The sequence below is a fragment of the Amphiura filiformis genome, chromosome 15 (genome assembly GCF_039555335.1).
Source record: "Amphiura filiformis chromosome 15, Afil_fr2py, whole genome shotgun sequence".
NCBI classification, from domain to species: Eukaryota; Metazoa; Echinodermata; class Ophiuroidea; order Amphilepidida; family Amphiuridae; genus Amphiura; species Amphiura filiformis.
In genome coordinates this window covers 40,324,594-40,396,682 of record NC_092642.1, presented here as the reverse complement: position 1 = coordinate 40,396,682, position 72,089 = coordinate 40,324,594, and the positions used below count along the sequence as shown (strand labels likewise).

The 72,089-nt window shown below is 37.3% G+C and overlaps 3 protein-coding genes across 4 annotated transcripts; all 3 read right to left on the bottom strand.

Moving 5' to 3' along the window:
- Positions 1 to 22,086: 22,086 nt before the first annotated feature.
- LOC140170952 (uncharacterized) lies at positions 22,087 to 28,412 on the bottom strand. Its single transcript, XM_072194146.1, has 5 exons — positions 28,390 to 28,412; positions 28,101 to 28,210; positions 24,837 to 25,196; positions 23,982 to 24,078; positions 22,087 to 23,297 (listed from the first exon to the last, which is right to left on the bottom strand). Exons 1-4 carry the CDS (start codon positions 28,410 to 28,412, stop codon positions 23,999 to 24,001), a joined length of 573 nt encoding a protein of 190 aa, XP_072050247.1. The 3' UTR covers positions 22,087 to 23,297; positions 23,982 to 23,998.
- A 184-nt stretch (positions 28,413 to 28,596) lies between these two features.
- Positions 28,597 to 33,877, bottom strand: LOC140171640 (heterogeneous nuclear ribonucleoprotein D-like-A). The gene is made up of 5 exons (XM_072194930.1): positions 33,759 to 33,877; positions 31,805 to 31,845; positions 31,097 to 31,225; positions 30,338 to 30,505; positions 28,597 to 28,747 (listed from the first exon to the last, which is right to left on the bottom strand). Exons 3-5 carry the CDS (start codon positions 31,196 to 31,198, stop codon positions 28,613 to 28,615), a joined length of 405 nt encoding a protein of 134 aa, XP_072051031.1. The 5' UTR covers positions 31,199 to 31,225; positions 31,805 to 31,845; positions 33,759 to 33,877; the 3' UTR covers positions 28,597 to 28,612.
- Positions 33,878 to 42,302: 8,425 nt separating this feature from the next.
- Positions 42,303 to 65,217, bottom strand: LOC140171639 (heterogeneous nuclear ribonucleoprotein A1, A2/B1 homolog). 2 transcript variants are annotated; one of them, XM_072194928.1, is made up of 9 exons: positions 65,125 to 65,217; positions 58,563 to 58,603; positions 57,583 to 57,710; positions 56,931 to 57,098; positions 56,304 to 56,429; positions 55,296 to 55,365; positions 51,092 to 51,580; positions 50,668 to 50,762; positions 45,625 to 45,729 (listed from the first exon to the last, which is right to left on the bottom strand). In XM_072194928.1, exons 1-8 carry the CDS (start codon positions 65,157 to 65,159, stop codon positions 50,695 to 50,697), a joined length of 1,125 nt encoding a protein of 374 aa, XP_072051029.1. In that variant the 5' UTR covers positions 65,160 to 65,217; the 3' UTR covers positions 45,625 to 45,729; positions 50,668 to 50,694. The 2 variants fall into 2 exon arrangements, with proteins under 2 accessions (XP_072051030.1, XP_072051029.1); XM_072194929.1 differs by lacking the exon at positions 50,668 to 50,762 and having other exon boundaries at positions 42,303 to 45,729.
- Positions 65,218 to 72,089: the final 6,872 nt, after the last annotated feature.

The following is a 72,089-nucleotide window of genomic DNA, read 5'->3' as shown; positions in this document are numbered from 1 at the left end:
TTAGCGTCTCAAACTAATATAGTTTGCTAAAGAAAGATATTTCCCACCTCTGTAACGCACATCGTGTGGGTCTATCAAACTACTAACACAGAGCTCTCGGTCTGTGGGTCTGTGGGTCTGTGGATATCTCAGGCTAAGTGGGTTATAAGGTCAGGAGCTCAACTGCAGTAGTAGTGGAAACATACCTCTGGCAGTCACTACAGAAAGAGTTCAAGTAACACATGCATAGTAGTGGAAACATACCTCTGGCAGTCACTACAGAAAGAGTTCAAGTAACACATGCATGCACCGTAATGTCTACCCAGAATTCATTGCTGCACATTACATGCATGCACCGTAATGTCTACCCAGAATTCATTGCTGCACATTATTTTTGAATTTCAAACTTTGTCCGAATGGTCTGCAAATGGTACAGATTTGTCATTTCTGTCTGTTGGTAAGGGTATGGAAGTGGTTGTGTAAGCCTACCCATAATGCAATGTGAAGTGGTTGTTTACCCATAATGCAATTGCTGCACATTATTTTTGAATTTCAAACTTTGTCCGAATGGTCTTCAAATGGTACAGATTTGTCATTTCTGTCTGTTGGTAAGGGTATGGAAGTGGTTGTGTAAGCCTACCCATAATGCAATGTGAAGTGGTTGTTTACCCATAATGCAATTTGTAAAGTTGCTCCAATCGGGTTGTAACTCGGGGATAGACACTCCGGGAGTATAAAACCGCAAAGGTCATCTAAGGTCAAAGGTCAGGTCAAATTTAAAGTTCCTCTGATCGGGCTTTAACTCGGGTAAAATAATCCCTACCAAACTGCAAAGGTCATCCAAGGTCAAAGGTCAGGTCAAATTTGAAGCTACTCCAATTGGGCTGTAACTCAGGGAAAATGATCATCCTCAACACTCGGGGAGTCTAAAACCGCAAAGGTCATCCGATGTCAAAGATCAGGTCAAATTTGAAGTTGTTCCAATTGGGCTGTAACTTGCGGAAAATAATCCCTGACTCCCGGAGAGTATAAACCTGCAAAGGTCATCCCAGGTCAAAGGTCAAGTCAAAGTCTAATTTTAAGTTGCTCTGATCAACAAAGCCGATCACCAGGGAACAGTTTGGAACATTTAGCAGGAGTCGTGTCAAAGGTCAAGGGTCCACCTCCCCCAACTTAATTTACGGTCTATCAGTAGACTATCACCAGGATGTGGCTCTAGTATATTATAGTTTTGTCAGAATTTGCGTTTTTATTTTACGCTTTTTCCCTTCATGCTCGAAAATGTCAAACTTAGTACTTTTATCTCGTGAGCAACCAGCAGAAATAGTCGATATTTTCATTGTTGTCATCCAGGGCAATTTTCCATTGAAAAGCATATTGCCCGACCAGCGATTTAGTAGCCCAAATCCCCAATTGGCTTTTCTGGTAAATGAGGTGAATTTTAAAAATTTGCTCCCGTGATAGCCTGCAATTTCAATTTATATGGAATGCATGATTATGAAAACCATTTTGTCTGTCTGTTTGTTTGTTTACCTAGGTTAGTCCGTATTTTCTCTTAAAAGAGACGCATGCTTGAGGTCCACGGGAAAATCCACGGTCCAAACCTAGAAAAATTAGCGTGTTATTATACGGCATTGGTTTATTAGCGCCTCAAACTAATATAGTTTGCTAAAGAAAGATATTTCCCACCTCTGTAACGCACATCGTGTGGGTCTATATATTATAATCTTCTGTCCCTCCTATCTCCAGGTGAATTTTGTATGACCTACCCCACCCCCCCCCCCCCATCGCTGGTTGCCATTTTCATGACACCCTTCAGACTTGTGTTCGGGTTTGTTTTTAATTTGACATGTAGGCGTATACCTAAATGTATAGCTATGCTATATATTATTATGTAATATCATGTGCATGCAGGCCTATGGGGTGGGGTGGGTGTGTGAGGTGGGTAGTGGGGGTTTATGTAGGGAAACTTTGGGGTGGTACTCAACACACTTTAACCATGACTTCCAATGCAAGGCTTATTGTTGCCACAAATTTTTTTTTTCCCTTATGGTTATTTATAGGTTTTTATAAACTTCCATGTTTAACCTGGTATTGTTTTGGCTGCTTCATTAGGGCCTATGACTTTCGGTGGGTTTCCAAAAGCAGTTTCAAACAAACACAAACAAAAGGCACCATACCCAGTCACACAATTTAAACACTACGTCAAGTATTAACATCCAAGTTATTCTGTTTTTAGGTATGCAATTTTAAATAATTGCTTGAACAGGTTTTTGTTAAAAACAAAAACCTGACAGAGGGAGAAGAGAGGAAGAGAGATGGAGAATCCATACGATATGCAATACCATACGATTATATTCAATAAGCCTGGCAAAAATTGTCTATTTGGGCCGGTATTCCTATTAAACCCAGGGATATCGATCCACAATGCTAGTATTAGCTTTTGATTTCACGCGTTGATTTTGAAATTTTTCAGGCGGAATAAAAATGATGAAATCAAAACGGAAATTCTGACAAAACTATGATATATCGCTCACGGTGATGTGCGTTAGAAAGTTGGGAAAAATCCTTCATTAGCTTAACTATATTACTTTGAAAAGCTAAAAGGTTGATCAAAAAAAAAAAAGGCTCATGGGCAGAGTTTAAGCCTATCAAAATCGAAAATCTTACACCAAATGACTGAATAACAAGCCTAAGATTAACACTAGGATTTGAAAAAAAATACAGTATCAAGCACTACAATTTGACCTGACATTTACTGAAAAAATGAAAATGATTGCTTTTTATTTGGCCGAGAAAATAAATTTTACATTGAAAAGTTGTAACTCAAAATTTAGCTCATTTCAACACCAAATTCGATCGTTTGTATTGCCTCATTAAATGACTGAGTGAGTCTTGCAGAACAAAAGAATCGGTTGTCCAGGCTGCTAAATGCATTGAGATTGTGTACTAGTACATATCATTTTTCCAATGTTTGTTTGATTATTACTAATACAGGCTCGTGTAGAAGTGAAAAGAGCACAAAACAAAGGCGATAAAGACCAAAGTGGTGGGTATGGTTATCAACAAGGACAACAGCGAGCAGGTCAAACTGGCTATTGGGGAGACTGGAGTAAGTAAAGCAGTTAAATCATTATACTTGTCTTTCTTTATTTTACACCCTTGCATCCTATTATAATCTGAAAAACAAGTCAATAAATAATTCCGAATCCCTTATGCCTAAAACTACACCGATGTTGTAGGCGTTTTTATATCCCAAATGGAATAAAAGTTCACTGATGGAATACATGAGAAATTTCCACCTTAACATTTCAATGACTTCTTTTGAAGAACCCCACTCCTCACCAATGAAGTGCCAATGATATGAGAGCCAAAATGTGCATTTGAAGGCGCTATTGAAGACTCAACCCACTTTCGACTTTAAAAATCCAAACAAAACGTCTGTCAGCCCTAATATTTAATACAGTCTATAGGAAAAAGATGTGCTTTGCATTTGATGTCAAAATCTCCATTTTGATGGAGAAAGGTACATGTATGTGGAGGCTGTTGGTCAGACCATCCTCTTTAAAGAAGAACCCAGATTCAGATGAAGCAGGACATGCGTTTGTTTTTATGGTTAGGGATGGCTACAAAACCTAGCTGTCAGACAGTTGAACAATAAAAAACAGGCCTTGTTGCCAGTTTGCCAGGCTACCAGCTGCTGGGCTTCGAAGCCAATGTTAGGCTTCAATGAAAGATAGGAAGCAGAACATGTTAAGATTGAACCACGCCCCTTTAATGATTTTACATCTTGCTTCCCTTCCCAACCCAGGTCAAAGTGGCTACGGACAGACTGGCTACGACCAGAACGCATATCAGCAGTATGCTGGTCAGTATGCAGCTCAATATCCCCAATATAGTCAATATCAGAACCAGTATCCAGGCTACTACGGCAATCCCGGCTACTCCTAACGACCAATCCGGCTACTATAATTACAACCAGACTCCTGGCTATAACTATGGCGCTCAGAACACTGGTGGTTATGATTACAGCCAAGCAGCTGGTCAGTACAATCAACAACAATACACAGCAGGCAATGGTAAGTTATCATGAGCATTATATTCCTCATGATGAAAAAGTTCAGACTCTGTACGCCGGACGATCTTACCTTTCCGATGTTGATTAAGATACTTCTTGCATCAATCGAGATGCGGAAAAAAACAATAGTCATTTTGTCCCACATAATGAGTAATAACAAAACTCCTCGATCTCAGTGGACTCATCCATTTGGTGACGCCTCGATAATCATCTCTTATCCAACTTGGTCTCACGACGGACACAGACATGTTGTTGTAGACCAAGTTGGATGATTATCGGGTGTGACGTCAGTTTCCCAAATGGATGAGTCCACTCGGGGGGGATTTTTGTTATTATTCATTTATGTGGGACAAAATGACTATTGTTTTTTCCGCATCTCGGGATCGATGCAAGAAGTATCTTAATCAACATCGGAAAGGTAAGATTGCTCCGGTTAGGAGTCTACAAAACATTTCTAACCAGGTCGGCTACATGGTTGTTTTAGTGGCATAGAAATTTGCTGCTTGTGTTGTCTCTGGTTTGTAATGTTGCTGGGTTGAAGTTTACAATAGATTTCTTATCAAAATTGATATTAAGAACCACAAACTTGATTCAATGTAGAAGTTGTCACCTGTGATTACATAGCAAACATGCAACCAAGTACAGTACACCATTTCACTATTTCAATTGTAATCGATACACCCCCTATGGAAGACATGACTTTGAATCTTCTATACAGGGCGTGTGAATTTCTAATGGGGATACCTGAATGGGTGACCCCATTTGAAATCTACACTCCCTGTGTGGGAGATTAATAAGGTCCACAGTCAGACCTGAAACGTTTCCACTTTTTAGCTGATTTCCCCTTTTTTTATTCCTGAAATTTACGCATTATTCCTTATTTTCAGCCCAATTTGAGCTTTTTGCTAAATATTTTAGAATGATTTGAATCCAGCGATGCTGAGGTCTTCATCAGTGCTCGGGCCCCAGTACTATAACATATAAATACTTGGAGGCTCGTTTCTGATTAGAAAACATTATGTACGCCGTACACTGATTACTTGGAATGCCTTTACCATCTGGCAGCTTGCAGTAAACATCATCAACCGCAGAAGTGGCTCATCTGCTCGGATTAGAAAAACATGTTTGTGCTAATGTTTTCTAATCAGAAACGAGTCTCCAAGTATTTATACTTTATAGTTCTGGGTCCGAGCACTGATGAAGACATTGGCATCACTGGATTCAAATGTTTTTGCTGACTTGGAACTTTTGCCATGTTTAAAGACTTTTGTCAGACACAGCGTTTATTTTATAGGCCTATTGGTCTAACGGCACACATCCGACACTTTACGGAGAACTACTTTTATCACCTACTTTGCGTGCCAACGTAGCAACCTTATCTTTGCATTCTCTGCAGCTTCATGGTTAGGATTTTTCCTGATCAATAACAATGTGCTTTGCAGTGAACATCTGTGTGCACTTTGCAAACATGGGTGACATGGTCGTTTACTTTTTTTCACCATGAAATATGCCAGAATCACGAAGGTTGTAATGCAGAGATTTGTGTGTCCATGATTATCTGAGTCTATCCAATGATGTCCTCGTTTGATGGCATTTGCAAATGAGCACAAAACACACTTAGAATTTGTGAGAATGAGTGTGTTTACAAAAGTCATAAATTACCATCACACTAGTTTTGGTGATTTCTTACATGAATAGTAACCAACATGCCACATAGCAGAGCAAACAAGAACACACAATTTTTTGGTCTTGGTAATTTGGTATTCTTTTTCTTTTTGTGTTACAACCCGAAAGGTTTTATCCCAACACTCCCAAATGTCCGTTCACACACACACTTTCATGGCTGTGGATTGACTTATACTTGGCTTGGGCACTATTAACAGCTTCAGTAACTTTTTGTTAGAGAGAGGAGTAGCGGGAGAAGTAGGACCTTTCAATTTTTGTGTTTTTTTTATTTCCCCCAATTTTCTTCTTTTTTTAGAGAATTCTGATTACGGCAAAGCACAGAATGCTGATAGTTCGGGAAGCAACTACCAATACCATCCTTACTCCCGTTAATACGCTGACGTACGCCCTCACGTCGCAAGGCTATCTAAAACAAATAGGTTTGCATGAATACCTTTTACCTTGCTTATTATTTTTGTCTAGTTTTAGTTACTTTCACCCGTATTTTGTCAATGTAATTTTTCCATTTAGATATATCCCCCTTCCTCGTTATCCATTATATGGTTGTAAACTTCAGTTTTTTGCACACATTGCAATCATCATAAGTAGGGTTTATTATTTGTGTACACTCAGTAAGTATAACCGTTTAATTACACATTAGAGGCCCAATAGGGTTGCGAAATCGAGACTCGCACGAAATCACAAAATGTACGATGCATATTGCATTGCACATATGGGCGGTATTGCGCAGCCGCAAATTAACAAATTGCGGTATGTTGCCAAACTTATCTATCCCCACAACATTTTATATATTTTTTCCCAGAGTAGTTGGTGAAGGGCCTAATTTTAGTGTATTCTCCTCTGCAATTTCTTAATACTTTCTTGTAGGTACTTCACTAGTGTTGTGTGTAGTGATGTGTGATCTTTTCTTTGTGTTGCTCAGTGAAATGTAATATGGAGTGGACCAACAACATCAAACTTTGATGCAAAGGAAGCATCAATGTGTGTGTAGAGGGTGTACGCATGCATGTGTGTGGTTTGTGCTCATGTTCTGAGTTGATAATTGCTACCAAACGAGGAGAATTACACACCTGACATTCGCTGCATAATCAAAAGTGCACCCCACATGTACTGCGTTACGATTGGGTACACAACAATATGGGACACATATTTTTGTCCGCATAACGGGGGACATTTTGAGCAATAAGCAAACACTTAATATTATTCTCTATCCAAATAGGTATTGACCCCATAAGGGGTTGATGTCCCTGGTTGGTATATTTTTTATTTTTGAGCTTTTGTATGGATAGGATGTATACAGAAAAAGTCTCTACCATAGGGGACATCCCGGTTGTCAGATGTCCCTGGTTGATAGTTATAGATTGGAAAATGTCCCCAATTGGTGGTATTTACAAGCCCGCATGCAACACCCACCCCCACACACGTCCCCCACCCCCATGTGTGTGGTGAATGTAGTCATGTTTGCAAACACTTCTGCACACCCATTCTTTTCCCGAGTCACTAAAACACCTCCTTTGCTACCCACAAAACCTTGTGTTCTTTTGTTCTGATCATTTCATATTTTTTCTATCATAACTGTTGAGTAAATTTTGAGTAGTGCAGGTTAAAAATTATTCTTGCTGTCCTACATCGGTTTAGCTTTTTTTTGACAATATAATATACCACACGTAAAAAGAAAAGGTATCCTTGTTTCTTTTTACAACCAATCACAACATAAACATTAACCCCCCTGGACACTACTGGTCACCTAACAGCATTTCTGATTGGTTGATAACTTGAAATGCTCATTTCAATTGCCAATTATAACTAGGCTTTAAACTATTTACAGCTGAACTTGCATTTGCAGATGATCTTTGCACCCTCCTTGATTGGTTCAAAATTGGACACAATTTTGGCCAATCGGCAGGTAGTTCTCATTGGGTTAATCTCCCAATTCCATTGTGTTCTGTAGATTCAAAATAGTGACAAATTGTGTCATATTATTATCGGTTTTTTTTAATGTTTCATTGCTGTGTTCAATTTCGTCACACTTTAAGAAGTACAGTCCAACCTCTTTCATCCGGCCAGGATGAGACCAAGCATTGGCCAGACAAGTGAAAATCCTGAATTGTATAATTCTGCATTGAATGTAAAAAGTGGTAAATTTGGGGCAGCAAAGATTATAATATGGAAACTTTAACACAAACAAACTCTTGTTATTATCTATTCCAGCTGCAGTGACACCTCGGTAATTACCCTGGACATTTGGACGTATTGTTATAGGTATTAGCATTTTACTTTGAAAAATCAATATAACAGGGCTGTAAACTTGTAAACTAGTACTAGTTTTATGCCCCTCCAGTGAACATTAACCTAATCCTATAAACAGGGCAATATGCAATTATGCATGCGGTGTCAATGGAATTGGAACAGATACAAAGTTCTGATATTATTAGCACAAAGTGATTTTAAAGTCCCAAGTTATGTTTATAATACAGTAACAAACCTATCAACGCACACAAATTCCTGCTTATAAAGGACCAAAAATATGCTGGCAGATGCAAAAGTGAAAAGAAACTGGCTCCGAGCCTTGTGTCAGTCCCTTTATTTGCTTACTGTAGCCTGTTGAGAATAAAATCACAATTCCAGGCTACACTTTTTGTCATGACCCATAGTCTTGTCACCATACAATCTATTTCAAGTTCGAGTAATGCCACGTTGGCAGATTCAAATCGCACGCAGTGTATACATACACATAGAAGCGCAATTTGTCAGTACGCTGGTGACGAAACTGCATAAACATATTCATCCAAAACTTGCCAAGCGCTGCTAAATTTTGGCCTCTTTGCAGCTCAGTGGTGGGCTCCAAAACTTGATTGGTGGGCTCCCGGTGCTGGTAGGAACGTTTCACCCTTGGGCAGGTGAACAAGCAACGCAAAAGTTGTCAATGACTAGATCTCCAAAGAAGTAACTTGGAGCCATTTTTGCATGTGACCTTTGGGTCCCAAATATCAGATTAGTATCTTACAGAAGTGTCCCAGCCTGTTAAACTAAACTGAGCTCAAAAAGAAACTTATAATTTTTTACAACTTGTGAATCACAAGGTCATATTTTAAAATACTGTCAATCAAAATGAACCAAAATTACACACAGGATTACCTTAATACTCTATAACTTCAAAACACATGTCAGTAACCAAGCAGTTGTCCAACCGACACAACAGCAAAATGCACTGTCATGGGACAGCTTCCTGGAGTTCCTTCACTTTCACAGCCCAACATTTGGCACCCAGGACATAAAATCTGTGAGAATGCACACAAGATCCTTGCACAGATGATAAAACGGTGCTGCTTTCTGCTTTTCATACACTTTTTTCATGAAACAGGGCTGGGCTGTGAATGTGGTCAAGGAAGCTGTCCCATGTCAGTGCATTTTGCTGTTGTGTCAGTTGGATAACTGCTTGGTTACTGACATGTGTTAAGAGTAGAGTATTGAAGTAAATCTGTGTGTAATTTTGGTTCAATCAAGATATGACCTTGTGAAAAATTATAAGTTTCTTTTTGAGCTCAGTTAATCTTACACAAACCCAAGATCTAGATCTAGAACATTTCTATGTATTATACTAATTTGTTGTATTTTTTAAGATACTGATGAGTAAATTGTAACAAAGTGTCAATGTTTTCCTTGAGCGTACCGAGTTATCACTGTCACCTATCATAGGCAGGAACATCTTTTGAGATTGATTATTTGAACTCGGTGCGTGATTAGTAATTAGGTGCAATTATTTGTTACTTATCAATCTTAATCATTTCATTTTGCATTTTTATTTCCGTACAGAATAGAGATCTGACACTCACTTGGATTTTCTCTAACCCGGGATAAATGGATTCAACACAGTTGTCAACACATGTCACGATACCAAAAAATTTGTTGTAAGGGAAACAACGATGCCGTAAATAAAAAAAAAAAAAATTGTTAAGCTGTGAAACGAACTGAGATGATTGTTTTTAATAAATGCCTAAAATTTTGGTATCTCTGGTACTAAAACTGTCAATGCCCTATGGATGTAATTTCAAAATGGATGATGTTTTGAAAATCTGTGGAAGCCGAACCAACTTTGTTTGTGTAAAGACTTTGTTCAGTAACATGGACAAGTTGGAATTTTGTTTGATGTATGTACATGTAAAGAAGATTATTTGATGGGGCAATCAAAGTGTATGACAGCTTTGAATGATGTTCTAGTACCAGTTGAACTGTAGTTTAGGCTTTATTTATCTTATTTTATTATCCACAAGCAATGACATTGTGGAACCTGAAACAAAAACCAGGGCAGCTGGTTCAGAGAATAATGTTTTAGACCTGTTATTGTCACTGTATTTGTTTTATTCTCTAGACCATGTGATGCTCTTGTATGCAGATTTTTTTTTCAGATAATCTGTGAAATTTTGTTCTGAAACTTTAACGTATTTGATGTTGGCTGTGCCAAAAGGAAAAATATGACAAAAAAATGTGGAAAAAAAATGGGGAAAGTGTTTGTTTGTGAAATATTTACATCCTGAGTTGGGAACTATCTGACTTTGCATTGCTTCAACGTAAATTGGGTTTCAATTTAGTATCTGTTGGAGAAAACTGAATCGGAGATTTAGGATAACTAGTTGCCATGGGGAAAATGCAGGATTTCAGGATGGCGATATTTTACATGTGGGTGTATTTACAGAAGCATTAGGTGGATGTTTAGATAGGGCCCTTAATTTAGGAAGTTACCAAGGCCATGATAATCTTGATCATCATCGGCTTGATCTAATGTCATCAGAGATGGGAGTATACACATGCCCACATTAAGCATACCTGGGCTGTTCCAGTTGAAATCCATACACCCCCTATAATGGAAGATGTGATGTTAATCTTCCACACAGGGAGTGTGAATTTCAAATGGGGTTACCTGAATGGACGACTTCATTTGAAATGTACACCTCCCTTTGTGAGAGATTAAGGTTATGTATTTGATAGGGGGTGTATGGATATTGACTGGAATAGCCTGTTGATGCGACTCACCTGTTTGCAGGCAGTCAAACTGCTAGGCAATGTTGCAAAGCTGCATATGCAGTGGGAATGTGATTTATTATAAAGGAAAGTGGTTTATTATACGCTACTCAACAAAATTACAAGGATCAGACTTATTTATTAGCATTTTTGCAAAACTGCATTAACCTTGTAAATCAGAGGAGCGTCATTTCATTCAGTTATGTTTTAGGCAACAGAACACTTGCACTACCGAGTACTGAAGCCTTGTGACACTAAAAACACCTTGGTTAGCACCATAAGAACAAAAAAGAAAGAAGGCAAAATCAAGATTGTCAGATTCCAATCCTTAAATTTTTTTGAGTAGTGTAGCTTGCCTCCAAGGCCCACTTCAATCTGCATCTTTAATGGGAACTATCAAGCCAGTTCCCAAACCAAAAGTGTTACATGATCTATCATGGTTGATTCATTTCTATTTATCTTAACCCACAGCAGCTGAAAGGAGTATCCCATCATGCATTGCAGTATATCTGCTTGCTCCATAGCAAATGTATACAAAATATAAACAAGAGCCGCTTAGATATTGAGAGCTATTGATAGATTCACAATACTCTATGGGTGATATTTTTTCAAACAAAAGTCTAAGCTTCCCTGATTTAAGAGAGTAATTGGAAGTTGAAGTGTGGGATTTTGTGTACATTTTCTATGGCACAATCAGTTCTATAATGGTACTGCAAAGCATAATGGGATACTCCTTTCAGCTGCTGTGATCTTAGCCAAAGCATGTTATTTGGTAAGCGGAGGCTTAATAATTGTGTAGGCACTCAGTGCAGGATATCTTTGTGTAACTTCCTCTCTTGATGACATGATCTATATTGGAAAAAAAATGAAAGAAAAAAAAAGAATACTTCATGTCTTGTCACCTTGATTTGCTCGTTTGGTATGAGGACATGCAATTACGAGGCATCATCATTGTATTAGTTTTACACAGCTTGGCACATGTTTTTGCTATTAGTTTTGATGTCTACTTTCAAATTGACCCTTTTTGCTTTTGTGTTTATAACATTTCTTGATTTATATTGCGACTCTGGGGAGAGGGAGGGGAAGATCAAGCATTTTGGTAGTACTGTTATTGAAAAGGAACAGGATATGGGGGTTTGATAATGATTATTGGATTGGAGTGCCCAAGGAGAGGAGATAGGGCAAGATTTGTTGAAAAGTTTTATATGGAAGGGGCAATATTGGGCATGGTGCAAACTTAACTTGTGTAAAAGGTGCTTAGTTTATTAATTGTAATTTTGCTTCTATTCAAATGGCCAATTATGGGAAGAAACAAACAGAGATATGATCAAACCCAATGGTCACATGACCACCAGTAGACTCTCCCTCCTTCCCTCTCTTCTTTGGAAGTTACAGGGCCTTCCACTGCAGCGCATTATGACTGAAGGTTTTAAAATATGAGACAATTCTTCAAACAGAATAATTTGCTGTATTGAAATTGGGCTCGAGTATGTCTTTTTAGCTTACAAGGAAGAGTCATTAATGAACCCTTTACCCTTCCGAATCCCATCAAAATCCCAGTGTGCAGGGAGCCTCCCTTTGGGCATTGGCCAGGTATAGGGCACCCAAACAACCAGCCCTAGGGGGTTAGGGTTATTGCCATACATTGGGGTAATGTTTGGTCGATTGTGGTACAACTGCTCTGAAACTAGTATCCAATATTGTCGCCATTTTTGTTAACATTAGCTTTTATATGCACCATTCTTTGATGTACACCAAGACACTCTCAATTTTGGATTCAAGTAATGGTACATTTTACGCATACCAAAAGAACAGTTTTGGTATTATCCTGTAAAATATATTATACACAGAAATGCTAACAATATTGAGAGCTATGTGAGGAGACCGTTGTGCAAAAAAAATATTTTGGGACTTGCTTCAAATCTCATCTGCTGTGTACAGCCATGTATCAGGCGAAAGCATGCCAAAATTGTAGCCATGGACAGAAACTGAAAAGTGCCACTGCAGTAGCTTCAATCTTTCTGGTATCACCAAAATTTGTCTTGTTTGTCTTTGCCACATATATACTGCAATAAATGGAAATTCTAGATTACGCCAGAAAGAGTGGGATATTTCAACATGGTACTGGCAGGATGTTTTGAAAAGGCTTTCTGGTAAACACCAAAAGCTCTTTAGCATACGCAGTCCAGTAAAGTATTGGTAGCTTGAAATACAATTATTTGTCTTCGCTACTGTGGGCTATTCTAGTGGAAATCAATACATCCCCTGTGGAAGACATGACCTTAATTTCTCACACAAGGGGTGTAAATTTCAAATAGAGTTGCCCATTCAGGTCATCCCATTTGAAGTTCACACACCCCCTGTATGGTTTGCAACTGGAATAGCCTGTGTTGGCGTGAAAAAAGGTGAGATTTGAAGCCAGTCCGAAATGGTATTAACCTCAAGAGAAATACCAAACTAGATGGAATTGTTTTTAACTGGTGCCTAATGAAAGGAATCTTTATTTTTAATGCCCTATAGTGCCATATTCCCCAAATTAGCTGATATTATTTTAATTTGGTGTATCATTGTTATAATTGGGAAGATGCTTCATTAGTAAAGGTTCCTTGGCTTAAGGATTTGCCTACCAATGAGATTAGTGTGTGTTGTCATTATTAATGCTTGGTTTGTATTTAAACTAGAATTATGCGGTTCGTAATTAAGGTGGCCCCCACATAACTATACACCACATGAGGCCACCATATACTATCACAATACCAAGTTTGATATAAAATTGGACGGATTGAGTGTGATACCTGAATTTATCGGTCGAGCTTGAGTTTTCAAATATCACGCGAGACGAAGTCGAGCGTGATATTTGAAAACTCAAGCGAGATCGATAAATTCAGGTATCATGCGAAAGTATCTGTCCAATTTTATCATTATTATGTCTTCAGAATCTTTTTTTGGTCAAAAACATGATTTTTGGTCAAAACATGATTTTGCTTAAAAATGTGATTTCTTTTCAGAAATGTGTTTGGTCAAATATGTGATTTTTGGTCAAAAATATGATTTTTGGTCAAATATGTGATTTTTGGTCAAAAATGTGTTTTTTGGTCAAAAAAGTGATTTTTGGTCACACATTTTTGACCATGGCATGGCAAAAAAATCACCCCTAAATAGACATACATGGTGACTTCTGCATATATAAAGTATATGAATTGTGCACTCTATGAAGAGGTTACAGACCGATACACAAAAACCCTGTAGCTCCAGGGGACCGATACACAAATTTATCGGACAGCCAGGTTATGCACAAAGTATAGGATGCAAGATTCTGAAGACATAATAATGGAATTGATCGGTGATTGCGTTTGTGCTGCAGAGTGGATTATAATGACAATGTAGGCAAAATATGCTAGTGAGCTCATTAATATTCACAAATATGCAAATAATGCGACACAAAACTATACAGCACATGAGGACACCATATCCTATCCCTGTACCAAGTAATGAAGTTGATCGGCCATGGCGTTTGAGCTGCAGAGTGGATTAATGAATTTGCTTCCACCCGGACATACAAAGAAACAAACAGGCAAGGGAACAAACAACCATCTAAATAATAACATAAGCCCCACATATATGTGGGGGCCAAAAATTCACTCAAAAGGTTAATTTTGATTCTCAAGCCCACAACTTGAAGAAAAAAAATCAACTTTTCAATGGCTAACGCCCCCCCTAAAATTACAAAATATTTCTTTGCATAACTTGACATACATTTGGTTGATTTGAAAAATTTAAAAACCTGTGAATAGAGGAATCTTTTTGCTACCCTCCCAATTTTCTTCCTTTTGAAAATAATTTTTTGTTGGTCAAAAATAATCACATTTTCCAGAAATGATGCTTTCAGAAGAAGTTACACTTTTCAACATCCTATACATGTAATGTACAAAAACGTTCTCGATATCAACGTGATCAATGTAAATTGTTCGTTAATTTGTCTTAAATTTCACGTATCCGATTACTCGGTCACCCATGCAATCCTATCTTTCAGTATAAAACAATGATTCATTGACATGAATTTTGACATGAATGGGGTTTTCAGTCGTAATTCAAAAATGGTAAAATCACTATAGGAGTAAAAATAAGGTTTGAAGTGTGAAGCTTATTTCTTTCGCTGGCTAGAAGAGATGAAAAATTTACTTGCAAATTGTAGACTGAAACAGTTGCAAAGATCTATAGCAATGGCTCTCTTGAATAAAGGCGCACATGACAAAGAAGAAAATGCCCGGAGAAAATGGCCAACAAAGATTGGAAATGTTGAAACCGGGTGTTGAAATGGCCAACAAAGATTGGAAGTCGGCATTCAGCCAATTAACTGCATGCAGCCAATCTCTTGTGGCCACATCATGAGTGTTACACCTTTATTCAAGAAAGCCCATCATTTAAAATCAAAATGCAAGATGCTTCAACCCGGGGCTTCAACTGACCCAATACAGATAAATGTTCACCCTTTTGGTCAAATTTATGCGTGGAAAGCTCATTTCTCCTTCCCGGTGATTTTATCATTTTGAAACAACTGATTAAAAACTTCAAAGAAAATCTCATTTTACGCCGAAATTAAGTTCAACAAATCTTTATTTTGCACTGAATGATGGGTGCCTGAAGGATCGGAGACAGAAAGGTGTAGGAAAAAACAAGAATTAAATAATGTTTTGTACATATGTAGTAAAGGACAACTTTTTCTGAAAGCATCATTTTTGTCTCGCCTGATAAGGCAGGAGACTATATAATCACTTTTCCGTATGTATGTGTGGGGGGTGTGTGTGTATGTGACAATTTGGTTGAAGTTTTGGTTAAAGTTGCTCTCAGATGAACAGTTCAGCTCCTATTGCAATGAAACCTGGGCCACAGGTGAAGTATGAATTTCTTTATGTTATGGTGTTGTGTCACATAATTTCAAGGTCACCATAGGTCATTTGAGGTCAAATGTTTTCTTGAAATTGGATTAAGTTTCGCCATGCTTTGACATATCAAGCTGTAATTTTGAACAGTGATAGGGGCAAGTGTGTTGAGCTGCTCGGTCAGTGATGGGGGGAAAGTGCGAGAGGGCAGGATGGGCAGTACAGGGGAGGAGGAAGGGGGTAAGGCAGAAGAAAACAAGCAAAATACCAATGAGGTAGAAAGGATAGAGTGCCCTGCTCGCCGAATCTGTGAAGCCGGTTTGGGTGCTGTATAATAGGCCTATATAGATACACAAAGTTGAACAAATCATGTATTAAAACGCATTAAATTTCACAGTATACCATTGTTTTTATCAAAATATTGCTCAATTATAAAGGCAAACACGCCTGAATCTGGTATTTCATCAGTGTTGCCACGCTAAACAACTCTACCACTTTACGAAATTTCGCCTTCAGTCGCCGTTCCTGTAGCGCCCGCATGGCAACGGGCGAATGAACTAGATTTAGGAACGTGCTTGCCTTTATTATTCAGCAATTTTTTGATAAAAAAATGGTACACAGTAAAGTTGAATATGCTAAAACAAGTAATTTATTTAATTTTATTAATCAATACATGCTAGAGTAAATTCAGTTCCCATTTTAGTTGTATCTGATGCTGATTTTGTTAGGTCCCTTCATTTCATAATGGCTTATTCAGTGTGTGATTGCCAATGAAACGGCAACGTACCAGCTCGAGCTCAGCGATCTATGTTTTTCTTAGCTCTAGTATAGAGCCTCTCTGCCATTGCCCAATAGCACAAGTAATTTATATGAGGTCTGACTACTACCATACCACAAGCAATCCGAGTTCTGACTGGGCAGGAACGCGCCTCGATGTCGGCGCTACGCGCCTCTCCACGTCAAGGCGCTACTCGCCTCGATGTCGGCGCTGCGCGCCTCTACTGTTTGGACATCGCGATCCGAGGGAACTGACCAAGTTCTATGTTTTTCTACGTCATTGCAAAATACCCTGTGAACAAATTATCTGGAGATCCGTATGGGGTACAGTGACATAACTTGGTGGTGAGTAGCGCGACCAGAGGTTCTCAACCTGATTAAATTTTCAGGTCATTTGGGGTCATCCAGGGGTCATCTGAGGCATTACTGAAAACTGCCATATGGCATGAAATTTGGTGGATAGGCCTACAGTCAACATTTAGAGCCAAATTTTTGGAAGGTCATTTCGGGGTCATCTGAGGTCAAATTACTAAAAACTGTCGTATGGGCATGAAACTTAGTGGGTACAGTCAACATTAGAGTCAAATTTTTGGAAGGCCATTTCGGGGTCATCCGAGGTCACCCAGGGGTCATCTGAGGTCATATGACTAAAAACTGTCGTATGGGCATGAAACTTGTGGGTACAGTTAATATTCAGAGCTAAAGTTTTAGGTCATTTTGAGGTCAAATTACTAAAAACTGTCCTATGTGCATGAAACTTGGTGGGTACAGTCAACATTTAGAGCCAAATGTTTGGAAGGCCATTTCGGGGTCACCATTGGGTTGCAGGTTCATTTACTTCTACCAAAAGTAATCATGAAAGCAGGCAGTTATGAAGAAGGCGCGACTCAAGAACCGCCTTGTTGGAAAATGTGATTATTTTTGACCAAAAATATTGTTTTTGCAAATGAAACAAGGTTGGGAGGGTTGAAAAAGCGATTCTTCTATTCACAGATTTAAATTTTTCAAATCAACAAAATATATGTCAAGTTACACTCTAAATTTCAAGGATTTAAAATAAATCACAAGGGACTGTAGATTAGGGACCAATCAAGTGCTAGATTTAAAATTAAATCTTTAAGATTTAAAATTAAATCTTTAAGATTTAAAATTCAAATCTATAAGATTAATTTTAAATCTAAAATTGATTGGTCCCTAAGGATTTATTTTTAAATCCTTGTAATTTAGAGTGTATGCAAAGAAATGTTTTGTAATTTTAAGGGGGGAATTATTTTTTTGAACCCTGTATCTAGTATGGGTAACAAAATTAAGGGGATAAGAGTGGCGGCGGTGTCACGGGGGAGGGGGCCATAGGGGAAAATGCCCCCCAGTCAGAGCTCTTTCCCCAGTAAAACCCAAAATTACGAACATTTCTGCTCTTTGCACAAAATTTGTTGATCCCTCCCCCCCCCAAAAAAAAAAGTCACTTTGCCCCCTCATTGCCACCCCCCCCCCCAATCCTGGCGCCACCACTGAAGTCGACAAAAACGCAAGACTGACAATGTAGATGAATTTCAAAATTGGCCCCAAATATTTGAATCCATTTAGAGTTCTCAACTCAAAAGTTGGCCAAAAAATTTACAAATCTTGTGTCTCAAAGCTACCACGTACATTTTCGCGGTGCTCACTTGTCGTGGAGAAAAAAAAGTAATAACAGCCCCTCCCCACTCGATGGAAGTGGAACCAGTTTTAGACAGCACTTTTAAAATACCTACCAAAATTGAGTAGGCCTCCCCCAGCATTCGATGCGGCACATCCCTTGTACCTGTAGGCCTATACATCGTGAGTGCAAGTACCCCTCCCTCCATTTTCAGGGATGCAAGTGGCCTGAAGTGATTTTGCACGAAAAACCTGGAAAAGCGCGTAAAATGGTGCTATAAAACCACAAAACGGGCTGATAATAATAAAAGTGCGTTAATTTGGAGTAACAAAAAGCAGGAATTCCTGCAAAAGCAGAAAAAACTTGCATCGCTGTATTTTAAACCCGTTTTAGACTTAATAGCGGTATAGCGGGTGATAGGCCTACTAGTACTCCAGGGGCATCCAGTCAAGACAATGTAATGCAGCTTTGGGCCACTTTAAAACGGACAACTTTGAACAATTTCCTCTGTGAATGTCCTCATTATTTATAGCCGTCAGCTTCTAAAGACACCACTTCAAAATTCCGGGGGGGGGGGGGAGGTACATTACCCACCAAAAATTGATGGATCAATTTTTGGTGGGTAACTCCCCCCGGAATTTTGAAATGGTGTCTTTAGAGGCCGACGTCATAATAATGAGGACATTCACAGGGGAAATTGTTCAAAGTTGTCCAAAACGTTGCATTTTAAAGTGGCCATAAGCTGCATTACATTGTCTTGACTGGATGCCCCTGGGGTACTACATGTAGTATCACCCGCTATTACGAGTCTAACGGGTTTAAAAAGACAGCGATGCAAGTTTTCAAAATCTGACAAACAGCCTGATAATAACAATACTGGATTCAACCTAGATCCATTGGTCAAGTCCAGCGAGACAGTCTCTGCATGGACAACCCCATTCAGATTGTGCGTGTGCTCATCCCTGCATGGTATTAACACAAAAGATGTCCAAATGAGTGGGCTGTTGTGCTGGTCATCCCTACTATTAGTACTGGAGGGGACCAAATTTTACATTCCCTACCTCTGACCTGGAGTGCACATCACTTTATTCAGTGCCAAGACAGCCTCTCCCAGTTCCCACTTAATGGAAGTGGAACCAGTTTTTGACGGCACTTTTAAAATGCCAAATGAGTACCCCTCGCCCTTTGAGCCTTCTACCTGTATGCATCGTGAGTGCAAGCACCCTGGCTTCCCCGCTGTTTATAAACCCGTATTAGGCCAAAAAAAATTGTTGTGTTGCCCTCAACTGTCCAACCCTAAATCCTGACAAATCGGGGTCGGCATTTTTTTTTTTTGAATGATTTTTACAGATTTATTCAAAAAATCAATGTTTTTTACTTAAAATTAATATTTTATTGAAGGACTAGTCTTTAAGGTGGCTGTGTACTCTCAGACATGGATGTAGTAAAAGTGCAATAACTTTGTAATTATTCGCGCAAAACATATAAAAGTATACATTTTTATGAAGGCAAGACATCAATAAATCTTAATACAAATACAGATTTGGGGTAAAAACAACAATTTTGAAGAAAATCACAAAAAAGTGAGTTTTTGGAAATATTTGTTAGGTACATCATAACAAAAAACACTCTTTCCAAAATATTTTATTTTGTTTTTAGCTCAATCTTGAGGCTCCATTCCAAAAACTGTTTTTTTATTTTTTTGATATTGGCCTTATTTTTTGAGATATTGACCATATAAGGCATCAAAATGAACTTTTTAACATTCAAAAACGCCTATTTGCACAAAATGATGCCCAAAATCGGAAATAGACCAAAATATAAAAAAATGAGAAAACCGTTTCTTGAGTCGATCATGCTTTTACGATGATCATATTTGCTTACCTATAGATGCTGTATTTATTGAGTTATCGTGTACCTAAATCGTCATTTTACCGAGAAAATGAACATTGAAATAATGGCCGTTGAAGTTTAAAGTGGTCACATTTTGCACTTTCATCGAATCTCACAGGAGAATGCGACAGTTTTCGTTTTTGAAACTTATATTACGTGAACATCGGGTAAATCCACAGCCCCTTGAGAAGTTTGAGCGAAATCCATTCATAACTTGATATTTACATCGGGGAAAGAACTTGAAAAAACCCACATTTTATCAGCTAAAACGGAGCCATTTGACCACTAGGTTTTTGTGAAATCAGTGCTTCCGCGGTGTTTCCATCAGATGCGCCGCGCATGTAGATAAGCGTCGCGTATGAGTCGCGTATGCGTCGCGTATTTGTGCGTTAACAAATTGCGCGTTACGCAACGCGATGAGTTGTTGCGCGCGTGTACCTTGCTGGTACAACAAAGATTTTCTTTCCTTTTCAATTTCAAACACGAGTGGAATAGTAAAATAAAATCCTTAAAATATTGCAGTTGGAGTTTACAAATCTGGATTTTCATTCCTTGTATTTATAAAAAACATAACAAGGTACAAACATATCATAAAACCTCAATTTTGAGAAAGAAACAATGGCTAGAGTACACAGCCGCGTTAATTGATGTCTAACAGGTATCCAGAAGTTAAGTCAAAATTGACATGTCCCCTAATTGAAGAAGCATTATTTAATATTTGAGGGATTTTTACAAACTGAAGGTTTAAGAAAAACAGAAATCCGACCTTCCGACCCAACTTTCCCACTTGAGGGCAACACGGCAATATTTTTTTTGGCCTTGGGGGAAATACCCACTGTAATTTTGAAGTACTGTAGCATGTTTTTGGAAGCCAACTGTTAGTCACAGGGGAAATTGTAAATAGTTGACCAAATTGTCCAACATTGTAGCGTAATTTAGCCCATTGCATGGTCTTGACCGCTTTGAAAGATTTTGGACAACTTTACACAATTGTATGCAAGGTGGGGCTTAACTTTTTAGTGTTTTCAGCAACTTCAGGCAATTTTTGTGAAACTATATTTTACGAAATTTTGAGAAAATGTTTATTTCGTGAAACTTTTACACAACTTGCACAATTTGTGAAACTGAATAACGTTATACAGTGGAAACTAATACGAAATTTGTGGGGCCACAAAAGTTAGTTTGTCTTATCCATCACATTTTACATATGGATTCAGTGCCAGGGACCTGAAAATCAAGCTCGTCTTATTGTATTATCAGAGCTTGTATTAACGAGTTTCCACTGTATACCATTTTGGATAATTTTTGACCACTTCGGCCAATTCCCCCGTGGCATGGGGCCTAGCATATCGGTATACATGGTCCAATGGGGTCTTTGGAGTAGTTCAGAAGTATGTTACTGCGTGGAAGCGGCCATTGACCCTGTAATCGCGTATCCATGAACTAACGGCAGCGTAGGCGCACTTGCATGCGCCATATACGCGTTAGACTTGTGCTGGCGACACGTTCATTAGCACAATTTGTGGTTCGCGGGATCTTTTTTTTCAGGCTCTAGCGTGCAAATTTGGCTGGTGCGATTTTACAGTCTACCGTGTGGAGTAGTCCCCTCAGCAGCCAGTTTGGTTCTGCTCCAAAGTAAAGGGTCTTTGTTTTTCAAATTGCCTGGAAAAAACCAATGGCGAGAGCCGAAAGCGCCCGAAATGATCAAAAGGCACCCTAGATCGATTCTGCACTCCCAACCAACGGCAAGTCTATTTTATTTGACCGCATCATTCCGAATTTTTGACCATCGGCCCTGATTTGGTAAAACGATCTAACTTGAAATTTGGACATTTTGAGATAAATCCATATGATGGGTAAAATGAGGGCGCTCTTTCCATTGGTGACATCCTCAAATCACCATGCCAATAAATAATGAGATTTTTATATTTTCTAAGACATTGGATCTGTTTAATAATTTATTTTATTCAAAAAGAAAAAGGGCAAGTGTTCAAACTTTAAAGCTCTTTTTCTCGAAACAGCGATTTAAATTTCAAGTTAGATCATTTTACCAAATCAGGGCGCAATGCATCGGCCATTCTTGGGGCTTTTTGTTTTCCGGGAAGAAGAATGTAAATCAAAACACTCAATTCATCGTCCACAACACATTTTAATTTTTTCAGCAATGATTAATACAAAACATACAATACTTCATATTTCTCGAGACCACAATAATCATAATGTTAACTTGAATGGAAGCAACTAGAAAGCTTAACTTTTTGCATCACACATGGCTTTATGCCCAAATCATAATCAGCAATCGCAACAAAGCGAAGCATCATCTTCATTGTTGTACCCCACTAAAAAAATTGCGACTGCCTAGTATGATACAGGCATAAAGTAATTTAATTGTACCCGTCAATGTCGTGAACAATCCCAAGCACAAAAAATGTGTACCTACTTAACTGCCCATTGTGACCTCAAAAGTTCAGCTTCTTAATGTAATCCACCAACAACTTGGATGAACTTCCATGCCAATATAAAACTTGTGTATTGGAATTTGCATGTTGTTCTTTAGTCCAAACATTGCCGAAATTTATGAAAAAATAGCATTTGTACTTGTTTTCTTAACTACTACAATATTTAAATATACAACAATTGCGTACACAAACATTAAAAAGAAGTGCTTTTAAAACTACAAGAAACATTTTATCACAGAAAACAATATCCACATAATACTTCCTCAAAAATCTATTCCACATGTGGGAGACGTGTACGAAGATAACAACTCTCAACTGGTATTGTCAAACTTCAAATTACATAACTTTTACTCAAAATTTCCTAGCATTTTCACTTGAATCATGCTCAAAACTACCAACATGTTAAACGTAGCACACTAATTATTGAAGGCAAATCCGTTGTTCCCTGGACCAGTAGGTACACACACATCGATTCAAGTGAAACAATAATTGGAATGCTCTCCCACAGTAATGCAATTTCAGTTTTCAAAACGCAGCAATGGCAGTGTGTAAATTGAATTTGCATCCATTTTGCTTTGAAATGTTTGCGTTCCAGTGTAGGAAGGAGGATACTTGGTGGACAAAACGGGTAGATGGCATTGGAGTCCCAAACATGTTCGAACACCATTCCTACCCATGCCAAGAAAAGGGATACTTATCCCTATGGTGGTTTTTCAATAATATTTTACAACAGTAAAATTTGTACAGAGCAATGAACCCGACAAAGCTGGCAAATTGTTCAACTGGTCAAGAGTATTTGATGTTTTAATGTCCACACTCTAGTTCAGTTACAGCAAGGGTGTCAGTACACTGCATATCCCAGTTGATTCAGGTTTAGTATCCTGTACAAACACAAAAAAATAAACAGAATTCAAGATTAGAAGGTAATTGAACACAATTTTGTAAACCGACACATTCCATACTTTTGCAATATGGTGCATTTTGTATCGGTCACCCCAGAAAACACTGCTCCACCAAGTACATGGACCAACTACAGACGAGCAGGGCATACTAACCCGGAGTGGCTATCCCTATCAAATTTCCTTTATTCGCCCCAATTATAAAACTACCCAATCAAAAATTTGTTAACCCAGCAGCGGGGGGGGTTGTAGCTAGCCCAAGTTGAATCAGAGTGCTGCTTAATTTTATTATCCAATGATACGCTGGGTCCGAGCACCATCTTTAATAGTTTAAAAGCAAAAATTGTGGAATCGCCCTTATTTTCCTTTCCATTTTTTTTTGATACAAGTGCATCTACGTTTCAGCAACTATGCAATGAGTACAAAGACTTTCCACACAAGAAATTCTTCGGAAAATAGACAATAAACCAACCAAACACGATTCCCAAACCCAACAATTGGCAAAATATCCTCCCCGCCCGGGATACCCTACTCGTCAGTAACACGTACTAACTTAACAAACATTCCAAACAAGTACCCATATTTCCATGGCCATATTTAAAATTTAGTATGCCAAATTATATTCACTATCACCACAGAAAATACAGTTCCACAAAGTACACTTACCAAGAATGTTTGTTAAGTTAGTATGGTGTGTAGCCACCACCGCCGCCACGGCCTCGTCCTCCACTCCTTGGTGCTTTTCCATAGCCACCTCCTGAACCTACACAAAACAAAATTATCAGGTCAACTCTTGCATGCAATAATCATAACGGCAGTCATTACAGAGGTTATGCCACACCAACAATGATGAAGCGATACAAAAATAGCGTAAGTAAACGACTGCAGTTAATAGCATCCCTTTGAATTCATGTTCCTTTACATTTCAACAAGCAATTAGGAGCAATTTCTTTCATACCTCGATCCATGACTTGTTCAAGAAAGTAGAAGTTTTCGCATTTCTTATTTAAATTGTTAAGTTATATTAAGGGGGTACTACACCCCTGGCCAATTTTGTGCCTATTTTTGGTGACAAGTAAGATATGAATATTATAGGGGCAAGGACTACAACTACTGCACTGAAAATTCAGCAACTCAAGTCAAGTAGTTATTGATTTATTGATCAAATATTGGTTTTCCCTCATTTTTGACTGGAACTCCACAACTGTTGTCTGTGCTGAAATAAAATTTCCAGTGCAGTAGTTGTAGTCCGTGCCCCTATAATATACATATCTTACTTGTCACCAATACACTATAATTTTTGAGAAAAATGCAAAAATAGGCACAAAATTTGGCAAGGGTGTAGTACCCCCTTAAACAGATGCTTCGTATTTAGAGACCAGGGTAATAGCTATGGTGGGCCGATATGAACGTGTGCATTTTACATATTTATCAATGTGAACAGTATTGGCAGAATCTTGCTTAAAATATGAAGTTTTATTGCCACCCTACAACCTTGTTGATGAGCCTAAATAAACTTACCATAATCTCCACCTCCTCCGTAGCTGCTGCCACCTCCGTATCCACCGCCTCCATATCCGCCACCACCGCTGCCACCTCCGTATCCACCACCTCCACTTCCGTATCCGCCACCACCATATCCTCCACTACTACCACCACCATATCCACCTCCACTATTGTAGTCATTGTACCCATTAGATCCTCCTCCATAACCACCTCCTCCATAACTGCCATATCCGCCACCACCATAGCCGCCATTTCCTCCGTATCCACCACCGCCATATCCGCCACCACCGTATCCACCGCCGCCACCATATCCGCCGCCGCCACCATATCCGCCGCCCCATCCACCACGTCCACCTCTTCCGCCACGGCCACCTCCTGTAAGGGAATTCAGAATGGTGTTAAAAACAATAACACTAGCATGGCGATTAATAAATGAAAGCATGGGCTTGTTGCGTCAACTGGCAAGATAATTACGAAAGGATTCAAAGGAACAGCTGCTTTAATAGAATTTGAATTCTTGTCAGTGTTTTGGTGAACAGGTATTGTCAAATACCCCAACAATAAAATCTGAATATCAGAATTTGATTACCGTATTAACCTCCAAGATATTAATCTTGTTGGGCTGAAAAACAAAATTAAGTGTCGCCACAGGGCAACACCAGAATATCTGGAATTTGTTGAAATCCAATTTGTAAAGACTTGATTAACATCGGCCGATAGCATGATGCATAAATAAATGCAATTTCATAATCATGACTTCAACGCAAGTGTATCGTGTCATAGTTGAATGGGTCAAAAAGGAAGGAGTCATTCCGGTTTAAGAATTGTTCTTTACTTTTATCATTTATCATTAAATCAACTAGCAGCAGGCTTTCATTTTAATCATAAATAACCTTTCTCAGTGAAATCTATAATTGAAACAGTTGTTAGACCTTGGTACTTCAACTCTTCATGAATAGCAAACCAGGTCAAAACGGTTGACAAAATAGCATACTGCACATGAACGGTTTAAGTTTCAAGAATGCAATGTTTCAAAGCATCAACAATAAAGGAAAGGAAGAATAACTGTTACATTATCATAATAATTATATTGAAGATATTCAACAAAGCAGTAGTGACTCGTCAAACAAAGCAATGGTCCTCTTACTGTTAACTTGAACTGTTGGCCAGAAGGAAAAAATGAAGTAAGTGCATGCGATAATATGAAGACAAACCTATACATCATGTATTTTTAAGTTAAACCACTTGAACTTGAATGGACACTGAAAATTCTGATGACTGATGGTTGATTACTCTCGCCTATTCCTCTTTACTTAACTTGAACTTGGTAGGGCTAAAAGAAAATGACAGTTGTATGAACTCAAAATATATAACAGAACTTGACTGAATGAATCTTGACTATTCTCATGGCCTCTTTTAATGATAACTTATTATCATTTTCTTTAATGTGGCCAAAGCATCCGACCTGAGTTCCTCCGGCGATGACAAGGGCGAAGTCCATACGACCAGTCAGATGGTGCGTTGTCGCAGCATGTGTACTGTCCAGTCGAAGGCGCTTTTATGCAGACTCAGGCAGCAGCAGAGGAACAATGCATTGGCGGACATATTCCCACTCTGAAAAACAATAGTCGCAGTTAAGTGTATTGGGATCAGTGAGAAAAGGGTTTACGTTAAAACCACCTCTTGACTGAACTTTGAACCTGGCTTGAAATCTGAAGCTCTCATTTGAAGTATCTCTTGACACTTATCACTTGGCCTGGCCTGAAACTTATAAGACAAATGTTGACAACTTACAGTCCCTCCCTTCTTGAATAATGTGTACATTTAATTAAACATTAAATATGCAAATTCCCTTAAAGCAATGAATATAAATACCGATTTGATTCTTTGTATAAAGGCATTGATGAGCTTATTCCATTTCAATATATAGCGCCTGTTGTTCCATTTCTTTTAATGAATTCTCGAGCATCAATACCTTTATTATTTTGTACACAAATTATATGATCAATCAGAAATTAAACCTCTTAATTAAAATCAAATGTGAGTGAATGCATTACAAGCAATTAGTATGAAATACATGAAACAATCTAATATGTATAATATTCATCTTAAAGAATTCAACTTAAGCAAGGCTAAAAAAATAAAACATTAAAATTGATTAAGGCCTTCACTTCAGTTCCTTGTAACCGTTCAATATCTACAAATCTGTTTCGAAGTTGCAATGATGTTCACAATTTTTACATACATCTTGTAAGATTCATTCATTCCTGAAACAAAATTCCATTTTCTGAAATGGGGAAATTTCCCACATTTACATCAAATCAATATGAAAGCAGATCATGCTAGGAAGCACTTCTTGGTCAGTGTTCAGTATTATTCAATATATCCTCAAACAAGTTTCTACAAACACTTCACATTAACAGCACAATATTTTTTTTGACCGAGCTTGTACATACCTTGTAACGCTAATCTGCAGGGCACAACGACTTGACATATATTTAAATTACAAAACTGCACTGGAAACAAATAGCTAATCTTTCGGATTTTGTTTGCCAAGAAATTGTGGGGAAAAGCGTTTCGACACAAGGGAAAAAAAAAATCATACAAGCTACTAAGTCACCATTAAAACAAACGGCAAGATCTTGCTTTTTAATTGCACACTACATTTTCGCGCTTTGACAATTATGAATCAAACCTATAAATGGAATATGTTTATAATATTGTATGGCTGTCATAAAGAAGGGGGCTGGTGGTTTTCTGTAACTTTTCTCCACCCACCAGTCCCAAGTACAGGGCAATAAAAATGGAAAAACAAAAAAATAAATGGAATATATTTGCAGATTGTTATTTCGCAGGAGCAGCCTGAAACGAACTAGAAAAATGCAAAAAATTTCTTTTACAGTATTGTAACATAGTGGCGAGTCTCCGATTTTGCCAGACAAAAATCGTTGAGCCCTGCATATTAAACACTTTTAAAGTTGCACAAGACAGCAGTTGAGAAATTTACATGTAATCTGCATCAAGGTGACAGGTCATTAATAGTGAAGCATTGAATCGGAATCAAATCATTTTATTCAACTGTAATAAGCCCTACGTATGACCTGAAAGTGAATTAGCTGGAACTGAAAATTAAAGGCTTTCCTTCTTTCAATGTTTGAAACAATCCAGAAAGGTTAACCGGTCTGTTAATGTAATCTTCATGAAACTGAGTCTGTTAGTTGACTTGGATTATATAACAAAATGAAATCAAGGGATGTACGTATGGGGTTTGATACTTACTTCCACCTCGGCCTCCTCTCTCCCCGCTATCTCCTCTTGGTGTAGCAGGCTTTACTTCTATTGCAGTCTGCAAAATACAAATGACACAATTATGAATAAAATGATTGCATCTTGTTTAATAATACTAATAGCCATTTCAGTTGACAATTAACATTTTAAAAGCCGAAATTTACAATTATGTACCATAAAACATTTTGCCCTTAACTCATGTTGAGCTGCTCCTCCGTTTTGTTCTCCATTTAACCAAGTTTGTTAGGATGCAGCCTTGCAAGAACAGAATGTATGTTACGCAAGTAGTTTGGTCCAAAGCATGACATGACCTTGTTTACTACTTGCCTTTTTTGTACATAAAAAGACAATTTCCTCCAAACACCAACATTTCCCACTTTTACGAGCGATGCTACTTGGCATCTTCCTAGTATTAAGATTTATGTTCCATCTATTACAAAGGACTATTATGAATGCATTTTAACTTTACTAGTGGTACTGGCACAAAAAAAATGTTTTTTTTCTTATTTTCTGACTACCAATGGTTTGATTTGATTTCCACATGCCATATCAACAGCATCGTCACCAACAAATTCAACAAAGGCAAAGCCTCGCCTTTTCCTTGATTCTGGATCAACTGGGAATACAACTTCTTGGATCTGGAAAATAAGAAAAGCAAAATTAGCATGCCGTCATAGTCCGTTACTACCCTAGTCGCCAAAGATAACCAACACAAGAGTATTCAAACCCATTGATCTTTCATCTCACTTCGGAAATATAAATCACTGAACCACAACCTTCGGGTCAATGTTGATCAAATGATTTTAGTTATGATAAGGTATGCAACCATGGCGTTCAGATATTCTAAAATTTCCAAAAGTTTTGCATGTTCCAGGACAAAAATTCCTGTAGAGCTCTGTACCCTTTCAATCATGTTGATATGTTGTGTTGTTAAGGTGGAATCCCCCCGGTTTGGGTGATCTGGAATCTAAAGCTTGTATGGGTTAACTTTGTGAATGGAACTTCCCAAAACTAGGTGGCATGTATAATACCTTAAACAATTTTTATTCAAATCCAATACTCTTGATTGTTGGTCATATCACCCGTTGCCATGGTAACGGCCGCCATATTGGATTTGGTGAATTTAAAGGTAGAGACCTTTGGAACATGATATCTCAAAAAGTATTTTATCAATAGAAATGGAATTTTGAAAATGTGTTCTTCATAGGCAGGACTCGAATCTGAACTAGAATTATGATAATCATGTGATGTCTTTAGGGTCTACCGGGAGGTAATAGGTCAAATTCAAAATTTAATAATTATTGCTGTATGCTATTTTGATGCTGCCATAGCAACAACATAGTTCCCAAGCTTGGAATTAAAAACTTCTAGTCTTATTTATAATTATAGCCCTGCATATCAGCGACACTCAGTTCAAATTTGAAGTCCATACCTCAAATACTTTTTGAGATATTGCGCACCGTGTGGACATACGTTCGCGAAAAAATGTTTTCGAGATATCGGCAATGAATTTTAGTCTAGAAACACTGTTTTTAGGATTTTTTTATATTTTAGAAACACTGTTTTCCTTTTATTTTGATTTAGAAAAGAATTGAATTATCACAAATGATTGTGAAGATGAGGTCAAAATCTTGATTATTTTTTGAGATATTAAATTTTTAAATGGAAAAACTTTAAATATCGCAGCTTGAGAAAACAATAAAATACATAAGAATTAATTTCAAAAAATTTGCCTCACGAAGTTACATTTTTGAATATAACTTTTGAATGTAAGCTCCGATTGTTGTCAAACAAAAAGCAAAAGGTATTTTTTTCCTTAATTCCAATTTGTAAAGTTAATGTTTTTGACCACAACCGGGGTTTTTGCTCTCGTAAAGCCACCAATTGCTCCTGGTCCTTGTTAAATTAACATGAACCAGGAGCAATTTTCTGAAACAAATTGCTCCTGGTTCTAATTTTTCACTTGATGCAATAGTGCTGTATGCTGTATTGCTTATGCAGAAAAGGATTTACTATTTCAAAAACAAATTGCTCCTGGTTCCAGTTTGCTTATTTCAAGGCTTGCTTAACAGAATAAATAACATCCATTGCAAAAAATGTCTACGCTGCCCGACAAAAAAAAGATGGCAACACCTAGAATTGAATGCCAACTACTATGTGCAAATTTGAAGCTAGAGTTCTCGAGTAGCATTGTAGTTGCTCGATTGATTTCAATTTAAAACTCTTACCTCTCCGAATTGTTGGAAGTGTGCTTTCATTTCTTCTTCTGAGATGTCATTTGGTACGCCTCCGACAAATACTTTCTTAGGTTTGGGTGGGTCGTAACTTTTTTGTTTTGTCGCTCTCTTGGCATCAACAGTCTTCCCATCTATTGAGTGGTCACCTTCATTTAGCACCTGTCAAGATTAAAATAAATGATATTATTAACATTAAATGTGTGCATGTTTTTTCATCCTGCTTGACTAATCTTTATACATATTTCATTCATGGAACATTGCAAATCCATGAGACCGAGTCCCTATTGTGGGCCTTTTCATTTTTACCATGAAATTCTTTAAACAAGCTTGCAATGGTTTAAAAACATCAATTATGGGAAATTTGAATTAAAAAAAATAACATCACATTCACGAGTTTAGCACAAAGTATAATAACTAAATGGTTTAGGCCATATAAAATAAATGTTTTGGTTCTCAAAACCAAAACTTTAGGGGAGTAGTTTTCAGTATTTTCCAATGTGTAAGGATGAGGTCTCTTTTTTTTTTAATGTTATATTCGGAGGGATAAATGATCATAAATTCCTAGAGTACCACAAAAAGACTTGGTGTTCTCTAATAAACTATGTGCATGAAGTTTTCGTATAAATCGTAATCATTCCCAAGTCCAAAAAAAATTGGGAAGGGACAAGAACCAAAACCTTGTGGTAAATTCTTAAAATAGGTTTTATCCAGCCAATGCACTAAAAAACAATAGAATTCAGTTTCACTCACCTGATCAACTACCTGATCATCAGTAAATGTCACAAAGCCATAACATTTGGACCTCCAGCGTAAATTTGTCCATTTTAAGGTTGCAATGCTCCACACTGCCATATTTGGCAAAATAGCTTTGTAAGCTCTCTGTACAGAGAATAAAGAAACAAAATGAATAAACATTCTTCAATCTTGTGAATTAAGATAAAATTCAAAAGTAAAAATCGGAAAAACCCGATACACAGTACTGGGAAATACCTGTATTCATATCAGTCCATCAGATTTATTATTATGAAAACTTTGTAAACCTACAGGGTAGGCTGGGCAAAATATTTTGTGTCCAGTCACCCTGCTGTGTTCTTCAAAATCTTCAAAACAATGGGAGTGCTTTAACTAAAACATTTAGAGGGTTTTTTTCGGCAGCTTACTTGGAAATTAGTTTCCTTAGTAGCCAAAGGTTCCCAACTTTGAGCATTTTTACATGTTTCTAGAATAAAGACAACATTTAGAGCTTTCAGAAACTGAAACCCCTGTTTATACCACTTTTCTTTGCTAAGTTTAATACATCAATTTATCAATAATTGCTGAAAATAAAAATAAATTTTAACACATTCTTTGCCAATCTCAAAATCGATAGCGAGATCTAGACTCGTGTCCTTGATCGCGTCACATATTGAATGCAAAATTGCAAGGGTCCCTTGGGCGAATTTAGTCCTTTTAACTTACCTTCTGTTGTTTCTGGGCTGAGGGCCCCGATGAAGAGTTTCCTGAAAATAAACAAAGGGGAAAAAGTCAGCTTTCCATTTCATGGCCTCTGCAAGATTATAAAAGAACACCGACATTGGAAAACTGGTTAAAAAAATTAAAATTTCCATGTTTCTGGTATAACATCTTTCCCAACCAAATTGCTAAACAAGTTTTTAAATTATGAAGAAGGAGGCTGGCCTATATGCTTCACCCTGGCAGGGCGTAAGACAATGCGAAACACAAATTAATATATCTTGTGGAAATAAGCGATGCAAGCCGAGAAATTATAATTTAAATGATGTGATTGGGGCTCGAGCAAACTGGCATATGAAAATATTGTGAGAGAAAAAAATCAGGACTCCGCGGGGATTGAACCCCGGTCGCTGGATTACCAGTCCAGAGCTTTACCACTGTACAACCCGAGTTCACAGTAGGTACTCGGGCAATCTCAATTTAAGTCCCCATGATAACTCTCATTGTGTCTCAGCGGCCAATTATATATTAAATAATGAAGGAGGCGGCCTATATGCTTCACCCTGGCAGGGCGTAAGACAATGCGAAACACAAATTAATATATGCGAGGATCGGAAATAAACTATGCAAGTTAGCCCGAGAAATTATAATTTAAATGACTCGATTTGTTATCTTCACATGATTCCATAATTTTTTTGCTTAGACTGAGTCCTTTTGTTTTCAGTGATAAACTTTATAGGCCAAGTAAAATAAGTAACAAAAAATGAATTCCGATTTCTAAGGAAAAACATCGACATGGAGCGTCAAATTTCAGGATAATAATGAGTGAAAAAAGGATCTTGTGTGCGATACCAAAAACAATGAAAAAAATCAGGGGGATGATGTCGTCAATCGGGTTACGGACCTAAATAAATCAATCTTTTGATGGTATAAAGCTCGTACTACATGATTGTAACGAAACAAAGGTTGAATTTGTCATTGCATTTTAATTTTTCAGAAAATCTCATTCATGCATTCTGGCGAAAACTACTAGTTTAAAAATTTGTGTCGGACATGAAACGTGGTTTTTCATTTTACTTGGCCTAAAATAATGAGGGAAGGTGAATAACTTATAAAATGCTTTGTTCATGTGTTACGGAGAAGGCCAGTGGAAATCGTAGTGCTGACTAGGTGCGAGTACCTATACTCACACCACGCATGCACGTATTAAACAATGACTCAACAAAATTCGGAACCGCTGACCATGAATGAACAGAAGAAAACGTGCACGTTCCTTGCATGCTTGTACTCATGCACGTGTATGTACTTTTAGGGGATGTACTAGTAAATTTAACTGGTCTTCACCTTGTTTTTTACCCCATGATAATTTCCCCGATTTATCGAATCCTTGCCCTCCTTCCAATACATTAAACCTTGACTCAAAGTGTTTGGCAAACGTTTAACCATGTTAATAATGCAAAAGTAATAATTCATGAATTTAGTCCCTACATGCCTAGCGAGGGCAAAGATCGGCAGACATCGTCATCGCCAAATGATTAATTTCCCATGAAATATTACAAATAAACCTACAATGACGCCATAATACTATAGTTTGGACTAGCTAGAGTTCATATAAATTTATGTTTAATCACATTTTCAAATTCATAGCTCCATGTACACAATATCGAACACATAATGGAATGTGGAAAATCAAGTATATTTTACACACACAAAAAACGTTTACGAGGCTGAGCACGTGCTCAAACAGCATTAACATAAGGGCATGGCCCACGCAGTCAAACAAAGGCAAGTGACGCTTTCGATTTGCAAAATATTTTGGCTAAATTCCCGGTCAAATAATTGACAAAAGCGAATAAAATTTGAACCAAAATAATCTTCAGATATGTGTCCTTAATACTCGTAGAAATATTTTCTAATATATAGAATCATAACCGTACAAAAACAACATAAATGTACTCACTTTTGTTCAAGTTCTCCAGCCATGTCTGTTCTGTAGCAGCGGAAAGTAGAGAAAGAGCGAAATAATTGCGATAAATGGGGGAAACAATTATCTATGCTGGTTTCCTTTCATTGTAGCCCTGTAAAGATTTTACATTGGAACTATCGCCGTCGAGTACCCGATGCACAAAGAAGTTATCGCTGATTGGCCAATTCCGTAAGCACGCGTACCATATGAGTCACATGTTTAATATGCAGTCATGAATTTTAAATATCAATACACGTGCTGACCATGCTGCTGGTTTTAAAACCTGACTTGCGAAATAAAACAGCTTTCCATCAAGGTATTCGTTTATTTATTTATACATCAAAACAAAATATTAGTAAATAAAATTTGGTTGAAATAGTTTTTAGAATTTAGTATACTTCGATAAAAATTGCTGCCGGCCAAATAGATTGCACTATTTTTTTTAAAGCGGAGATAAACTTTATTTATTATTCAAGGTATGTCGGGCGGCTGTTTAGTCTCTTTCATAGCTGGTTTCTGTCACTTGTGTTTGAGCCACATGCAGTCTGGGATAAGACTATCAAAAAATGGGAAAACTTCAAAATCAAATCAGTCGGACCATGCGGTTTTCAACAAGCTTCAACAGTAGCTAACAGTGGCGGTGGTCATATTCCCGGTCCCCGCACTCCGTGCATCCATGGGTATTCATGCTCGTCGAAAATTTCGCGAAATAGGGGGTGTTTTCAGATGAAGAAATGCGATTCGCGAAACACACAAAAAAAGGGGTGTTTTTTCAAACCACGTGTTCGTGAAATTGAAAAAAGGGTATTTTCATGGAGCAGCCTACGTGTTTCTGTCAGAAAAGGGTATGTTAGGGACCGCTCATTATTTACAGGGGAGGGGGGGCCGGGAAAAATGTAGGGGGGGCTATGTGATTTTCACTTTAACAAACAGGGGGGTTATGTGATTTTATTTTTCCTGATAGGGGGGTCAGGTGAAATTTAATATTAAATTATTCACTATGATTATGATTCACTACAATATTTACCTCATATTTGGCCATTTTAGCCACAAAAATCTCAATTTTTGCGCGCTTCGCGCGAATTTATTTCTGCACTGTATTTTGAGTTTAGCTTCAATATGGCAACATTTTTGTGCGCTTCGCAAGCATTTGTGTCATGAACTTATTCTCTCACCAAAAGGTGCTGGATTCACATAATACTTCAAGAAATTTTTTCCAACCACCTCATGTCAAAAAGAAATCTACGCCACTGTTCATCAGCAGGGTGGCAAGTCGGTTCCCTCCCCTGCTCAGTCGACAGATGTACGAGTATTGTGACAAAACTTATGATTTGCATCTTCCTTTTGGTCTATTTTAGACCCTAAATTAACCCCATTTTGTTAGTATCAAAATGCCAAATTGCTGCGCGCATTTATCTCAGAGAAACCATTCTGTGATTAGATCTGCAAGACATGCCTTTGTAAATTCTGGTGTTTTTTTTTTTCATCTTGAACTTGAACACGAATCTCAAAAATGATAGTTATAATTCCATCCATTCTATAATGTAAATCATAAATATGAGTGTTAGGGCAGCTCCTCTGGTGCCGGAAAAAGCATAAAACTTGTATACTGGATCAAAATACTGGGACTAAATTAACCAAAAGTTGTGAAAGCCCTATATGCATCATCTTTTGGAATGATTTTAGGGCACATATTGTCCTCAATTTTGTTCATTTTAGTGTTTTTTTCGCGCGCTTCGAGCGCACTTGTCCAAGTAATGTTCTTTTAGTAGCAGATCAGTGGGACGATTTAGAAATTTTGCCCCCTGGTCCCTGGACTCCCTGGTTCGGTGACTCCGATACATCTCTCATTGAATTTTAGCATTGAAATAGCATATTTTCTGGGGACAGCTTGGAAAAAAACTGATTACAACTGTGGGGAGAGTGGTATCTTCTATACGAAGAGCCAGAGGTGGCAATCATGTTGCCATGCCCAGGGGCCATCAAAAGGTGAATCCGGCCATGGTATACCAGCAAAGTGTATTTCTCGATGTGGGGGGGTTACGTATTTTTTTTGGCGGCAATAGGGGGTTATGTAATTTTAGATGCTGCTAATAGGGGGGGTTGTGTAACTTTATGAACTCAATTTTGAAATCCTCCCGGCCCCCCCTCCCCTATAAATAATGAACGGTCCCTTAGAAATATCGTTCGCGTTTTAGCGAAAATAGGGGTATTGTCGAAGGGCAAATAATTCTCGAAATCGCTAAAAAAAAGGGGTGTTTTTCCCCTAAAAACTTCGCGAAATGAGATGCAAAAGGGGGTGTTTTTAAAGTTCACCGACAAGCATGAATAGGCCTACCCGCGGATGCACGGAGTGCGGGGACCGGGGTCATATTCCGGTTTCCGGGGGAGGACACTCCAACTTTGGAGGTGACGCGTAGGCCTATGTAGGGCTGTTAAGACCCCTTTTTCAGCATCGCCGCGCTGTCACCCAAAGACCCCATATTTTTTACGAACACATGCTCTGTCACACGAAGACCCCGGGCACGAAGACTCCTTATTTTTCATTTTGATCTAAAGGCTCCCAAAGACCCTTAGGCCTACAAGTTCAATTTGAACAGCAACTTTCATTTATCACTGATGTTGTTACTTATTTTGAATTGTTGATGTTGGTACGATTTTCGTCAAATTTTGATTTTGTTATTCTTTATTCAACATGTTGAAATAATATTAGTAATAGGCCCTAACTGACGACAAGAAGGGTTGCTGTCCATTTTAGGTTTAAATAACAAGGTAAAATGAAAGAAACCCCACTGGTTATTTTGGCCATTTAACACGCAGTTCTATGGGAGGACATATCAATTCATTATTTTTTTTTATAGTTATTTCAGAGGGTTTGCAGCTCATGCAGTAAAATGCCATTCAATTCATAAAATTGAATTTCTCACTATTCAAAAACTTTTTCACAAAACTAAAATCAAATCTGGAAATCATTCAATTAAAATAAGTAAAACAAATGATTATAGTCTTGTTTAAAGCCATGCTACATGTATAAGCTACCGCAAAAAGACAGACCACCACGATATGCTAATAGGGTCAGGGGTCACGGGGGTTAGGGTTAGTAACCCCTGGCCCCAATTAGCACATCACTATGGTTTGTCTGAAATGAGACATTTACCAAACAAAAAGTCCACACTATCTTGACTGGATAAGAACATTGATATAAACAAAAGTTTGATACCTCGCTTTTGTATTAAGAATTCCACATCGTCCAGATTTGAACGATTCTGTGAAAATTGGTGATTTTGAAAGTTACGATTATCATAATTTTTGAATTATGATAATATGTCGAACTTTGCTCTGTTGACCTACAAACACAACAAATTTTGCCGATTCCATTTAGGTCACGCAAGTCGGGACATGTGTATAAACATTACACATATGCAAAAAAATCAGGTTTGAAAAAAATTAATCAATTTCATATTCTAAGATCGTACATGGCTTTAAAATGTGCCCCGTGAATATGTGCCACAAATCGCCCCCCGGCTTGCCAAAATTTGCCCCCCCCCACCTCATTTTGTTCATGATCTGCATGTTCTGAGAGAAGTTTGAACTCTCTTCTGTAAAATGTGGGGCTTTCTTCTAACACCAAAAAGCAAAAATGGGGTGCGAGTGTCAAACTGGTTCCACGACCGAACTCGGGCGCTTAATTTGTTTAAAATAGGCCTATAGATAAGTTGACTTCTGACGTCAATGCCTGGTAATATGCGAACGCATCATCACAATTTCCATTGTTTTTTGCCTGGCAGTATGCGCGCGCATCATATTTTGTTCAGGGCTCGTGTTTTTAAAACTCCCGCCACATCTCAATAAGACTATTGAACATTGTAGTGGTTGCACGGGGTTCACTCAAGCATAAAGATATACCAGTCCCCGGCATTTGTTGATAAACATTGAGGTCAACTCATCTATATAGCTTATATTAGGTATGTCACAGTGGCTGCACAATAATTCTGCTACACTGTGCATGCAAGCATATCAGTGAATTGAAAAGCGCGCGCTTCAAAGTTGGCCAATTTTAGAAAACATCCATGTCGATAAATGAATTTCCTCATATGCTTCATTAATCCAAATTGTTTGAATTTTTGATATATGGTGTGTGAAGCCTTTCCGAGGCTACCATCGGGTCCCCAAAAATTAAAAATTGTTTTGTTTAAGAGCTACTGCCTGTTTTATGGATTTTTGAAGATCGCTCATAAATCAGTAAAAAATAGGCCTATGGAAATAAAGGGACCTACCACCATTTAGCTGAAATACTAATCTTTCTTAGCATGTAAATTATTTCCGTCGACAACGAATGAAGCACTTCCCTAAAACTAGTTGAAACAAAACATTATATCAAAGATATTTTTAGGGAGTAATTTTCCAAACCACAATAGCTCTAAGCCATTGTGTGTATCCAAGGCCATACTATTTTTGTATACGCGGTACAGTGGGAATGGCTGTGCCTTTTACCATTTGTCATCCCATGTTAATCCAGATAACAAAATGTTCATTTAAAGTCTCATTGCAAATGAATTATGATTTTACTTTTCGGATTTGGCTTTGAGCAATGGTGACACATACCATGTTTACAGAAAAAAATGAAAATTCTATTCAGACATCGTCAAAATGTCAAACTTTGTATGTTTTGTATTATATTTAAGTAATTAACGGCAATTTCTTTATTCAACATCTTAACAGGATCATACTTGACATATTTATGGTGAATGAATAGACTTTCATTAAATATTGAAAAAAATCCAAAATTACTCATGCCTAATTTACATTAAAATATCATGAATACATAATTACCTGTAATTAGCGAATTTGCATAATTAATTACTTTTTGTGTATTTTTTGTTATCAATTGAAATAACTTTGTATACATATGTGTGCAAAAAAAACCGCACCATGATATCATGTACGGTTTTCTATTGGCATCGATTTTGCATATTAATTAGCTGAACTTAGTCATTTGTTCACCTTTAATTTATCTGCAGATTGGCTGAATTTGCTAAAATAGTATATTTGGTTAATTTATTATAACTATTCAATGATAGATTTTTTAATTTTGTTTTCTTTAACGAAGTTAGGAAAGATAGGCATTTAACCTGTGATACTTAAATTAACGCTGCTTTTTCAAGCAAGCGTCCAAATAAACCTTCAAAATCTCGAAATGTGCCAATTTTGTCATTATAGCCATTTGTGGCAGGTTTTAATTCCATTTACGAGCATCTTAAAATTGACACTACATCACAATGCATTGACCGATTTCAATTCCGTTTTTTGACTTTTGATGCTTTAATAAAGCTCATTCGTGTAGAAACATTAAATAATGTATTTCTGCTGCATTTATTTTTGAGGTGATATGCCTACTTAGCTTAGCTTAGCTAGACCTTTAATACATTTGACCTCAAAATTAAACAATGTTTCCCAATTTTTATCATAGCGCTTTTGATCATGATATGAGAAGCAAGATCTACATAAGAAAACAGGGAAGCATAATGATCGGTGATATACAGGGCGAGTAAAAAAAAGTGCAATAGAGAAACGAATCCATTTTTGTACCGGCCAGCCACAGCTGGCCGGTACTTATTAATTGGCTCAAGTTTGTTGTTGTTTCTAACTTTCTATTAGATAGTGTATGAACAAAACAGAACATATTGTCAAAAAATTATCAAGTTGTCAAGGCAAATAGAAATACCAAAATTGGTGTGTGAAGACAACAGAAGTTTTGTGTTGATTTTGCATTACTAAGGTAAAATCAGTGTATATTTTAGGAACTTCCTTTCTAAATTGAAAATTTGGCAAATTCGCTGGTCCTCTTACCATGCATGTTGACCTTATTAGAGTATAAAGCACAGGGGACAATATAATACTCAGTACAAGTTCCAATATCTGTGTGTCAGTCTGTGCTCATAGTGCTTTTCAAGCAGGGTCAAGGTTATCTAGCAGCCATCTTGCTATAAGTTAATGAAACTGTTTTGATGTCATTACACATCTATTCCAGAAAACTTACACATGAAAATTAATTGGTAATTGGTGGGAGAGAATAATTGGCAGGACAATTGGTTCTACATTTTAATAGGAGTTTCACAGGATAATAATTAGATGAAATGATAGAAGAGGGTGTAATGTTATGCCCTTAATCAAAAGTCTGCTATCAAAACCTATTTGCACACATGATAAACAATTACCTTCTTTTGGATAAGTTGATTAACTTCATATATTTTGGTCTATAATAATGATGATATAAATCAGAAAAATGGAGCTTTAATGCAGATGTAACGAATTATGTTCCTATACGTATATCACTAGTCTTTAACCATGCTAACCAAATTAATACAATAGCTTTGGGTTTCATTATGTGTAGGCCTATAATATATTTGTTGTTTATATATATATTCCAAAAATAATTATTCTTGATATAGTGTTTAATATTTTGTGTGTTTAAATTTTCAAAACTAGATTGTTATAAATTAATCTATACTAAAAGATGCGAATGTTGTTTGCTTTGACAAGTTTCATTTGTGCAATCACAATATAGACAGTTTTGACGTAAGTGAGAGAAGAATACATAAACTATTGGGCAAAATCGCTAATGAATTAGCTTCCGAAATTCTTAAGGATGTAGAAGGGATCACATCAAATGATCGCATTTGGTACCAAATGATCACATTTGGTGCTAAATGTTATTAAATGTTTGGAATTTATTTCATCTTATTTCAAATTTATGTAACAATGTAAAGACTGATTTTGAGAGAATAGCAACAAATGGAATTTGGCTCAAAATACAACCATAATCTTTACACTTAAAAATAATTTTTACTGAATATTTATATTTTAAAAACGAAATCTAATGTTACTCATTGTAATTCATCCTTTTGCCGGTACATCCCTTTTAAAGGGATTTTTATTATTTAAGAAGTGAGTTGAACCTTTTAGGTTTTAAAACATTTTATAATGGAAATCCATTAGTGACCTGGTGTGAAAAATTCAAGGAATTAGCATTTACCGTTTTGTTTTTATGAGACATTTTATAGCGATACCCAATTTTGATGTTTGTCCAAGAGACAAATAAAAATTGGAATGTCAGCCCACTCTGTGTAAGGTACATTTGGAACAACTGCCATTTTCTTAACCTCATTGGCATTGAAATAATAAAATGGAGTGTTATTGCCCTTGGTCTTGTTTAAGGAGAAGAAACATTATTTGTTATTTTCATTCCCCCTTTACTTTAAAGATGTTTATTCTCTATCAAAAACATACTAGGCGGGTGTTTCAAAATGTCGAAATGAAATGTGCGCAAATTGAAGTGGAGTGTATTACAAAATATCCAGGAAGTTGGACACATTGGGATTTTTAAAAAAACTGTAGTTGGAGTCGAGTGAGGTATGAAGGACTTAAAATGTTAGACTTGTTTGAACAGAAAAAAATTTAAAATAACGCACAAACAACCTTATTTTAGTTAAAGTCGGTTTCAGAGCTGGTGCCTTTACCGTGCATTTCAATAATGAAATTGGGTATCACAGCAAAAGGACTCATAAAAATTAAACGGTAGTAGCGAGTCACTTCATTTTTTCCCAGAAGGTGACCATTGCGTGTGGCATTTATGGAAATTTTCAATAATGGTAAAGTTCAACTTGGTTCTTACTGATTGATTACTGGTATTATTTTGCTCTATCTTCTTTGCTCTATTGCACTTTTTTTTTACTCACTCTGTATGTCAAGCTAAGAAAGTAGGCCTATAATATATATATACCCCTGTATATATACTTGTACCCCAGTACTTCAAGTGGTTCAACTTTTCTGCCACGGTTTTTGTTCACACAATCTATACAAACACATATTCCAGGTGTTACTAGGGTAATGAGTCTTCTTCTGATACCAAAATCCCAGTTTTTATGTGGAAAATAAGGACTTAAGCTGTCGATCTGGCCACACACCTGTAACATTTTGGGCGTTGAATAAATCCCAAGACTCCCTGAATATTGGGGGCGGCTTTTATGCACTAAGACCACCTCCCAGTGAATGCATGCTTTCAGTTAAGGGTCTTTTTGGCTTAAGCATGTAAGCTACATTGATAGTTTTGATACCGATGCCACCAATGCAATAGAAAGAGAAGATTTGCCCTTTATTTTGCATACCACTTTGTCCATTTTTTCTCATTACTTCACAAAATGCAAAGAAGAAAAAATGGAATGGGTATTAGTATCCCTTAAAGAGGAAGCCTCACCAGAGCAGTTCTTATGGGGTGAAGCAAACCTGCCTGGTTATCAATTTAATCAGTGACAAGATTATCTCCAAATTTGACATCTGCTAATTGATGTTTTAATGTTATTGCATCAATAAGCACCCGTCAAATTCAGATATAACATTAATTTGATTACTAGGCAGGTTTGGTTCACCCCAGAAGAACTGCTCTGGCAGGGCTTCCTCTTTAATTAAAGGAACAAATTACTGTGCGAATCACTCAATTTAACATTAATACAATAATCAAACAATATGCAAGTCATCTGAATTGACTCTTGAATTTTATTTCCTACACATAATACAAATAATATAATCTTGAATCAATTATTTGCCAAAACACAAAATGTTTTACAGAAAACATTTAAATGTCGGGTTAAATAAAAAGGGTATAAAACATTTTAATAACGTCCAAACGTACATTTCTGAAAACTTGTTGCAAAACAGTAAAGTATTATTAACAAAACGTTTTACCAAAATTTGACATTTTACAAATGTTATTGTAGTGTTTTTTGCTTCCTATAAAACGTTTTAAAAATATGTTCATGACTTTTATATAACCCGACATTTTAATGTTACTAAACATTTGGACCAAACATGTTAGTAACCTGTTTATAACATTTTTGTGTTTGCTGGTTCATCAATGCTCCAAATAAACAAGGCTTTATTTCAGTCACTTGCCTGGTTGCAAAGAAAATCATTTACCTTTCTCACCCTGACCTGCCCCAAAAACCTGTTAAATGGGAAAAACACATTTAAGCACCCTCTTTAGTGAAATTGTGATATTTTTCTAATTTGTCAACAATTTATTTTTAAGTCAAGACGAGAAACATTAACTATACATTTTTTACAACAGGGCAATCTTGGGAGACATCAGATCCAAGAAATATTACTGGACAAAGTAATTGATAGTATTTTACACATGATTGTGATACATACAGGTACAAGTTCATTGCAATTTCGGTATACTATGGAGAACAAACCATAAGATCAATGAAGCTCTTTAACTCATAATAATCCCCTCCCTAGTCCCTCCATCTGTAATGACAACATACAAGAAATATAATTTACAAGTTCAAACTTTTGTGAGAGGAATTTGCCGATTTTTGCAGACTCTGAATTCTCAGAATATCACAAAGATACTATTAAAATCTGCCCCTTCTCTGTATGTATTCAAATCAAGTGTTTTATTCTGACAATTTTTACATGTATACACAACATATACCCTGAATACAGATGATAAAAAATGATTCAACTATTTACAGAACTTTCTTCTAGAAATTGTGTCTGCCTAACATTTTACTAGCTGTTGCCCACACACCACCAAACTAATTATGAAGCGTTTGCTAAGTTTAAAAAGTTTGCTTCTTCAAATTAATCAAAATATAATGAGGGTTTCAACCGGTTTGCTGTTGGTAATTTCCATTGCATTGCTGGTGAACTTGTTCATTAAGTAGTCTTTATCCATAGCAAACCCCAAGAATGTACCCATTTCTTAGCTTCTTTGGTAGCAAACCTTTCACAACCCATAATTAGATCAGCAGATGTGAGAAAAGAGACTTTAGATTAGTATATCCTTCAGAATTCTCTTTCAAACACTTGTCACTTGTAAGTGTAACAGCGCAATGAGCCATTTTGATTCCAATTTTTGGGGGAAGGATTATAAGGAAAATTAATCAGATCCTGTGAATCTCAAAATCCGTGTTTCCATATACACAAAATATCGCAACCACTAACATATTTTTCAAGACTACATCAAGAACACAGTTACTTACTACATTAAAACATTCCAAAAATAGAGTTGACATATTTACACTTGAGACATGGCACCACATGTTAAACAATATAAAAAAGTGATAATTATGCCAAGGTTTTCCCATTATCGTTCCACATTTAAGTACAGATATCGTATGTGACACTATCCGATCCACTCAGACCAAAATCAAGACATTTGGCATTGAGTTATTACATTACTAACTTGCTCAAAACCTAAACTTACTGAAGCTGATGTCCCTGGCACACTTAGCTCCCGGGACTCAGCTGCAAAGTTATGATTTTTCATGTGTCCATTTTCTCATGTTTTAGCACCTTATTTGCTATGTCCCCTTTGTCTGATTGAATCAAGATTGTGCCACATATTCTGATGTCTCCAAGAAAGAAATTATTAAATTCAACCGTACCTTCAAAATTACAAAAAAGATTATTACAATAATGAAGTCTATCAGTTTGCACGGATAAAAAAATAGGTGGCATTTTTTGAGACGGAAGAAACCTTACAAAATATCTACATTCCAATTTGATGCTTTGTTATAATGAAGTTATCAATGCAAGCAGGAACAACGCAACACTTTGGATTAAGTGCACTGTCATTCATTTTTCGTTTGGATGAGTGCCTTACTCAAAGATGTTACATTTTTACCACACTTGATTTTACAACTTAACACCCTGTGCCAGTGCAGCAAATCACAGCAATCCAATATAACTTGCCCAAGAGCCAAGCCCTAACTTCAAGCGCTGGTCTAACCTGAATCACTTTCGTAAAATCATTAAGTAGCTCCTGCTCCAGAAATTAAAGCATGTCAAGTTGTACGCAGGCCCGTAGCCAGGATTTTTTTGCAGAGGGTGCAGAATTTCCAACAAGTGAACTTTCTCCCTAAACAAATTTGCTTACATGTAATAAGTGGACTTGAAACTCCCCCAAAAAGTGTTTTCGGATCAATTTGAAATTTGGATCTTCTCAGGGCTGGTACATTTGTACATTTCCCCCCTGAAAAGTGAACTTTTTGTTAAGGGGGGGCATTGCACCTCCCTGGCTACGAGCCTGGTTGCACTAATATCTGTTCTGTTCTTATCGTCACCAATATGTACAATATGAATAGGTTGATAGCTCGCTGTGTGCAGAGTCTACATTGCAACTTATTTAACCTATTTATGTTAATGATTATGGTGGCTACGATTCATTTTCGATGACTTATCTTTTCGAGCAAAGTTTGCTAAAGTTTAGAGTGTAATACTTGGTTTGAACTGCAGTTTGTTTTAGTGCTTTCAGCTTTACATTACATAGCATCTCATGCACCCTAGTTCATATCTGCCGCAGGATATCGGCTGCCGGATTCTAGACTAAGGATAGTTTTTCAATCAAATCTCAAGTATTACTATTGCCAAGATTTGACATCATAAACAGAAATACAAAGTTTCGATAACAAAAGAGGAAAATTGAAGATGATTATTTTCTGTAAAGTATGGTGCACCAAACAAGCAGATCCTTGCTACACATACAAATGCTTGTAGTACACACATTTGCACATACCTATTAACAACTTCAAGAAAACATGGAATTCCTGTTAATGTTGCACTGTTGTACACTATTTACCTGAAAAAAACTACTTTTTTACAACACCAAAATTATTATTTACAACATGATAGTACTATAACTGACTACTGAGTTGCATGATATTATATCTCAATGTATTTGGCACCACAAGATTTTTTACAAAAACTTGTTTGAAAAGTTGTTTCCAACTGAATGGTGGAATTAAAGTCTTCATTTCCAAATTCTGATATTACATCAAATTTTTTTTACACTCTCTGTGTCAGTCTGGGGGTAGACATCCGATACTGAAGTGTAGAAAAAACATGATACACTATGAAATACAATCTGCTTCCCATCAGTGCCAGTCTTTGCGTCTGCGTCCTGTATGAAAGAGAAAACAGAGAGATAGTATAAACATCAATAGTGTATTTTGATAACACAACCAATTCTAGAAAGCCAGCATAATTTATAGAAACATGTTTTCCAGGTGTTTATCCGCTGTGACAGACTTTGCCATTTTTGTTCTCACCAACAATTTCTAGCTCAAATAATCAGCTTTGATCGCTGCAGAAAATGTTTGTAAACTGCAGCAGTAATGTTGCCACTGAGTCTGTCACAACAAAAACACCAAGATGGGGAGCTACAATATATCAGCTTTTTAGGCTCAATTTGCACTTAATTTAAACATTTTTCCAATTACACAATCAACATTTTTATTATATCCATTGGTGATGGTTTTCAGTGCATAAAATTAGTTCACATTTTACAATTTTATTCAATTGTGAATAATCCCCAAACTGGACAAGACTATGTATTCAGATTGAAAACACACATTGAACAGTCCAGTTCATGCGACTACCGCTTCACTCAAAAAGTGACATCGTTTTTGCAAAAGCTCTCAATATGTCAAACTGAGGCTCCTAGAAAGAAGGTACGTAAAGAGCATGCATGAAAATCACTTTTTTTTTAAAGTGATCCAGTATGAATTCAGCTCTGTACAAAAATGACTTCAGACTTTCAAGATTTTATCTTAATCACACGAATGGGTGCGACTATCTTCTGTGAAATTGAATTGAAAATGCATTCTGCATGCAGCACACCAGCCTACTAGCGAGGTTAAGTTTTCCATGTACAGTGCTATGCGCAGTGCCATTCAGATAGCTCTATTCTAAATGTAAAGTATAGCAAGATGCGTGCTGGACAATGAAGTTACTACACCCGTATGCAATCTTGCTAGTTTTTCATCGCTAACCATCCCAAGAGCACTTCACATAGCCTTGTGCATGGCAAACTTTAACTTCAGTACTGCAATAATATGTTGTTTTTCTCTATTGCATTCCTGGAAGTTTAACATGTACAGCTTTTTGTTCAAATATTTCATTAACTAATAACAAGTTAGTTTCAGATGAAACAAAGTATAATAAACTGATCCAAGTGTGTTAGTGTAAAACAAATTGGGCTATTCCCAATTGAAATCCATACACACCCATTGGAAAACATGACCTTAACCTCCCACACAATGAATGTGAATTTCAAATGTGCGACTCCATTTGAAATCTACACCCCGTGTGTGGGAGATTAAGATCATGGATCCATAAGGGGTGGTTGTATTTCAAATTTTAATAGCCAAGTGTTTAAAAAAACAGGCTTTATAACAACTGGAATGAACAAATTTTCATGAGAAGAAAATGAAGAATAACACAGAATTTTGCCCAGAACAAATTTAAGTTTTGAAGAATCATTTCTGAACTGAATTTCATTCAACCGCTACTAATGGGCTATTACATTTAAAATCAACACCCCCCACATACAACAGTCTAAATTAGTCCAGATTAGGCCTGGCATTTTCGGGTAATTTTGTACCCGGGTACCAATGGCGTTTTTTCGGGCGGGTAAACCGGTACCAAGAAATGCAAAACAATTTTTTTAAGATTTTTTTTTTTTTTTTCGGTTTTGTAGTGTCGGTGGACCTAGACCTAAATGCTAGGATCATTCATGGTTGACCTAAAAAAAAAAATTAAAAAAAATGTTTCAAGATGTTTTGTATTTTTAATATGAAAATTGATATTTTGTATTCATGTCATACTCTATTAATGATTTCAAAATGCATTGAATTTGAATTTTCGGGTACCCGGGCAGGGTATTTCCTGCCTGGGTAATGTAATCTCGGGCGGGTATTCGGAAAATGCCAGCCTTAATTTTCATCCATAAAAAGTGAATAAGGTGTGGAGGGTTTTGGAATTCCAAACACATTCTTTAATTTGAGGCCAAACTGTGCAAAATTCAAATCAATTTTATCAATTTCAACCATTTTAAAGCTGAATTTAACATAAAACTAGCAAAAATTTCCAAATGGATTGAATTTAAGATGTATGTGGAAATAAGATGACAGTGCAAAATTCAACTGGTTTTATAAATTACAACAATTTTCAACTGGAATTCAACATAAAACTAGCAAAAATTGACTAAGACCTAAAAAATTGTTTGATTGGCATAACATAAAAACAACAAAAAATTAGGGTAGGTCAGTAGGCATTTCCTTTGTTTTCTTCTTTTTTTAGTTACACCCACGCTTTTTAAGCTGTAAATTGCATTATGATCAAGGCCTTGGAACTTTTTTCCCCTTTTTTATTTAATTTTAATTTGTTATTTGTTTGCTAAACAAAAGTCTAGGGTCAGGCCCAGTGCTGCAGTGCAAAAACTGATTGAGGAGCCAATGGCTCCTATCTATATAAATTTAGGCGCCCAAATATTGCTCCCAGGCTCCCAAAAATATGAGGCGCCAACTGAACAGCCACATGCGTTGAATGTTCATAGCTGCTGTACTCAATATTCCCAATGTACGCTACATACTTCATACATAGCATGTACAGTGTAGGCCTATATGTTTTCCAGGAAGTCCCCATCAAGACATCATGATAAATGCATATTCATAGCATACGTTCGTACCAGTGTTCGAATTTAGGAAAAATAAATGGTTGTCCCACGGACAACCAGATTACAATTTCTGGTTGTCCGTCTAAGTTTTTGGTTGTCCGTAGGCCTACAAATGTGACTTTTGGCTAGATTTATGGTTGTCCGGCGGACAACCAAATCAGTATTTTTGGTTGTCCGGCGACTTTTTTAGTTGTCCCGGGCAACCGGACAACCAAAATTTCGAATGCTGGTTCGTACTCTTGAATGCTACATGTACATGTACGTTACATACGTATTTTGCATTTGCTGGTGATTAAAAGCTTCAACAGTTGGTCGCCATTGTCGCTAGGGGTTGAATATTTAGTCGCATCAGAAAAAATCTAGTCGCCAATGCGCCTAAAATGGTCGCACCGTACAGCACTGGTCAGGCCTACTTATAGAGTCGGCCGGGTTACACCAATCAAACAATTTTTATGGCTAATTGAGATGGCAGTGTGGATTTTAAAATGGAATAGCCCAAATGATGAAGGTGTTGGTGAAAGTGTATCATGTAATGTCAGGCAATAGCTTCATTTTTTGACAAAACAAATGAATGTAATATTCCTAAATCTGAATGACTGAAAGCAAGAGACTTTGTAAAGCAGAATATTTTTACAAACTCAAAAATGATTTCATTGCTAAGAAATAAAAGGTGTTGAAATAGTCCAAAACAAAAATGTTTTGTAGACTCCTAACCGGAGCAATCTTACCTTTCTAATGTTGATTAAGATACTTCTTGCATTGATCCCAGAGATGTGGAAAAACCAAGTCATTTAGTCCCAAATACCGTATTTCGTCAAATAAACGCCCCCGGGGCGTTACATTTTCCCAAGGGGGGGCGTTTATTCAAGGTCAATTTTAGAACAATAATTCCCGTTAAAATCATTAGGTAAAGTAAAAACACACGCTAAAATGATGAACTATGAACTAGAAACACTGACTTCTGGCTCACTTCCGGGTTTCTGATCCAGATTTTCGCCAATTATTGACACTATTATCGACCATGTGCGCAACTTGGTAAGCTTACTACACAAGATAGCATGGAAATATAGGCATTTTTTAAACATCTTGGTTGAAAAAAGTGGTGGGGGCGTTTATTTGAGGGGGGGCGACTATTTGACGAAATACGGTTTATGAATAAATACCAAATACCCCCGGATCCTCAGGTGGAATCACCTATTTGGTGATGTCACACCTGATCATCATCATTTATCCTAGCCGAACAATACTGGTTAGGTTTAACCTCACATATATAAACAACAACCGTCTATCTCTGTCTTGGTCGAAAGTGATATTAAATGACTATTGGTTTTTCCGCATCTCGGGGATCAATGCAAGAAGTGTCTTAATCAACATCAGAAACGGTAAAATCGTCCGGTGTACGGAGTCTAATGTATGCTTAAATAGATGGATATGAATGATAATGTCCAGGGTCATGAGTGAAATTGACAGCTTTTTATATTATTTCTGAAAAAGTAAGTCCTGTTTCACTAAACCAGGACTCACTTTGGGCTTACCAGGAATCACTTTTTTATGGCTATTCAAAAAAATTGAGAAAAGATATTCTAGATCGCAAAAATTCAATTTGCATTATTCATTCATAAAAATTGATGCAAACCTTTTATTTGTATTGATTTTTAAATAAATGTATGACTTGAGGAAGGAATACAAACTTTTCGTCTAGTTGTTTACCAACAGTTAGTGTGCAAGTGACAGTGCTTCTTCCCAATAAAACATGTTAAAATGCTAAATATATAGAAGACATTATACTTTCTTGTAATTGGATGCTTAGGGAACAGCCGTGACCCAATTATACTACACCTAATTTGAATAATGTATTGTTGGGGGAAAAGAATGCATGCAAAATCAAATATTTGTGTGCATGAAAATTGTGCATATCCTTGATGTTTACAAACATTACCGAGGTTAATTTTCCCATGCGCCACGCTATGCTTAGCGCTATTCAAATGGTCCTCAATGACAAGTATATCTATGCTTGCTACACGAAGTTATGGCACTGGGTACCAAGCAATCTTGGTAGTTTACATGCAGTACCATCTGAATAGCACTCCGCATAGGGTTGCGCATGGAAAACTTAACCTTAGTACTGTACAACTTTGAAGCATGTGAACATATCCTGCTTTACAGTAAGTGGCTCATATTTCAGTTTTTAGACATCTGGACACAAGTCTGGACACATGCATCAGTGAAATGTTTGCATTTGACCTCATGTTAATAGATTATGAAGTTTTGATGCCCAGTCTCCAACAAAGTCATTGCACGTATGCATAACAGCTTTAAAACATAACTGTATGTTGGGAGAACTGACTCAAGTGCTTGTTTGTGATGGATATGATTACCCACCTGAATTAGACCAGAATTTGCTACTATCTATCGCCCATAAGGATGATATCCACCTCCACCTCTACCCCCTCTGGAAGACTTTCCAAATCCTGAGCCTACACAAAATAAATGGTATCAAAAGGCTTGGCTTAGTCTAAGCTGAAGCTAGTAATTTGATGCTTGTGATCATTATTTACATAGAAAATATTTGGACATGTGTTTGTCATATTATAAAAAGTTTTATTTTGCATTGTGTTTTTAGTTTAATCAACATTTCCAAGATCTTTATTAATGTTTTATTAATAACTTTTGTTTCATAGATAATATAGAATTCATTGTCAACCACCCAATTTATCTAGTTCCAAGGTACATGAAGAATCAAAATAAGTACTTGCTGTTTACTTGAATTTGTTTTTTACTTATGGATAACGTAAATTATACTTGCCGTAATCTCCACCACCTCCTCCGCCGTATCCTCCACCGCCACCTCCGTAACCTCCTCCTCCACTACCACCATATCCGCCTCCACTGCTGCCGCCATAACCACCGCTGCTGCCACCGTATCCGCCGCCGCTACTGCCTCCATATCCACCGCCGCTACTGCCTCCATATCCTCCTCCACCGTATCCGCCACCACTGCTTCCACCATATCCACCACTTCCTCCGTAACCGCCTCCACCTCCTCTGCTACCACCGCTATAGCCACCGCCGCCGTATCCACCGTCATCTCCTCCGTAGCCACCTCCACCACCATATCCTCCTCCTCCTCTGCCTCCACGACCACCACCGTATCCACCGCTGCCGCCGTATCCACCACTGCCGCCGTATCCACCACCACCGCCGTATCCACCACCACCGCCGTATCCACCGCCGCCGCCATATCCACCTCCGCCAAATCCACCACCGCCGCCGTAACCACCACCAAAACCACCTCCTGGATTAACAAATGAAATCAGGTGGATGAGCAACAGAATGTTTTAAACTTGGAAAATATATCATCAATGAAAGTGTAGCATCTTGTTCTGTAACCAAATGGTTAAAAAATTGGGACCATTCAATTTTTTATTGGATCTATCACATAAAACAAAAAAGAATTAGGTCATACAAGGCACTTCCAAAATCCTCAGATCACGTGGTGTTGCTGATCATAAGGCACTTCCAAAATGGTGCAGAGCTTGGTAAACATGCACATAATGACCAACCATCAAATCAGTCTTCTGTGTTTATGCAGGCCATATAAGCAGCAACCTACTTAGAGATTCTGAAAGTGCTTTTATGAATCTACTTCCAAAATGTTAGGCAAATCCAAAGTTCTAATATATGGGCTATTCCAGTTGAAATCTTTACACCCCCTATGCAAAATAATGACACACACGTGACACAGGGAGTGTGAATTTCTAGATTTGTACTGTGTGTAACTGCATAATGTGTCTCTGGTTCTGACACCAGTTACTAGACACCAATGATTTGGGGAAACTCTTGACATTAACATTCAGGTTACAGTAAAATATTGCACAATTTAAGCAAAACAATTTGGAGTCTAGAAGACCTCCATACATTTTGAAAATATTTTGCAATTGGTTAACCTACAAGCTCCACGCCACACTTCCATTGATGTATATTGATACTTCTCTGGCTGGAATTTAGTGACAAACCTAATTAGGTTGGTCTAACAACCATTTCAACACCCAATGCATCACCTAAATAGAAATAAATAACAACCTAAGGTCATTGAGCCTAGGTATTGAGGCCAACCAACACAAATGCTTTTCAAGTCAAAACCAATCAAATTTGAAGTATTATTCAATAAAAAAAATGAAATGTTCAGTATGTACATGCAGGTATGTACAAAGCAGCAGAAGCAGAACGGTCAAGTGATGAAAATAATATAAGTTGTGCATCACACCGTAGAATGTTTTGATCTAAAATACAAGATTTGCTCCAAGTGTGCAGATATATTTCGCAAGTTTACAAATGTTTTACGTCAAGTCCAAATACACCTGACTGTTATAGAGAATATCGACTGCTCAGTGCCAGAAGTGGGTAAGTGCAATAGCTGCCATGTGCAGATGAGTACAATATAATTATGTGTGTAAATTGCCAAATGTTCACAGGGCAGCTATTACACTTACCCACTTCTGGCACTGAGCAGTTGATATGTGTATTCAAATTGCAATCTCTTGAAGGAAATAAGCATGTGTGTGTGGCACATGAAGCAATCAACCAATACATGGCCAGGCCACGCTACTTATATCATGTACTCTCAGCGTAAAACTGGGGCGGCAAATGCTAGGGCGCAATCTTTGATCCACATGCACAGAATGCAACATACCCTCTTAATAATTGCACAACCATATTTGTCTCAAACTTGGGACGTGTCTGTAGCTCCAAACTTGTGATTCATACACACTGCAAAACTTTTGAAACATGTCAACTGAATTTGCTATGGCGACTTCTGCCACTTTGTGCCTCCTGCTCAAATTTTGTGTTGATAGACCTAAACCCTATGCAAAAGCAATAATAACAATATTCAACATCGTAGTAGTAGTAACTCGCCAAACCATAATGGTCCTCATATTGAACTTGTACTGTTGGCCTAAAAGAAAGATGGGAGTAAGTGCATGCTATATGAAAAACAAATCTATTTTACAAAAATGACTGTTCATAGTAAATGGAAAGGTCTAATGGAACCCTCGGATGACGATGGATGGTTTCTGCATACTATTCCTTTACATAACTTGGACTTGAGCCTAAAAGAAAAGTATATATATATAATGATCATCACATAAACCAATCTCTGACCCAAATCTATTTGACTTCGTTCTCTTGGATGGCCTAAGACTTAGCACCATATTTGTGAAATTGGCCTAAGCCCGACCTGTTTTACTCCTGAGTCGCCCGCCGGTGCATACTCCGCAGAGACGGTCGCCGGGTGACTGACGTCGACGCATATGTGCTGTTGAGTCGAGGCTTTGCTCCCCCCGTATCAAGCAGCGGCTGCGGGAACAATGCTAGCTGGAATATATTCCCACTCTGAAAGACAACAGGCGTAGTAAGTGTACAATGGGGCAAGCATATCAAGCATTCTTTACACTGATATTGCTACACTGGGGACTGGGCTCCATATTGCTGAGGGCAAACAGTACCTAGTCTGAGAGTTGAAGAAAATCCTTACTGAATCAAAGGCAGTTTATCATGTCATGAAAATTAGGAAAAAACTTGTCATAAAACAAATCATGGTTTCAACTTATAATACCACGGTTACCACCCCTTACATTTACAATGGTAAATGGTTATTCTTGTATGACAAAAAAAACCAAGGCGGTTCGTGAACCACAAGTGTCGCCTGCTTTCGCTAATTAGTTAATCGCTAGAAATCTCCTTAAAATCCAACAATCTTTACCATAGACTCCAGGTGACCTTCAATGAACATTGTTCAGGTAACACAAAAACTATGACAAGAATGGGCAACAAATTGGCAGTCATACTGGGAATTGAGCAATTGAGAATTTATTTAGGAGATAAAAAAGATGGAGAGGGAAGGAAAAAAGATATAGGAGGCAGCAAAATAGTGAGAGAATAAGAATTCATTACATATGATTCATAAACGCATTAAATATTCACAAGGCAATGAGCTAATAACAGTTGGCCTTTTTTTTTTTTGGTTTGCTTTTTGTCAATGCTCTGTTCGTTTTATTAGTATATTTATGCGCGCATACTTCTGTGTGCATACCGTCCATTTGGCTTCCGCAACACAAAGGCAGTGTATCTGTAGGCGCAGTCACTTCGTGCCACATTCGCACACAACAGATACACCGCCTTTGATAGCACATGTATCACACGCGGGTGCTTCTGTCTCAAGGAAGCCACATGGACTATAGCTACAAAGTAATGGCTGGTTTTATTTCACTGCAGATAGGACTTTTGGGATTTTAACTCCTTTTCACATCACAATGCACTCATCATTCGGGGTTATAATTCGTTCCATACAAAAAACTGTGTGTGCACTTTGTATGTCATTTGAACTACGACAACATCATATAGCCATGAACCTCTAGCTTCTTAAAAAGACAATGGTTTATCATCATTTCAGTGGTGGGTGCTCATCACATTGAAAACAATTCCCAGTCAGTGCAAAGAATTAACCAATGGATTTAGATTAGATAGCTTTTCATTCATAATAAGAGGTCTGCAAAATGTCCACTTATGGTCAGACTCCCCCTCCCCCTTATATCCCACCAAGAACTACAGGGCACCACCATGGAGATGGTGTACTTGCAAAATAAGTGTTCGAACAAGAGGTCACCAGACCTGATGATTTCTCAAAACTCCGTCTCTGGAATTGATCCAAAAGATACTAACAGGGATCTCTGGCACTTGCTCCCCTTTCTAGAGCCATAATGAAGAGAGGTACCAGTACAGCGAGGGGGTGGGAAGTCGCAAGATGACATCTTTTTAATTATTCACATCCGTATACATCATTATACGTATGCATGTAGTTGATAACATCTACCTTCTTATTTGGGCATAGTTACATTATACAAGACAACATGTTTTTATCATTACAATTACTGTCACTGAAAAAAAACATATTTTACTAATTTTATTAGTGCAATTCGAATTTTTAACAAATCACTTATTTTACTTACTTCCACCGCCTCGGCCTCCTCCGTCTCGGGTATTTTCCCTAGGTGTGGCAGGCTTCACCTCAATTTTTTTCTGTAAAAACAAGCAAACAAAAGACATCAATGCAACCTTGAATAAAACATTAATTGAACATGAAACATTAGACTACCAACTGTCCCATGATGCTGCCCCCTCATCAAAAGTCTAATGTCTCATTGAGACTAGGCCTCAACCGATTTAACCGAATCGGGCCGATACTGGCGTCGCCGGTAAGATATTGGATTGGCAGAAATTTGCTGATGCTAACTGGTAATGCTTACCTATATATGGTGAAGAAACAGCGAGGTTTTAATGCCAAAATTGGTCACTTATAATAGTAAGTGTTTTCCTGTTAGAAATACCTTGCGAAATTAATTGATTTCATTTTCTACATATTCTCAATTTGAGACAAAACCCTGTAGTATGTGGGCACTTATATCAGGCAGTGACATTGCCGGAGGTGTGCAAAGGAAGTAAATTAATTAACATATGGCTTCATGGTCTATTACTCTGGTAGACTGGTAATATTCCAGTATAATTGAGAATGAACATAAGTAGGGCTCTCACCTAACAGGTAATTATGCCCTCGGGTACCTGATTGAATTTTCAGGCATGAATCTTTTCTTTTTTTTTCCTTTTTTTTTTATATATAAAAATTGAAGAAAAAAAAGAAGTTATAGGCTCTAACTGTTAAATTAAAGTACTTGTTATTAAAGAAATACTGCTAATTAGGGGGAAAATGCTATTTTTTTTCTTCTAAATAGTAGTATTTCTCTGTTTTCCAAACTTGAATAACAAGTAATTTAAGGCCTATTTTTCAGGTACTTTGACCCATGAATTTTGACCCGCGTAGGCCAAGGACAGGCGGGAACTCGGGTACCCGGAAATTGGTGAGAGCCTTAAATATAAGACACAAATTCCCATGTTGTACTGGGCGAACAAGAGGCTGGCTACAGGCAATGTTATCAGGAATCAACATCAAATATATTTACATCGTTAAGAGATTGGAATTTGGCTTGACATGCTTGTTCCACTGAATCCTCACTGGTAAATTCTACAAAGGCAAAACCTCTTCTCTTCTGTGTCTCTGGGATTACTGGGAACACTACCTCTTGAATCTGAAGAGAGAAACATATAGGAGAAAACATTATACAATGGGTTTTTTTTTTGTTATTTGCAAACTCTGATGGCGATCCACGGATCACAAGTGTTGCCTGTTTTCAAGTTTTATCATTATATTTTGCTTTGTGTCATTTTTCCATTAATATGTTTGACCCAATGAAATTCACTATTAGGCAACAAAAAAAAGTTCTACAGGCCCAATTGACCCAGAATTTGCATTTTTGAGAAATTTCTTTTGTTTTTTTAAAATTTGGGTAAAATCAGCCATTTTCGGGCAAAAATGTATTAATTTTGGCTGAAATCTTTTAGAAAATGTGTTTGCAATAAAATTTTCAGATTTTTTTCAAATTTTTCAGATTTTGGTGAAATTTTAGGGTAATTTTAGCCTGACCCACTAAAAAAAACACGCCCAACCGACCGACTCTACTTAAAAGGTCCGTACTCAAGCCTTCCCTTTAAAATTAGGATGGATAAAAAACCTGAAACATGTTACGTACTTCACCAAATTGACCGAAGTGGTCTTTCATCTCCTCCTCTGTGATACCATTGGGTACACCTCCGACAAAAACTTTCTTTGGTCTGGGTTTTTCATATCTCTTCTGTTTGGTTGCACGTTTTGCTTCGATGCTCTTGCCATCTATTAAATGATTACCTGCATTTATTACCTGAAGAAGGAAATGAAAAAGTTAGGGCAGAAACATTTAAAGACACTTGATAGTCATTCATTTGTGCTTGAAAACAACAGGATTCTTTAGCATTTCATAAAAACAAAAATTCCCAGAGTTTCCCTTTCCCCAACAAAATCCCATGAGCAATATTTCCCCTTTTCCAAGGCTGTATCAGGGTGTGTACTATCTCAAATGACAACCTAGAAACGGAGAAGGAGACATAGTTCAGTTTGACTGTGTATGCCAAAATGACTTTACATGCAAGATGTGCATGTGCCAAACGAAGATCTAACTGACAGTGCCTAAGAGGTTTGTGGCTCCTTAGAACTCATAATAAATCAGATACATGGGTATTTAGCCCCCGAAGTCTGACAGTTAGCCCCGAAGTGAGGAGTGATTGTTTTCTCAAAAGTAGCCCCTGAAATCAAATAAAAAAGTGTTTTTGAGGCCTGCAGTGCACCCAAACTCTTGCTCTACTTACATCTTTAACAACACTTTCATCAGCAAATGTGACAAACCCATAGCACTTTGACCTTTGTGTGACTTGGTCCCACTTCACGCTACAATTTTCCACAGTGCCAAACGAGCCAAAATACTCCCGTAAGCTATCTGTGAAAGAAGAAATTACAAATCAAACCATTGTAAGTTGCTTCAAAAAATTAATGAAAAGTAAATTCTTATTGATTGGTATGTGGATCTCAGCTGAATCAAATTAAGACAACAAGCTACATGTAACTAGATCCGATCGGGTCACCTGGTTTTAGGGTCAATTTTTCCATGTTTGAAAATAACTAAATTTGATTGTGAGTGCCTCAGAGAAGATAATTTTGTAATTAACAGATATTCAAACATTTTTGAATTGGTCACCAAAATTAAATGTCCTGTCTGTGCCACAGCATTAATTAGCTATCAAGTTGCGTGGTTTGAATTGGTTTGAATTGAACTAAGTCATTATGTTTACTGATTTTACTTGGATCTAAACTAATTACAGTAACTTTTATTAATTAAAAAAAAATAAAAAACATTAAATGAGTGAAAATTTCCACATGACATCATGCTGATTTTTTTTAATATGAAATGTTTACTTTTGACTTTATAAATAACTTTTATTACATTTCACAGATTGGGTGTACATTGTATCCTTCGTGTAAGAGAATACCAAACAAATCCCAACTCTAATCCTAACCCTAATCCTACCCCTAACCATTACCCTAATTCTTAACCCTAACCCTCACTCTAATCCTGTTAGTATTTCGTGCTCTCTTACACTAAGAATAAACCACAGATTGTTTTTGGCAAATTGGCAGTATTTTGAAGAAAAAAAGGTAGTGTAAATCTGCCGCATTTTCCATGCTGTAATTAGTCTGTGCCTCCTGAATATTCTTCAGGCGACACAAAAATATTTAATGTATGGTATTCAATGTAAAAATCTGCTGGCTATACGGTAACATCCATACTTACCTTCTGTTGTGTCTGGACTAAGTCCACCACAGAAAAGTTTTCTGAAAAACAACAAAATTCAAGTCAGATTAATAAATTATCCACATGGCCCGGACAGCACACACCAGTGCTGTACGGTGCGACCAATTTAGGCGCATTGGCGACTAGATTTTTTCTGATGCGACTAAACCTTCAATCCTTGGCGCCAATGGCGACCAACTGTTGAAGCTTTTATTCGCCAGCAAATGCAAAAGCGATGTAAATAATGTAGTGTTCAATAGTACAAATGTACGGCTATGAATATCATGACATCTCAATGGGGACTTTCTGGAACTTGAACATATCTATTATAGGCCTACACTGTACATGCTGTGTATGGAGTATGTAGATTGAGTGGAGCAGGTATGATTCATTCAACGCAACATGTGGCTGTGACAGGGAAACCCCCTTAAAATTGAACGTAGATATAAACATTGTAGCAGAATGACTTCGAGAAAAGTTGGAATACGGTGCGTTGGCGCCTCAGTTTTTTTACTTGGGAGCAAAATTTGGGCGCCTAAATTTATAAAGTTAGGATTTATAAAGTTAGGAGCCATTGGCTCCTCAATCAGTTTTTGCACCGTACAGCACTGGCACACACACACCCACCATTCAGTCATTAACCCAAGGCTAGAAGCAACCTGTTCTGGCTAACTATTAGCTAACTGTTCAGAAAGAAATAAGTTAGTTTTCTCAGCACAAAGCGACTGCACACCCAGGCATGCCATGTGATACAAAATTACACAATGGGCAGAGCCCAGATACATGACACAAAAATGGGGACCTGCTCTCATCCACAGTCCACACCACATGCCCCACCTGAGGGGTCGGTGGATCAAAACAGCAGAAAAAAAAAAGAATTTATCTTTATTCTTTCTTTCTTCCGCTTAATTTTCTTCCTAAGTTCTGTTCACACATCACATATTACAACAAGTCAAGATCAATGACAATGTTGTTTCTGCTTGCTTTATTCCACTTGGGACATTAAGCAACAAAAAGAAAACAAATCTAGGAATCAGAAATGAAAATCAAAATTATGCTATGTTTATTACTTTATTCTTTTCAGGTACGGTACCGGTAGTTTGCTTTTAAAATGCAGGTGTACCGTGTAAGTTTGGTTCACCCCTCATTTTAAAGCGCGGCACCAAACCCAAACAACAACAATCGGCATTTACCATGTTTACGTTTTGTTTGAACGTCAACGCATATAACCCGGATGTTAAAAACTTACCCGAATGACCGTAGTGACCTATAGAAAAGCTGCTCTATCATGATGAGACTACATGTATGCTGTCTTGTTTTGCAATAATAGACAATGATAGATTCATCAAATAAAGGGCAATCTTTTCTTTTAGACCACCCCAGCTAAAATAGGTCAAAATTACTAATTTATTAAATTTTAACTTTCGCATCAAGGTTAAACATGTTTTTAACTATACAAACATACCGGTACATTTTATTTCATCGAACAAGCTTTATTTTGTTCCAAAATCCATGTTTTTATCGCTATTTTGACATATATGTAAAAGAGCTAGAAGAAAAACCAGTGATGCCAGCTCCGAAACATTCGCGTAGCATGAGCGCTTGATGTACGCTCATTTGACGGTAATTTACGCTAGCGTATAAATTGCATTTTCAAGCGCATTTGGCAGTTTCTTACTGCGTGATGCAAGTTTGCATTAATTCAAGATGGCGAATTTTTGAAAAAACATGCTTTTATTTTTCTGAAAAATGCTTTCATTTCATGAATTCTTTGTAACTTTCCACTCATCTGACCATCTCTTCATGTGACGGAAGTGGTGCTAATTTTATGAAGGTATGTCTCTTGCCTTTCCGGTTATTTTTAAATTGTTTTTTTTTTTTAGATAAAAACTTTATAGCAGAATAGCCGTTTTCACTTGTTGTTTAAAATCTTGTTTCTTAGTCTTACCCCATAATTTCCCTCATTTATCGAAACCCTGCCCTCCTTCAAATACATTAAACCTTGACTTCAAAGTGTTTGGCAACTTTAACCTTGATGCAAAAGTAAAATTTTAGTCCCTATAGCCTAGGCCTATAGCAAGGGTGGTCTAAAGGAAAAGATCGCCAAATAAAGAGCTTTGTTTCAAAACCCCTTTAACATGTACATCCACTTTCCCAATTTTGAGAACATATCAAAAATATCAAAATAATCACTGATAAGGTGTTTTTCAACAAAAGCAGTTTTTGGCAGGAATCAGGATGCTCATACTATAGCCAAAATAACAATTTCTCGATCATGAGAGGATGTACCTTCTGCGTCAGCGTACTTTTCATAGAATAACACGATCGCGCGACCTGCATGACCGAACCTTGACCTTGCTTACCAACGACCGTGTGATTGGTCAATTCTCAAAAGCTGTGTTTGCGCTTACGGCGCCGGTATTTGTGTAGTACGCTCGGCGCAAATAACTGTGCGTACGGTACCCAAGTTGGCTCTCATGATCGAGAATTTAATATTTTGGCTATAGTCATATCCTACCCAAGCATCCGCCAAAAACTGCTTTTGTTGCAAACCCCATATATCAGTGATTTTTTTTCATGATTTTTGATGTGTTCTCAAAAATGGGCAAGTTAAGTGGATGTATTGGGGTTTTGAAACAAATCTCTTCAAAATCAATTGTTGGCTGAATGTTTTGGATGAAAGTCAATCTTTGACAAGATGTAACTTTGTCATGGACATGGAAAGTACTATGACAAAATGGTTTTCAGTTTTGGCTTTCTTCTTTACTCATGGACAAGGCCAGGGCTTTAATTTGCTATTATATAAAACTAGATTTCGCGGTTCTCGGGTTGGGTGGTTCTTGTGACTATCTCTAATTACCCAACACTGTTACCCATTATAGGCCTACTTGCCTAGCCCCTGACCTTTTAAACTATTACCGTAATGGTCCGAGTATAGTCCCATGTTCGAGTATAATCCCACCCCCCATTTTTCGAAAAATTTCAGAAATTGTAAAAAAAAATTTTTTTTTTTTTTTTTTTTTTTAAGTTTTTTTTTTTTTCGGTTTTGAAAAGTCACTAAACATAGACCTAAATAATAAAAACATTCATAATTAAAAAAAAAAAAAAAAATTAAAAAAAAAAATTTCAAGATATTTTGTATTTTTTATTAAATATGAAAATTGATACTTTGTTTTCATGTCATACTCTATTAATGATTTCAAAATGCATTCAAATTCAATGCATTTTGAAATCATTAATAGAGTATGACATGTTCATACTAAATTATCAATTTTCATATTAAAAATACAAAATATCTTGAAATTTTTTTTAATTTTTTTTTTAGGTCAACCATGAATGATCCTAGCATCTAGGTCTAGGTCCAGGACACTCCAAAACCGGAAAAAAAATAAACAACTTTTTTTTAAATTGGAGTATAATCCCACCCCAATTTTGAAGTTTTTTTCACCTAAAAAACGGGTGGGACTATACTCGGACCAATACGGTAATAGGCCTCTGCACGTGTGCCGTTTTGGATTCTGATGAGATGCACCTGCACGATTAACCACACTGTAATGCTTTCCGATGCTCGCACAGCGCCCGTCGGTATACTCCGTGCACTACGCGATAGCGCGCACGTAATACGCACCACGAGCACGCATTAGCGTGCGGACAGAGGGACGGACAGACACGCCATGATTAGTATTATGATGTAGGTATCCCAGGCAAACCTTAGTTAACACATTTACTAGTCAGCGAAATTCGCCGAGACCGGGGCCCAAACACAATGCATATTTACATAGAAATTTTTTTCAAGAATAGGTCGGTGAAGGAAACCTACATAAAAATGTTTTCTATACTTCACTTGACCCAAATATATGATTTTGTATGGTGATAATCAAGTCGCACATGGAATTTTTGAGGGATTTTGAGAGCAGTTCCATTAAAAAAAAGCTGCTATCGCCATGAGACTAAGATCTAGAAACACCCCTAAATGCCGTTTTGGGGAATTTTGCTAGCTGAATCTTTTTGATGAAAGTCAATCTTTGTCTGACAAGATGTAACTTTGTTACGGAAAGTGCTATGACAAAAATGTTTGTCATGTTTTGTCTTTCTTTACTCGAGGGCTTTAATTTGATATGTAAAATGATGCAGTTTGATGGCAAATTTGAATTCACCTAGCATTAGTAGCATACCTATATGATGATATGGTTTGATGAATGATGACCAATTATTCATGACATCGACATCGTCATAAAATAGGTATGCTAGGTGAATTCAAATTTGCCATCAAACTGCATCATTTTATATCAAATCAAAGCCCTTGAGTAGGGGGGTCACACATTTGCTCATTAGGTGTCTGCATACGACCCATAAATGAACAATGGCATGTTTTGAGCATAAAAAATATCAAATTGTTTTCTTCATACAGACCTAAACATTTTGAAATATTTATTTAGTATATGTGTAGTTACAAAAAAAATATTTTTTTAGGTCTATTGACCTTTTGAATTTTACATGGCGGCTCTGTGAAAGCACCCGATTATTTATCAGCAAAGACCAGTGTCTGGATCCGCAGAAGAAATTAAGAAATTGCCTTTAGAAAGTGAGTTTTTCGACCCGGTGCCAACGATGTAGTGAATTTTAAAGTTACTTTTTCTGAACCATGAGAAATGTATCTTTATTTTGGCACAACTTGTTTTTTCTACGATAAATTTGAAAATTTGATGTTTTTTGCCCGAAAGCGTGTGTATTTTCCCATAGGAAACGCCGTCCAAGGGTGAAATTTTGATATGTTGACTGTAGTTGATGAGTTACTCTACTGTGTGCCACATGTTCAATCAAATTGAGACTCCTTTTTCCTGAATCTCCACAAAAATATCTTTCTTTTGGCGTAAACAAGAAATTTCTAGGATGTTGGGTTCAAAAATGGCAATATATTGAAACATTTGTTTTTTGGCCATTTTCCTGTGTATTTTCCCATATAGAAATTGTTGACCTTACTTGTGAAGTTTTCATATTTTTCCATTTCTGGAGTGTAGTTATCAACATATTATGACCAACTTGTTGTTTTTATCTACTGCAGTGGACCAACTTGAAGTCCTAGAGTTGTTTTACCTTGAATATGGATGTACAAAGTTGATATTTTTATTCGAGGGTGTCCGTAACTTGCTGTTTCATTCTGTAGCACTTTTTTTACATTGAGCGGCAATTTCCTTGATTTTCTAGATTTTTCCCACTTTGGAGGCAATTTCTCACAATATTTTGATGCACATGAAGCTTTTGTTGTTGTTTTTGTGTTTCAACCCAAGGGTTAGAGTTGGCTTAGTGTAAATGCAGCCATTCACAATTCATATTTTTAATCTGAGATTGTCGTAAACCTGCAATTTTATTCTGCAAGGGGTTAAAATGAGAGTGACGATCCTTGATTTTGGTGTTTTAGTCCATATTTGGAGTAATCTTTTTCAAAAACTGAAGCAAATGATGTACCTCTTGACATATCTATGTTGAAAGACTCAGTTATACAGCAACTTAAAGTGAAAATCAGACATAGGAAGCATATAATTTTGATTTTTTAGTCTTCAAACATGCCATATTGTCGAAAACATGCGTTTTTATCCAATCATGCTGAAAAACAGCAATTTTTCTCGAAAACGCTTTATCCAATTTGAACCATTTAAATTGCTATCTTCATCTTTTTGCAAGATGCTTCTGAAAAACTTAATGCCAAACATTTATATTGTAGATAAAATAATGATGTGACCCCCCTACCTTGAGTAAACAAAGCCAAAACTGAAAACCATTTTTTCATAGCACTTTCCGTAGAAAAGTTACATCTTGTCAAAGATTGACTTTCATCAAAAAGTTTCAGCTAGCAAAATTCCCCAAATCGGCATTTTGGGGGTGTTTCTAGATCTTAGTCTCATTATGATAGCAGCTTGTTTTAATGGAACTGCTATCCAAATCCTTCTAAAATTCCATGTGCGAGTGACTTATCACCATAAAAAATCATATATTTGGGTCAAGTGAAGTATAGAAAACATATTTATGTACGTTTCCTTCTTCGGCCATTTGTTTTAAATTTCTATGTAAATATGCATTGACATTGTCGGCCAATTTGGCTGACTAGCAAATGTGTTAACTAAGGTTTGCCTGGGTTACCTACATAAAATGTTATTGAACTGAAGACCAGTGCAAGATGCTAGACTGCGGAACTCAGTCCTCAATGATAGTCAGTCATTTATCTTTTGGTCGTTATATAGCAAGATGCATGGTATTTAAAATGTCATAGATACAATACTGTGAGCTATGAGGTAACTTGTGGCAGTTGTGCAGATAATAATGCATGGACATATGGATGGATTCATGGATTCCCATTCAGCATTTTAATTTTATTTTTTTTGGATGTGATTTTTTTTGTATCCATCTGGCAGTAGCACTAAAGATTAGTGCCATTGCAGACCTGTGCCGCCATCCACTGCTCAAAATATTGGATCTGCATATCTTATAGGACACGATAATAGATACTATAAACTAAAATTCGTCTCTTCTATTCTCTAATTTTTAATTTTTTTAAGCTTACCTTTGTTCAACTTCGCCTCGATCTTCGTACGCCATTTTGATTTTGAAAACGCGTGCTTTTTTAGGGATGGGCAATACGAAATATCACAAGTCATCCAGTTGCCAATATTTAACTAGTAACAAACGCATGGCGCATGCGCGAGCCGGGAAATTCAGTTTTGGTTTTGAAACGTAAACAAAGCTGAATATCAAAACGACTCCATGCAGAAAATCACTTCTTTTTATAAAACTAAGCAAAATTACAACAATTACTTTAGGGAATATAAATACCAAAGTCATATCTAGCACATATGTCAAAAAGAAGTTGAAAATTCATCAGATAAGCGAGAAAGGGTCGAATTTTCGGTCAAAAAAATTTCGAAAAAATCATATTTTTTGGCCTTAAAACAGCCATAAAAATTCCCGTACACCACCAATTTCATGATTTTGTCCTCAAAATTAACTGAGTAATCCTCATAGTGTTTTCAAGTCAATTCCCCGGGAGACGGAGAAACGGACATATAGAAAAAAAGATATTTAATTTTATTTAATTTAATCCACAAATTGACACCTGAGTCGGGGCGTTGCAAACGTGTCGTACATGTGTAGGGACCGATTCTACAGCAAGCTTGAACTTCCCGGCTCGCGCATGCGCCCTGCGTTTGTTACTAGTTAAGCCAATATTACTACAGACCCCGAAACCAGGGGGGGTCTGGGGCGTCCACCCCAAAAAATCCTCCGCCGGCTTTTTTGACCAAAAAAGTCCCATTCCCGAGCGTTTTCGGACCAAAATATTTTCATAGCTAAATTCATCTTCATCTTGGACTATATTTTGCGGGATATTTTGTCTGAATTTGATTTTTTTTTTCTCTCGCATGCGCGTAAATGTCCAAGTAAATTCGGAACAAAATATGCTCGTCTAACTTGAGTTTGTAATGATCCACGACCACTGTCTATATCTAGTATCTAGTCGGCCCCCTATAGCTATAACTCCCTATTTGTAAATCAAAACTTCCTCGAGCAGCGTAGCCAGTGGAGCACAGGAGGGCAGAGTGCCCCTGACAAAAAATGAAAGAGAAAAGTGCCCCTCCGACAAAAAATAAAAGAGAAAATCGGAAAGGCAACCCCTGCCCCGGGGGGCACTTCAATTTGAAATGGATATAGGTGTATTATAGGGCTGGCACTTTCGCATTAAGGTTGGTCTGAACCCTGGAATTATGGAAACTTTCGGGCCTCATAACTTCTAAATTGTTGGTCTAAAGTATATAAAAGTATTGTAATGAAGCTACTTTTGGCCATTATGTTAAATGTATTTAAATTATCGTAGGCGTATTATATTACTATATAATGTGTGGTATAAATGTGCTGGTTAACTAAATAATTCTTTAATATAAATGTAGACCTTAAAATTCAGCATGATCAGATAATTAATACAAGTAGGCCTTAAATTTCAGCATAATCAACTACAATGATGTCCGCGCTGCCCTGGCACGATCATACGCCCTCTATATTATTGTGGGCGGAGTCAACCTGGCTAGAAGTTGCCGCGCTAAACCAATCAGCAATGAGACAGACTTTTGGCGTCGCTTTTTAAAACAAGTAGCGTCATTCCGACAGCAGACTTGATTCGTGAGAGACATAGTTTTTATTTAGCTCAATTATTTAGATTTACAGTTGATTTCTATTTCAACAGACAGAAGATCTGCAGGTGAGATGTAAAAAGGGTTAGAAAAGCCACTGCCATGCCGGCAGTGGCCCCTACCAAATCCGGTATTTGGTACTAAATTTTAGGCCTAATTAATGACTAAATCAAATCTGGACATGTAACTTTTTATGTATTGTAAGCCGGCTCGCTGATGATATGGAGGCTGATAGGCCTCCTGCAGGTTCCTGATGGAGATGTGGTTACTACAATGGCTGTGCAAAAGGTTGAGTCTTTGCTGTATAATATCTGGTAACTTCAGCCGTGCGACCCATTTATGAGAGCTTCTTTGCTCCAAGGTGTCAATGCACATTTAAGATGACTGATACTGCCGGATGAAGCAAAGGTTAAGGTGGCTGTGTACTCTCAGACATGCATGTAGTAAAAGTGCAATAACTTTGTAATTATTCGCGCAAAACATATAAAAGTATACATTTTGATGAAGGCAAGACATCAATAAATCTTAATATAAATACAGATTTGGGGTAAAAACAACAATTTTGAAGAAAATCACAAAAAGTGAGTTTTTGGCAATATTTGTTAGGTACATCATAACAAAAAAACATTCTTTCCAAAATATTTTATTTTGTTTTTAGCTCAATCTTGAGGCTCCATTCCAAAAACGGTTTTTTATTTTTTGATATTGGCCTTATTTTTTGAGATATTGACCATATAAGGCATCAAAATGAACTTTTTAAAATTCAAAAACGCCTATTTGCACAAAATGATGCCCCAAATCGGAAATAGACCAAAATATAAAAAATGAGAAAACCGTTTCTTGAGTCGATCATGCTTTTTACGATGATCATATTTGCTTACCTATAGATGCTGTATTTATTGAGTTATCGTGTACCTAAATCGTCATTTTACCGAGAAAATGAACATTGAAATAATGGCCGTTGAAGTTTAAAGTGGTCACATTTTGCACTTTCATCGAATCTCACAGGAGAATGCGACAGTTTTCGTTTTTGTAACTTATATTACGTGAACATCGGGTAAATCCACAGCCCCTTGAGAAGTTTGAGCGAAATCCATTCATAACTTGATATTTAAATCGGGGAAAGAACTTGAAAAAACCCACATTTTATCAGCTAAAACGGAGCCATTTGACCACTAGGTTTTTGTGAAATCAGTGCTTCCGTGGTGTTTCCATAAGATGCGCCGCGCATGCAGATAAGCGTCGCGTATGTCGCGTATTTGTGCGTTAACAAATTGCGCGATACGCAACGCGATGAGTTGTTGCGCGCGTGTACCTTGCTGGTACAACAAAGATTTTCTTTCCTTTTCAATTTCAAACACGAGTGGAATAGTGAAATAAAATCCTTAAAATATTGCAGTTGGAGTTTACAAATCTGGATTTTCATTCCTTGTATTTATAAAAAACATAACAAGGTACAAACATATCATAAAAACTCAATTTTGAGAAAGAAACAATGGCTAGAGTACACAGCCGCGTTAACCAGGGTTTTTAATATTTGGTTTAAGCTTAGCATAGACCGTGTGGCCTATGCAGTGTGCGTGCATCGGTTAAGCTTTAACCTCAGCCATTGTAGTGAACCATATCTCTGTCATAGAACCGAGCCATGTACTTTTAAGCTAAATAACATCCCCCTCATTATTATAAATCAAAATCTTCCTGTGTCAACATTTGAACATCTAAAATAATAAACAACCCGCATGAACGCAAATGGAGTCTTGCCAAATTATCATTATTTCAATACTGTATGCACGCATGTCTAAGGCATGAAGAAGCCTAGGCATAAGCCGCGTGATATTTAATGCATGTTTTCGAATAGGTATTTAATGCTTGAGGTCGGCTGGCCTGGTGCTCGTAATTTGGTGTTAAAAATAACACCCTCTATTTTTTAAAGACTCCTTTCTGTATCTTGCTAGGTTGCGTTAAACTTTAGGCCTAAATAACAGGTAGGCATTTGTCCACTCCTTTGTAAGCTTATGTATAAATGCCTTGTCATTTCTATCCCTCATTACAACACGTAAGTCCACACAAAAACATTGTATTAACTTACGGCATTGACTACGACTTTGTGTAGACAGCTATTGCTGTTGATGGAATCCATTGATGGAAAGAAATAATAATATGAGAACTGTGAACATTCTACATCTTGTGTTTCGTCTGCTTACTATTTAGGCCGTTCATTTTCATGTTGTCGACCCCAGCACGGGTCCGTCCCGTCCGTAAAAATGGTCTATCGCCCTCATAATATTCTCATAATCCCCTCCCGGTTTTCCTGTTACAGTATACATATTTATAATGGAAAAAGACTTGATAAGTTCATCTGAGAGGTTAAATTTGGGCCAAAATGGCACTTTTTGGCCAAAATCCTAAAATAATGGTTTTGGCCCACTTCTTTTTGTGCACCGTAACAAAAATTCTTGAGCCAAAATTTTTGAAACTGATTTTTAAAAACTAGATCAAAATATCTGGGACCCGTTTTTTCATTTTTTTGAATTTCGACTAACTTTGAGAAATTTGCGCCAAAAATGGTCAAAAAATGTTGATTTTTCAATATAATCATAAAAAAGCCCGATTTTGGCACAAATTTCAAATATTTTTGGTGAAATTGGTCAAAATTCAAAAAAATGAAAAAACGGGTTCTAGATATTTTGATCTAGTTTTTAAAAATTAGTTTCAAAAAACTTTTGGCCCAAGAATTTTTTTGTTACGGTGCACAAAAAAGAAGTGGGCCAAAAACCGTTATTTTTGGGATTTTGGGCCAAAAGTGCCATTTTGGCCCAAATTTGACCTCACAGATGAACTTTGGGTGACAGATCAAGTCTTTGCCATTCTAAATATGTATACTTTTATATACTTTAGACCAACAATTTAGAAGTTATGAGGCCCGAAAGTTTCCATAATTCCAGGGTTCAGACCAACCTTAAGGGGCATTCGATGCATGAGAGCAAAATGTAAAAAATATGGGGTCATTGGGTGAGAGCATGATTTTTGGCATTCGGTGAGAGCAAAATGTAAAAAATATGGGGTCATTGGGTGAGAACATGACCTTTTTCTTAAATGGAATCTTTGGGTGAGAACCGAAACAGCGCCTCAGAAAAACCTCGAAAATCGAATTTCAAGTTCTAAATGGCTTCAAATTTCTTTGTTTTTTCAAAATAAGTAACAAAATCAGTGATAAATGAAAGTTGCTGTTCAAATTGAACTTGTAAGGGTCTTTGGGTGACAGATCAAATGGAAAAATAGGGGGTCTTCGGGTGACAGAGCATGTGTTCGTAAAAAAATATGGGGTCTTTGGGTGACAGCGATGCTGCAAAAGGGGGTCTCAACAGCCCTACATACGCGTCACCTCAAAAGTTGGAGTGCCCTCCCGGGAGGCAACCCCTTTCCAAAATCATCGGCCACACACAGGGCCAGATTTACCATTGGGCCAGATGGGCCCGGGCCCAGGGCCCCAAAATTTGGGGCCCCCAATTGTAAAATTTTGCACGCTTCGCGCGCACTAGCCATTTACATAGCATATTTCGCCTTCATTTTAATTGGACTAACATTATCTCAAATTGAAATTTTTTGCGAGCTTGCACGCACTGGCCATTACATAGCAAAATTCACATTCACTGGCCATTTACATAGCAAAATTCACCTTTATTTTGGGCTAAAATGATCTAAAATTGAAACATTTTCGCGCGCAAATGTCTTGGGGTAAAACCGATCTTATTTAGGCCCCTATTTGTAAACCAAAACTTGGCCGCTTGAGTGCACATGCCTTCCTCACGCGCACGTTGAGTTTGTGGGCCTCCAAATTTTTGCCTGGCCCAGGGCCTCCAAAAAAGGTAAATCCGGCCCTGGCCGACCACACATAATCATAGGCGCCTATATATTCAGCCTTTTTGTTTTTAAATAAGAGCCATTTGATTAAGGGGTAAAAACATGTGACAATCAACATCCCGGAAAGACTTACAAAGTCTATGCTCGATAGGGCCTACCTTGTTTGAAAGCCTATAATACCTAGTACCTACATGAAGAGTGCCAAGCAATATCAAGCCCGGCGTTCAGTTTAAATTTGGCAATCGAAATGAATAGCGTATGTGCGAGTCATCCGATTGGCGGGGGCACCATTACACCGACCATGATGGGAGGAACCGGGCCTGATGGGGGCACCCCATTTTTGCAATGGGATTTTCTAAATTTGCAACTCATTAATCGCCCGGGGGTACTCAAGTTTAGTTTTGGTAGGGACGTGCCGCTGAGAATTTGAAAGTGGACCCATATACCAATTTTTCAAGAAATTTGGACCCATTGATATACCAAAAGTCAAAATTTTCGGCCGAATTTAACCCACTTTGTCTTAGTTTTTACAAATTTCCCAAAATTTTCCGAAAAAATTGAGAAAATTTTGAAAAAAGGACCCATTCATATACCAAAATAGGCTTTGAAAAAGGGGTCATTGATATACCAAAAGGCTGAAAATGCAACCCATATTTGCGGCACGTCCCCGTATGGTCATTTGTACCGAGTACCCCCCCGGATTAATCGGGGGGCACGCGCCGCGCGACACTGACGCCAAAACTATTTAAGGAAAAGATCTCCAACTCATTATTTGACAAAAATTTCACAAGATTATCCATTTCAATTTGAAAAGGTTCTGTTGTATCCCCCTCGGGTAGACGAATTTTATTAAAAATATGTTATTATTAGTCATGATGAACCCATTTCGTTGAACTCAAAATTATACTGATGTTTATTAAAATTAAAGTATTCAATAGTAAAATGGTCATAAAGAGTTAAAAATATCAGATGATTAGTAACAATAAAAGTAATTGAATGCAACATTATCTTGCATAATTATAATGGCTCACTTTAATACTGAACAATTCTGATTTTGGAATCTACCAGTTTATTGATAGCGAACCCCGAAAATTCGACTATGGACTTTGAATTGTAAGCAGAACTTTACCCCCTGGACTTTGCTCTCTAAAAACACACTGTCAAGCATATACTTGTTTATCAGTCCATTAACCACAAGGTATAGTACAAGACGCGCTAGATGTTTGATGAGAGTTTGATGACAGTTGTGTACGGTGTAGTTAATGGTAATGGCACGGGCCCTGAAGATTTAAACCATAGCGAGATATGGGCGACCAATCACAAGGCAGATCCATTTAAAGATGCATTACATCATGGCCAATTTTAGTTAGGCCAGAAATTGGCCTAACTCTCCATAGAGTCCCGTGTTAAAAATCTTAACCGCAAGGCAAAGTCAGTAGTCTACTTGGGAAGCTAACAAAGAGAGGGAGTAGGGTGACTGAAA

Excerpts from the sequence above, each read along its gene's own strand:
- LOC140170952 (XM_072194146.1), bottom strand. The coding sequence starts at position 28,412 with ATGCTTTGGACCAAACTACTTGC. Across the intron at positions 28,211-28,389 it reads CTTTGGACCAAACTACTTGC|ATGCAATCATTTTATTCATA; the intron begins GTAACATACATT and ends TTATTAAACAAG. Across the intron at positions 25,197-28,100 it reads GAGAGGAGGCCGAGGTGGAA|GAGGTGGCCGTGGCGGAAGA; the intron begins GTAAGTATCAAA and ends ATTCCCTTACAG.
- LOC140171640 (XM_072194930.1), bottom strand. The coding sequence starts at position 31,198 with ATGGCAGTGTGGAGCATTGCAACCTTAAAATGGACAAATTTACGCTGG. Across the intron at positions 30,506-31,096 it reads ATGATCAGGTAGTTGATCAG|GTGCTAAATGAAGGTGACCA; the intron begins GTGAGTGAAACT and ends TAATCTTGACAG. Across the intron at positions 28,748-30,337 it reads ACTTCCAACAATTCGGAGAG|ATCCAAGAAGTTGTATTCCC; the intron begins GTAAGAGTTTTA and ends CTTATTTTCCAG.
- LOC140171639 (XM_072194928.1), bottom strand. The coding sequence starts at position 65,159 with ATGGCGTACGAAGATCGAGGCGAAGTTGAACAAAG. Across the intron at positions 55,366-56,303 it reads AATTCCAATCTCTTAACGAT|AAAAAAATTGAGGTGAAGCC; the intron begins GTAAATATATTT and ends TTGTTTTTACAG. Across the intron at positions 51,581-55,295 it reads AGGAGGCCGAGGCGGTGGAA|GAGGTGGTTTTGGTGGTGGT; the intron begins GTAAGTAAAATA and ends TTGTTAATCCAG.